Source organism: Furipterus horrens, unplaced genomic scaffold, assembly GCF_987537825.1.
Source record: "Furipterus horrens unplaced genomic scaffold, mFurHor1.1.pri manual_scaffold_10, whole genome shotgun sequence".
NCBI lineage: Eukaryota > Metazoa > Chordata > Mammalia > Chiroptera > Furipteridae > Furipterus > Furipterus horrens.
The window spans coordinates 7826190-7898278 of NW_028327180.1; positions in this window are offsets into that span (position 1 = coordinate 7826190).

Sequence of the window (72089 nt, forward strand, 5' to 3'; positions counted from 1 at the left end):
TAGCAAAACATCCTCGATAAATAATTAAATATAATATTTTTGAAAATTGCACGATACAGTGAGGCCTCGATAAGTGAACCATGATATAGAGAGGGACTGCCGTAAAGGGAACTTGTAAAAGGTAGTCAGATGTATCTTAATATTCCCAGAAATTTACTTTACTTTTAACTTTGCTCTAAAGTCCATTTTATCTGCAACTGCTTCGCTACAGTTCATACTCGTCCAGATTTGAGTACTGCTCTGTAACTTTAATATCCACTAATACTTGTTGAAAATTGATTATACCCGATCACTGTGCTAAACAACTTATATTACATTTAATCCTTACAACACATACTATTGGCCAAATTCCCATTAGAAAGAAAAATATTTTCTTCTAGCTATTTTAAGCAAGGAGGGATTTGTTAAAGATGTTTCCATGCCTCGTATATTAGTGCTGAGGGTTAAAGAAAGAGATCTTGGTAGGAACGCCTTCTGAAGCCCTGCTGCAGGACCAAGTTTCTAAGGGAAACGTCTATGATCAGCTGGTGTATCGACACTGCCTCCGTCACCGTCAGAAAACTCTCCATGATCAGGAAGGTACCACTTGGAACCAATTCTCTGGGTTACTGCCCTTTTGCGCATCAGATGCAGTTTATTCCCTCAACGAATTTGTCAGAGAATTTAGGGGGAAAAAAAAAAACTAAACACGACAGAACCAAACTATTTGAAGAGGAAATATCATATAAAGCGGATGTACACATTCGGCTGTTACTACGTAATTATAAGTTAGAAATATCTCTCATGGAATGAATAGCGGGGCAATTTCTCTCATATTGAGAGGATGATTTGTACCTCTGCTTCCGACTCAATAACACTCGTGAGGAGGTGTCATTTTAGATATTTGAAATAGCTGCAAATGGTAAGTTAAGAATGCGTGGGTTGTTCCCAATAAGTTCTATGCATTGACAAGTTGTGTTCTATTTCTTTTCCAATACATAGTCTTATTTAGTTGTGCTGTTGAGTTGAGTGTCATAGGTATAATAAGCTCCAGAACACGTGTGTCAGAAGCAGTACATTTTACCGTTTCCTAAATTAAATTGTATTTAGTGCTACCGTTACATTTACCAGAGTGGAGAGATGTCCAGCTAATGAGGACCCTTTCTCTTTTCCGGCTGGTCTTCTCTTGACAAAAGCAAAAAGTTGTGTATGTACACTCGTATCAGTAGAAAATTATACATAATGGAACTTTTCTATTGCTCTAAGAGGGTAGGTTATCTTAATGACTAAATTCAGCATGCATTAGGAATGTGTGTTCTGACTTGATATATTGGTGGCATTTAAAATAATTACTCATCCCATGGTTACCTGTTCTTTTAATGATATTCTGAAGAAATAGTCTTCTTTTCTGATTTACTTTGCTCTTTAAATATAACTTCCCCACCTCAATTTTTAAATTATTTTTAATTTAGTATCAGTTCCGCCAAAGTTCACCCTTGGATCTTTTGATCTCCATCTACATGCCCTGTCTGAAAAGTATCTATCCAGCTCCATGTTCTTACCAAATACCTATATGTTGGTATCTCCAGACCTGACAATTTATCTGAGTCCCAAAGCAGGATTAACTACTGCCTAGTGATTATCATTACATACGGCACCTTACTGTTCTATAGCCACTTTCCAAGCAAGATGAATAAAGCCATTTTTATTGCTACACCAAAAGCGTTCCTCCTTCTGAAATACCTGTGTGAAACTATAAACCCTTTCTTTATCATTTGTCACTAAAGCTTAGATTCCAGCCCCAAATCTCTTTAATATGTCTGTCCTCTTCCATCCCATTCCATTTAACCTGACTGAAACTCTCTTCACTTTTTTGCATAACTTACTGCTACATATTTATAGCAGTAAATCATGGTGTGTGTGTGTGTGTGTGTGTGTGTGTGTGTGTGTGTGTGTGTGTGTGTGTGTGTGTGTGTAGTTACCAAACCGTATCTCTTTTCCTTCTAATACACAAGGCGTCAAACTGATCTTTTAAAAGTGCGTAACTCTCACCTCATTTCCCTTACAACATTCGATCAGAGATTGCCCACATTATGGAGGGGAAGTGTAAATTCCCTCCAGCCTGGCCGCACCTGTCCGCCCCATCCTGCGCTGCTTCCCACCAGACACGATGCTCTGCTGAGTGAGAATGTCTTGCCATCTCTTCAAGCCTCCCTGTCCTCTTCCATATCAGTTGCTCCGGCCTAGAATCATTTCCCCCATATGCACATGGCATTCTTCCCCTCTGTCCTCCAGATGCAGGCTGGCATTACTTGCTTTGCGTTGTCTCTGATTGATTTAAGTTCTGAGAGTAAAAGCGTGGATGAAAGGACAAAACACCTGTCCTCGTGGGGACTGCATTCCACCCAGAGTGCAGACAGGCAACAAACAAGGAAGCAAATACATAAGAAAACCACATGTCATTTCACATGCTCGAGAATACGTACAAAGGTTGAGGCGGCTGAGCACAGCTGTTGGGGAAAGCATTTTAGAGAACGTGCTTCAAGTCTGTGGTGGGAAGGTAAGCTGGAGTTTTGTTCCGGTCAGTAATGACGTTTAGGGACAGTGGCATAGGAATGGGCAATTCTTTATTTTCATTTGAGAGTCCCAGAGGTCGGGTGTTGTTCCAGTGATCTAGCTCTTCCAGGATGACGGCAGTGACTTCTTTATCCTCAGCTTGTCGACTTTCTCGCTCCAGTTTATTGCTCATGGTCACCCCATGGCTGTGGCATTTCCACGCATCCCACCTCTGTGTAAGGAACAGTGACATCTGTCGTCTGTTTTTAGGGAAGCACCGAATATCCCAGTAAAGCAGCCAATAGATATTTGTTTACATTTGGTTGCCATCACTGGGAAATTTATATGCACTAAGAGCAAAGGAGTTTAAGAAACTAAGGACTATTTTTGTTCTATTTGCCCTGAAATACACATGACCTATTCTTTCATATAAAATTTTAAACAAAAAGACAGGAGGTAGGTGCATTGTGTAGGAAACTATTCGTTAGTGCTAAAGGCTTTAAGGTTGACAAACAGTTGGTCACAGCAAGCATCTGAGATAGAGGGAACCTTTTACATGAGCATCTGAGGTGGGAAAGCCTTTTGTGTATCAGAGCAATAAAGACAAGCTACTGGGGCCTGATCGGAGAAAAAGATGGGGTACCTTGATGGCGGATACAGAAATACAAAGGCTAGATTACAATGTCTATCTTTTGCATGGGATCCTCTTACTCAAATTGAGAAACGACTTTTTAATACATTTTTTAAAATTCTAGCACTTTGCACAGTTCTAGACTAAAATAACCTCTGTTTTTTTAATTAGTGAATTTAGGGTAACACTTTATATAAGTATATCAAAGATCTCTGTGATTTCCATTTTTACAAATAACTTAAACTGTATTCACAGGTGCATACATTAATAGGTCAAAATCATCTCATGACCAGTAGCCTTCATTTTCTGCACAGATTTTTCTAGAGTTAATCATACTATTTGAAACTAAAAAGGCCTACTTTTAATTGTCAAGTGCCTCAATGCCATAATCTCTTCTTGCCTTTTTGTTGTCAAAACAATCATGTACAAATATATTGGTATATTGATCTCAATTATCAAAATATTTTCACAGATATTCTGTTTATTTCTGTTTATTTGTAACTGTGGGGTTCTGATAATATTTGATATTTCACAGCCATAAAAAATTTACAAATAACTTTGTTCAATGGTATTTGATTAAGGAATTGTAAACTAATTATTTTTAATTGGGCACTAAAATTTGGGTAAATTGTCTATTTGACCAAATGTTACATTAAATATATAATGCATTCGCCTTAACTGAGGTGGTGTGCAAGTTTTATCATCTGATCTGAAAAGAAATGATCAACACTATTATTTTCAAAAACAAAATGTAAATTGCAACTAGTGTTACAGCTCACAACAAGTAGTAGGTGTTTTCTTTGTAATTATTTAAAAAAATTACTTTTAAGTACAAACATTCCAATGAAGAACATATTAACAGCAGTTTTTCTTACAGTCACAAGAGAAAACTTCTGTGGACAGCTATACTATGCTAGAGTTGATTAAATTCAGTACCACACTATGTGTTATAATATTCAAAAACTTCTGTTGTGACTTTTTTTTTGAACAAGATCTACGAAGTCATTGAATGGCTTTCATTTTCTGTTTCACTTCATTGAGATCGAAATATCTTCTGGCCTAAAAACATTTTTATTAGGGATTATATGGAAAAAATTAAATAAAACATATATATTTAAATTATTTTGTTATTAACAATAAATGTTTATAAAGCATGGGATTTTTTTTTCAGGTTCTAATATTCTTTATACTGAATTATTTTGAAAACCTACTTTTTGTTAATTATATTTTCCATCTGGTCTTCTTCCATTATCATTCTACGATCTGTTTTCAAAATAAAGATGGGAAATGGAGTGTTGATGTCTTCTTTACTAAAATATATTTTCATTATTTTTAAAGAAATGAAAACATTTCTATTTTTGTTGAGTTAGCTGACAACACCTTTTTCCATTATTTTATTTTTAGCGGGCTAAGTTTAAACTTGAATGTGTGCCTTTTAAAATTCAAAGTGAAATAATCAGACCACTTTACTTCCATCTGTCATCAGCTGGAGGATTAGTTACTGCAACCAGAGGACAATATAATCAATAATGGCACATTTATGCACAAGAGGACCATCTTTGAAGATATTCTTGTTCTCCTTGGAAGCATAGTGAAGTCCATCATAAATCTGGTCAGGAAAAAGACCCTCAATTCCTTCTAGGTAACTCACTCCCCTACAGTCCATGTTTATGAAAGGGAGGTAAAGTAATAAATCACAAACCTTTATCCATGAAAGTCCAATCACATTTTCCTAAAATATACTATTCCACCACTAAAGGCCTAGAAGTTTTTACATACAACTAAGAAAACAATTTTTTTTAAATTTTTATACTAATGGGATCACAAAAAATTGCATAATATATCTTTGAATTATCAGGATAATTTAGACTTACATTATTTTCTTAAATTACGAAAGTAATTCAGCAAACTTATACTTCCTTTTGGTAAAAAACTATAGATTCGATTTAATATGCTTCCAGAATGTAGAAGTTATAGTATCTAATAAATATTAAATAATAATTCTAATGCCTACAATACTTCCCAGGTTCAGAAACAACTGAAGATGAAGAGCAAGATTTTGCTGTGCTTATGATATTCATTCTTGAAACATGAGACTACATCAACAATTGATATTTAGGGGAATATAGATGATATAATATTACTCATATAATTGGATGCCAAACTTTTTTAGACTGGACAATTTGCTACATTTAGGTAGTCTGCAAACAAAAGCATGGGTAATTATTTCTCTGAAAACTTAAGTCTCCCATAATACTTCAGTAAGGCATTATTTTTACTCTTTGAAACACTGGAGTTTTTATAGGTACCATAACATGTATCTTCATAACTTCTCCACCTCCCGTCTCATTGCAAAAAATTCAAAAACAAATTAGTCTTCATTAGGCACAACACTGTTCTATTCTTTCAAATTAGAATACAGCATTTCCCAGTGAAATATCATTCTGGGCTTAACTTTTTAACTCCCAGAGGTGTGTTCCATAAGAGACTCTCTACATAAGAGTCCTTCATGTAAGCAAGATTACTTGAGGAACTGCATTAAGTCATTTTGTCTATAGAAAAAAGAACTCTACACTTTTAAGTCTTCTGTTGCTGTGTCAAATTCACAAGTATTTTAACTGTCTTTCAGACCTTCTCCAAAGAACTTTCTCTTGAATTGCATTCTTCAAAGCTCTACATACCCTCCTGGTAAAATCCTGACCATTGCTTATGATGGCAGAAGAATCGCTATGTTCTTTCTCTTTGTCTTGCACTGCTATGTCAAAATTTATTTAAGCGCCGTGCTCTAGATCTTGTAATTGTGTCATCTGGGACTATTAACCCCCCTCCCACCTCAGAAGACTCTCCTCTCCTGGTTTTCACGATACTGCATTTCATGACTTCCAAATGTGCATCTTTATCTATGTTTACTTAGTTTCCCATCTATATTACGTATTTGTATACTCTTTCTCCCTTGTCTGTACACTTTCTTTTGGGGGGCTCTGCCTTTGGAGTTAGTCTCTCTTTACTCCTGCCGGGTTATCATAGTCACACTCATGGCTTAAGCTATCATTGATGGACTAAATTTCAGCTTTTCTCCAGATCGGCCCGTCCTACTCGACATTCTCACCTGGATGCCCCAATCTCTCTCCCAGTTGTTTCTTCAGCACCTCCAGGTGAATGATGTTACCTGCCTTCCAGTTTCAAAGTCTGAACTTGGCAGCTGCTCTTACTCTCAGCGCCATGGCTGTAGTTCAGGGCATTCGCTCAGATTATTCAAAGAGCATTCTGATCCTTTGCTCTAGGCCCAGTTTCCTACCCTCTTCTCTTCCCCTCGCTACTCACCGTTCAGTTCACCTGTAAGCATATCGCCACAATAGTTCTACGATATGCCAATTGGGAGGTGTGCTGCCCTCTTGCCTGGACCTCCCTTTCTAACTCTCTGCTATCGGTTTCATGTCAGATATTACGAAACATCTTTTAACTTCCAGGAAGCTGCTAGGACATCCCACCTCATGGTTTTCCTGAGACTTTGTATGCTTGACATTTTCTGGAATACCACGTGGCTGCTGTGCTTTCTGGAGAATGACTAGACTTCAGCACGGACACTTGGTCCTTCCATGTGAGTATCTTTAATGCCGAATGGAGTACATGGAGCAGGGCAAAGACTTAATAAGTATTTTTTAAAATTTGCTTTTTAAATTAAATTTTATTTTCCTAATGTTTTATTTTATTATTATTTCTATGCAGATCTGATTATTAAATGCTTCTTGATTCTTTTACATTATTATTTTTATTTTATTTTTCCATTACCACTTATCCCGCCCCATCCCCTTCCACTTGTACCTACAACCCTCTCCCCTGCAAGTATGCTGTTGTCTGTGTGTATGAAAATTTTAATTTTTTACTTAAGTATAGCTGGTACACAATCTTATATTGGTTATAGTAGTTTCAGGTGCACAGTACAGTGATTCAACATTTTTACAACTTACAATGTAGTCACTGCACTTGATATAATTTTTTAAAAAATAAGTGAGTGAATAATCATATAAATAAATGCACATGTTCTTTATAAGCAGAGCCTATATTGATAAACAGCTTTGATAGGTAGATATAGTACTAGAAACTTAAATTTTCTTGGCTCTTCCAGAGATATTCAGATGGTAAGTGTTAATGTTGTCTAAATTTCTGTAGAACACTTCAATTCAAGAATATTTAAGGAGCTTGTCTTTCAGTAAGTGAAATGCTCAGATTTCCTGTTTAGGTCATCATTCTTCCTCATAGGAAGTGAGCCTGGAAGATAATTAATAATGAATTCATTAATTAGAAGACTCCATGAAGAGCCAAATTGAAGACTAAGAGAAGCAGATGATTCATTCGTTTATTTACTCAGTAAATACTAATTGAGCATCACAATCAGTCAGGCCCTGATAGGCTGCTCTGTCCCAGCAGAGATAACACAGCCCTCCCTGCGGCAGCACAACCACACATATGTCTATTAAACTGCCTACCGTACATTGACGATTTTGTTTGGCTGTCTAACACGCAACTCAAACATAACACGTCCCCAAACAGGGCCTTGACGTTTTCCCAATCCTTAGTGTTATCTATAAGTCTCTCCCCTATCACTTAGTAAAACCTATATCCACACAGTTTCTCAGGTTAAATACCTGGAGGTTATTCTTTGTTTTAATGTTTCTTCACATCTCAAATTCAGTCCAACAAGTTATCATCTGTACTTTCCAAATATATTTTTGGGGATGACTTCTTTACCAGCCCAATTCACTCCTAGACTCCTGAGGTAGTGCGGTAATTGTTCTCCTAAATCCCACTCTCAGTACAGAAACTGGGAACCTTCTAGAAATTTAATTTGAACCTTATCACTACCTCCCAAACCTCCTTGTCCTCAGCGCCACCTAACATTTCCATTGATTCCCCCTTGGACCCCAATTAAAATCGCTTTGTAAGCAGTATAAACACCCTACATGATCCGGCTTCTGCTCATCTACCTGACCTGCCTGCCTCTTCACAGAGCACCAGCCACTGTGGTGTGTTTCTAAAACATCAACCTCATCCCTTTGCGAGGCTTTGCCCTCGCTGCGAACTCTGCTTTTTTCAGGAGTCTTCACATGCCTGGCTTTTTTTTTTTTTTTTGTCATTCAAGTCTCAGTTCAAAACTTGCCTTAAGGAGACCTTCCTCTGCACGCTTAAATTCTAATGTACTCCTCACAAGCCCCTTTCTGCTTAATTACTTATTTCTTCACAACGTATCACAGTCTGAGCCCGTGATGTTTCTTTTGTTTACCTGCCTGGTTTCTGTATCCAACCCAAAGCAGATACGCTCTATGAGAACAGAAATCCTTAGTGTGCAGAAGAACGCCTTCTTGTAAAACTTAAAGTCTGGAGAAGATTTCCCGTAAATCCTAGAGAAGACACTTTGTTGTTCATGCTCTAAATTATATAGAGTTTGTTGTTTCTGCTATTCCTGACCGTCTGATCTGCAGTGCCTCTCCCACGGACCGCGCCCAGCTCCTGCCGACAGCCACACTGCCTCTCAGGAACATTATTAGTTCAGTTGCTTAGATAGAATTGCCTTTGGTTAAGTGAATCACATTTGTACATGGTACTGTGTATTTCTTTGTACACGGCACTGGTTTTCAAGCATTTTGGTCAGAAATTCTTGAACACTCCTAAAAATTATTGAGGGCACTACTGGGCTTTCATTTGTATGGGTTTTATCTAGTGGTATTTTCTGTATTAAAATTAAAACAGAAAAGTAAAAATTTCTCTATTAATTTATGATAAAAATTTAAAAAATATTAAATTTATCTTAACTAATATACTTTTATACGTAATAACTACATTTCCAAAGCCAAAAAATAAATAATTGACAAGAGTGATCTTGTTTTGCTACTTGGTAAATTTCTTTAATGTATTATTAGCAACCAGCTGGAGTCTTACAACTGCTTCCATTTTAACTTCTTGTCATATAGTTTTTTGACTATAGAATATGAAGTAAATATCTGTATGAAGTACACAGATATGTAGTTAGAAATGGGGAGAGTATTTTAATAGTCCTTTCAGATAATTGTGTGGATATATTTCTTTGATATTACACAAACTTGACAAAGAGTTGTTTATAAAGGTTAGTGCCAATGCAAAATCTGAAGCCGTGCTAGTAAACTTTTCTGAACTCTGTATTGTTATGAAAAGAATTTTGATACTGTGGACCCTGTAAGTGTCTCAGGACCCTGGGGCTTCCTGGATCGTGCTTTGGGAGCCACTAGGGCAGGGACATAAAATCACGTAATTGTAACATACGTCTGCTGTGTACAAGGCATGGTACTAGGTGCTCTGGAAGATAATAAAGACGACACTAGCCAGTTGACAAACCACACACTCATTTAAGAAAATGTTGATCAGGTGAGCAGCTAAAACAATGGAGGTTGTAGAGAAGATAATTTTGACAGGATGTATATTGGGTGGGATTTTTAAGGAAGAAAATATTTCAGAATTACTCTGAGCTCTCAAATTCTAACGTTAAAAACAGTGATCCGTTACCTGAGGTATAGTTGCCACTTTCAGCGAAAAAACTCTTTGTTTCCAAAATTTCTTCTTTTATGTTATATCACTTACCCAGACCTCCTATCAGTTTGATCACACTTTCTAGAGAAACTCTTAATTTGATGACATTGTTGTGAAAGTGTGCTAATAAAAAAAATAATCCAATGCAAGTTAATCAATGCAGAGTATTGGTATATCTTATGTTAATAACATGAAGAGATTTGAATTCATCATCGATTTGGAATAAATTATTCATTGTATCCTGGAATAAATTACTTAACCTGTTCCTGACTCAGTTTTCTCATCAGTAAGATAAGGTTGTATCTATGGGCAAATTTTCTGGTCTCTTCATATAATCCTATGACATTATGCTATAGTGACAGTCTTACATGTAATATAATATTAATGATATTTTAATAATTTGCTATGTATTACTGAAAAAAACCTTACTAATTTGTGTAACATTTTCTTTAAGTTACAATAAATATTTCTTGTCAGCAATAATACATTAATTAGGCAGATTATATTTTAAGCATTATTCACTTAAACTAAAATTGCACCTAAAGATATCTATGAATCAAATCAAAGGTTAATACATTTAATAATTAAAGTTCTTTCTAAAATATTCATCATATACCCCATTATTTACCAAGATGATCGTTTACTTTAATTTCAATGACATAAAATAAAAAATAGGAAAAGTGCACGTGTTTTAAAAATTATTAAGCATACATTTATTTTCCTATTTGACACCTCAAATTCCTCTGTCGTTATTAGAACAGTTATTTTGAATCTGTTTAAATACTTTGAGTGATATGTAGTTTATAAACCCTCATTCAGTTGTTTAAAAGTACGTGCTTTTAAAATCTTTTTTTGAAGTCAAGTTCTGCCTATTTATAATTTCAACTCATTACCCTCAATGTAGCCTTTGGAGCTATAATGGATTCTTCTAACAAAAAGTCCCACAACATTTGTAGATACTTTTTATTTTTTATACTTACAAATTCTAATGTTGAGACACCAGTTTCTTTGCTCTCCAAATTTTTACACAATCTGATTTTTAAACATTTTTTTAACCAGATCAGCTGCCCCTGAATAAAATTAATTTATTCACATTTTTCTTAAATATTGACCATCCAAATTGCACATAATACTCCAGACATGACTTTGTATGTACAAGATATTATTATTTATACAATAACAACATATTTGAATTACATTGCAAGAAAAATATTTTATGTCTTATTTCTTAAAAGTAACATTTTCCAAGGAACATCATAGTTTGGAAATCATAAATGGAAAAAATAATTTTTGAAGTACTGTCACCTTCTGAATTGTGATTTTTGGTACTTAATGGTTATGATTTCATATTATCGTTTTAGGCCAACACAATAAAATTATACACACTTATTGTATGATAAGTATATGAATTTTATATACCTCATAGAAGGCTATATGAACCATGTGCATAGGTCATTACCTGTTGAAAAGCTATTATAAACTGTTATTTCATTCAATATTTGATTAATAGTGCTCCCCAAATATATTCTACATAACTTTTTTGATATGTTAGTGATTTTTTAAAGATGTTATTTATTTAATTTTAGAGAGGTGAAAGGAGGGAGAAAGACAGGGAGAGAAACATCAATGTGTGGTTGCCTCTTGCACCCCCAGGTGGGGGCCTGGCCCACCACCCAGTCATGTGCCCTGACTGGGAACCAAACCGGCAACTCTTTGGTTCACAGCCCAGTGCTCAATCCACTGAACCACACCAGCCAGGGCTGTGGAACTTTTTAAAAGTCCAGAATAATTAACCATAGGAATAAAAAAAAAAAGTTCTATTTGAGAGTTTATGGATCACTTCTAAATTCCCATGGCTCCTGGAATGGCTTATCCAACAGACTGTGGGATTTTTGCAGAAAAGGTTCTAAACTTGAGGTCTCCTGGGTTTCAAAAGAAAAAAATAAAATAAAGCACCAATGATCTGACACCAAATCCCTGCATCAGGGGGAGGGCAGTGCCTGAGGCTTCTGGGGGGTGAGGGCGGGAGCAGGCAGTGATAATTCCAGACCTCGAACAGCAAAGCTCCCCTCATGACCTCTGCGATCATGGCTCCAGCTGCACTGAGGTTTAGTGCCTTCCTGGTGGCGCACAGGAGAGGCGCAAGCTAATACCTGCTTGCAGCGCAAGTACAGTGCAAGGCTGAGCGAGGCCGCAGTCTCAGATAAAGTTTGATCCCAGCCACATCCACAGGGGTGAGGCTCTGGAGTGTAAATCCGCTCTGTGCTTCCCCCATTGAGATAAGGGCGCCGCGCAGGCGTTTTTGCTTCATCTCAGCCAGCTTAGCTGTGGCTGCTCCTACCAGAGAGGAGATCATTCTGTCAGGCAGCGATTTTGCTGTCAGACAAGAATTCTTTGGAGAAGTGGAACATGATAGGAGGGGCTGTCGAATTGTTAGTGGCCCAAACTCACAACAACAAAGGAATAAATGTGCCGGCAAGGCAAAGAGTATCTGAGTAGGTAACTATGTCGCCTACTACACACGTTGGTGTGAAGCGAGTGACCCACGTCTAGAATTTCTACAGCGTGTTTCCATGTATATAAATCTAAAATAATCAGAATGGCTCCACATCTGGGTCAGAGATCTTCCATGACTCATATGCCTGTAAAGGAAGATGCTAATTAACCCAACATGCACAGAAGATATTACTTCTCGTTTGGTGCTGGTGAGAGAGGGCAATTCTGAAAATATTCACTTTCTTCACCTCTGTGTGGGACAGAGATGTTTATTTTATCATAATCCCTTGGACTGTATAAATACTTCACATACAAAAGCACATCCATCTCTTGGATTGTAATCCAGTGTGTGGCAAGTGTCAGGAAAAATGAATCACCTTGGACTTCTTGACAAATGTGACTAAGATATGAAGAGAGTAGACTCCACTGAACTTTCAACAAAGAGGTGGGGACACACTAAAAGTCCCTCCTTGGCAATAATGCAAGCTCAAAAATAAGGATTAAGTAAACATACAATTAAATATTTAAAAGACAACAACCACAACCCCAGCATCTAAAATTGTCATGTCAATTTCCCTCAGTGCATTGAAAGCCACAGTGCATATAATATTTTTTAAAGTATAGATATCATGTGAAAACTTTCACTTACAACAATTTTGTTAGATAACTAGCATAGATATCATTGTAAATGAGCTTCTGAGTAAACTATATTATTTAAGTGTATCTAAGGGCTTTGTTGTAATAAATAAACATTTATTTATGTTTTTCTCTTTTCTACAACTCTAACCACAGCTCTATATTCTCACATGACCTTTTATATATCCAATTCAATGAATGCTAAAGCTTCAGCTTCTCTTCAGTAATTAGCAAAGTGAAATTGATGTGTATTTGGGAAAATCAGACATTTTTTTTTTTTTAATTTTTTCTATTTTTGGTTTTTCAATTACAGTTGTCCCATTTTCCCCCATTTCTCTCCCCAACCCAGCGCACCCCTTCTCCCGCAATCATATCCCTCCCCGTTGGCCATGTCCATGAGTCATTTATACACGTTCTTTGACTAAAACCCTTCCCTTACTTATCCCCCTTCTCTCCCTCCCCCCTCCCCCCTATTGACTGCTATTCTGCTCTTTGTTCTATTTAGTTCTTTTGTTTGTGTTGTTCTTTAGTTTCCTGTATTAGGTGATATCATATGGTATTTTTCTTTCTTTGCCTGGCTTATTTCACTAAGCATAATTCTCTCTAGTTCCATCCATGTTGTTGCAAATGGCAGGAGTTCCTTCTTTCTTTCTGCTACATAGAACTCCATTGTGTAGATGTACCACAGTTTTTTGCATCCACTCATCTACAGATGGGCACTTAGGTTGTTTCCAGCACTTGGCTATTGTAAACAGGGCTGCAATGAACATAGGGGTGCATAAGTTCTTTTGAACTGGTGTTTCAAGATTCTTCGGGTATAATCCTAGTAGTGGAGTCGCTGGTTCAAAAGGCAGTTCCATTTTTAATCTTTTGAGGTAATTCCATACTGTTTTCCATAGTGGCTGCACCAGTCTGCATTCCCACCAACAGTGCAGTAGGGTTCCCGTTTCTCCACATCCTCGCCAGCACTTGTTGCTTGTTGATTTGTTGATGATGGCCATTCTGACAGGTGTAAAATGGTATCGCATTGTGGTTTTTATTTGCATCTCCCTGATGGCTAATGATGTTGAGCATTTTTTCATGTGTCTATGGACCTTCTGTATGTCCTCTTCGGAGAAGTGTTTGTTCAGGTCCTTTGCCCATTTTTTTAATTGGGTTGCAGACATTATTTCTTATTGATACTTTCAGACTGTTTCATTTAATGTTGTAATTCATTATCTTTCAAATTAAAAAATGCATTTATACTACAACCTAGAACATACGAATGCTTATGTTGAGAGACAGACTTAAACACAGTCGAAATACAAGTTTCATAAAGCACTCTTTGGCTTTACTACATGGGACACACTCTGGCATTTACTGGTGACTTTTCTGTTTTATAATCTTTTATTCTGGGGGAAAAACCTAATTAAGTATGTCAAATTTACAGTTTGAAAAGCATTAATTTAATAAATGCCAAAAATGAGAATACTTTTAAGTAAAATGGATTTATAAACTGTTTGCATTTTTATTACCAACTGCAATTGTTCATCTAATGGGCGAGCAAATTGGTATTTCTTTTGAAGAAAAGGGCCTTTCGTCTGTTCACAAAGCATATCATTGCCCTTCTGAGTAGAACAGTGTACTGTGCCTTATTAGTGAGTGAGTAATGGTTAACTGTAATACATAGCAGCGGGCTTTTCGTGAGATTCATTTTTAACAATTAAGAAAGATTATGCAAAAACACTCCTTTTCCCCTTCAGAATAACAACAAAAAGTATCTTTCGGATCAACTTGCAGAACATAGAAGTAAATTCTCTGTCATTATGCTAGAATCCGATTCTTGTCTTCAGATTGGAGTCCCTTTTGCTTACCATAGTCACCTTATTCAAGCCATTAAACTTTTAATGACCTTTGATCACATTAACATATCCAGTTGTACCTCCCAGATAAATGTTTGCATTAATTTATATGTAATGTTAAGGATATTAAGAAAGAAAGGCTGTAGACTCCCAGACAAATCAGAAAAAATACTTCTGAAAATATTGGAATCAATTACAGCAGTAGTAAAAGAAGTGCATTATCTTTCAAAGCATTTCTGAGCCACTTACTGGCTTAAATGTACCCTATGCTGACACACACCATACTCGCTACACGGAAACACGTGCTGCAACAAGCGTCCCTTCTGATCTATGACTTTTTGTCTTCTTTCCCTAGCAACTAGACCCGTGTCTGACATACACTATGGACCCAATAGATAGTTTAAATTGGCAGAGTGGCCTTAGGTAATCATATTTTCATAAATTATGACATACATTAATTGTTATATTGAATAAGACGAACTCGCTTTGCAAGAACACAAAAAGTCCCAGAAAAGGAACAGTGCTATTTTAATGAGTTATTGATGAATTGTTCCAGGATAGCAGAAGAGCATTTATGTATTGTAGCTAGTTTAAAGACAGGTGACCTTTAAAGAGATTAGTTAACCTTTCAACAATTTTGGAGAGTTACTGTTTTGAAAGATAAAGGTCAGGGTAAAACTCAGAATGCAGTTATTGTCTTTGTTTGTTGCTATGCCTTTAATTTCCAATAAATTAATTCAACCTGTAGAGTCTGTTCAGAGTAGATTTCTTTTTAAAATAAAACAATGATATTGGTTTCAAGTAATTTTCCAGTATTAGATATGAGTATTTAAAACATGAATACTCAAAATCATACCTTATTTGTAAATTTCACCTTTAATTTTATTTTAGGCTAAAGATCACCAAGACAAAAATGTGTTTGATTGAAGAAAAATGTATGATGTTTATGGCCCTTTTTTTTCTCGAGTAAAGTTCATTTCATTTTTCATGTTCCCTCCCACATTTTTTTTTTGACTTGGCCATTCTAATTACCTTCCTCTATGCCCCGGCAGCCATAAACTCAGTGTCTATGTATTTCCTCAGATGTGTTAAAACCAAAAAGGAAATTCAGGCTGCATGTTTAGAAAATAGTGGTGTAAAATAGCACTTTTGTTCCAAGCTTTCAAAAACTTGAAATTTGTACAGAGGAAATAACCTAAAAAATATGTTAACATTTATACATTTTGGTCAGGTTGTGATAAGCAAAGGATCATTAACCTGACCTACACGCTCTCTTTCTTCTTCGTAGTTTCCTATCTTCATATTTTAATATGCATACAAATTGCTTTTTGACCTATTCATTTCAAAAGAAACTACCTTCTAGTTTGGAAATAAAGAAAATGTGTATTTCTGCTAGATTTGATGATATTTACAAAGAGGTCAGGCTAATTTTATATTACTTGGACATATAACTTAGTTTCTAATGTTTTATTCATATTCAGCCATGAAACAAATATAGATAATACAGAGCCCAGACTTAAGAAAGCATAAATATATCAAAGGATAAAAATTATATTGTAACAACCATAGTCCTCTTTGAATGAACTAGCATTATTTTGGAGATGGCAATGAACATGCTCATAGAATTTTCACTTATTCAAAAATCTGTCAGTGTTTTTACAATAAATTTGATATCAAGTTATCATTATTATCCGCTACATCGAAGGCCAAGATGACTGGTCTAGTTTCTGAAATTACATCATATTCTAGGCAGCTCCATGGAGGGATAGACAAAGATAAAATGACAAGTGGGGTCCATCCCATACTAACAGTGTGGCTCAAACTTAATTTTGTTGTTTTGTTTCTATTTTTGAACATTTCTAACTATTTGTAATGTTTAGTATTTTATAATCTTCTGGGGGATCTCCCAAAGAAGAGAGAAAAACCTTTTTCTAATGTTTAATTCATTCTTCTTTTCCTTTCTATTGCATTTTTTTCCATTACCATCTATTACCCCACACTCTTTCCCACCCCCACGTACCCCCTCCCTCCAACAATCGTCACTCTGTTGTCCGTGTCTATGAGTTTTTTCTCTTTTTTTTATGTTCAGCCCCTCTACCACCCCCAACCAACCCCCCACCTCCCGCCTTCAGAGCTGTCAGCTTGGTCTCTACCTATGACCTGAATTCATTGTATCTTGTAATTACTTATACAGGATCACTGGATACTCTAACTTCAGATACATTTTGTATTCATAACTTATTCTTGCTACTTCTTGAAATATTTAGCTATCATCATCTTAGAAATTATTTTATCACTCATCAATGACTCCCAACCATGCTAAGAAAATACAATAGATATGTGAAAAAATGCTTAATATATAATACCACCAACCTTCGATGTTCTTATTCAATTGTCCCAGGTATTGCATCATTGTTTCAAGAAGGTACAAAGGTAGCTGATAATCCGCTTTTAGCTTTTGTTGAACACAATTGAGAATTCATATTTTTCAAAAATATTCCACCTTTAATGACAAAGAAAAGAAAACTGGTGAGATTAGATGCTTTGCAATTATCAGAAGATAAATACAAACAGACAGATAATTGTCTAGAGCTACACTGTCCAAAATGGCAGCCACTCGTAGCCATATGTGGCAATTGAGCGCCTGAAATGCACCCAACAATGATAGTGAAATTGATCCTACAAATAGAATCTCAGACGATGACTTGATAGACTACATTATCCTCAAACTCAAAAAACAATATGTAAAATATGTGTTTCTTAATAACTAAAACATATAAGATATCCTCACCCAGTTAGCCATTAAGCAGAAAGGACTTTATCATACGATATTTTTTAAAGGAATTTGAATCATTTTTCTTTCCTGCAAGGAAGAATGTGTGTCCTTTCAACCTTTACATACTTGTGATCCAAACTTAACCAATACAAAGGGGATCATTATACTTATTTTTAACTGAACTTTTTAAAAATAAATTCTTTACTATCTCTATATTCTTACTTTGGTACGTTACTCACAATATGACTTAAAAAATTCAAAGGGTCCATTGGAGGCAGATAATACCAGAGATCGACTATTTCCATTTATAACGCAGGGTAAGGGATTTTCTCTAGAAGATGTCACTCAACAATTTACATATTTATTGTTCAGAACTCAGTCATATCTCCAGGTGAGAGAATTGCCAGGAATTAAAATATTCATTTCGAATTACTATGAGCTTAGCCAAAATACTTAGAGGTTCTTATTTCCAAAGTGGAACAGGAGAGTAGTGATTAGGTTAGACATACACCAGTCTCTGCTAAAGGATCTATTTACAATTTTTTCATTGAATTTTAGATTAGAACCTTGACAAAAAAAGAAAAAAAAACCTTCAATACTTATTTCTTATAGATACGATCTAAACTGCATCAGAATTCAAAATTTAGTACTCTTTACTTATATAAAAAGGAAAAACACTGTTCATTTTATTATACATTCTCTAAATTCTCTGCTTTCAAGAATCCCTCTTCCTTTTGGATATTGGAGTGAGGGGATTCTTAAATTTTCCAGTTAATATATCTTGATCTGCTATGATTTGAAGCAATTTTTCTCTATTTTAACCAGTCTCTTTTCAACACTGTCCTGCTTCCTTTTCTTGCCGCAGAAGGCACATGAGTTGAGAGTTTCTGTAACCCATGGGGTGGAAGAGCAGACTCCGTAACATAACAGAGTCTGTCTGCTGTCCTTGAGTTGGTTGGCCTCAGCTGCTGGCTTTTGGGCTTCTGTGGCCACCAAATCACTTACCCTTGTATCTGTCAAGATGAACACTGATGAACTTTTCCATTCTCTTTTTGGGTGAGTGCCCAGTGCTTCTCCCTGCCAAACAAACCTAGTTTTAATCACATAGACTCAGCAGATTCTTCTTGAGTTCCAGCCACGTCCTCTACCTGGAGCCTGGCTTAGGATGTCCGCCTGCCATGACCCTACAGGGCAAAATCATCTCTCCCCTGGCATGACAAACCTGTGGCTCTCCCCTTAAATGTGAGGCAGGCTGGGCATTTCAGAATCATTTTCCCAGTGACGAGAATTTACAAGAACCTCTGAAATACTACCCTTGTCTTTGCTTAGCCTGCCATGTCATGCTGTCATTTTTAGTTTATTTCAGCCCCTTTGTCTTAACTTGGGAATGCCTGCTTAGCAGTCACCTCCCAAAATTCCCAACATGGTTCAAGACACAATCACTTGCCTTTCTATTGAAGTTATGTCACATCTCCCTTTCTAAGATTTTTGTCATGGAGGACAGGAGCCACAACACAGTTGTTCTAATTATATGATTTCCCTACAGCTATCCCCGCATCCTCTCCCTCTCCATCTGGGAATGGAATTGCTCTAATTTACTGTTTCTTTACACAGTGCAGACAGTCTCTATTCCATAATAGCTATCACTTTCCTCCAGCTGAATTCACCTTTCTCATTGCTTGTAATTTAAAAAAAAAGGTAAGTATTGAGCAGGTACATGGTAAAACCTTGACTAGATAATTCAAATGATTACTTAAGAATATTTGAATTCCTTCATGAAATTACTTATAGTTTTATCTATAAGATCTCAAACAACTAAGACAAAAAAGATTTTATTGGAGGATCTATATCTTAGGCAATTGCTAGATGCTCTTCGGTATACACAGGATATAAGACACAGGTACATGGCCTCAAATACATGGTCAGACAGTCACAGAAAGGATAAATGTGGCTATCTTGGATGGCATGTGACATGTCAAGTACATTTCATAGGAGCTGAGAGGAAGAGCTAATGATTTCTGACTGTCACAGAACAGGCAGCACAGAGGTGTTGAGACTCCAAAGGAGTCTTAAGTAAGTGCTCATTTAGTTAAATACAGAGTAGAATTGAGAGCTATTTGGATTTGATTGCAATTACAATTAACAACCAGTGTTTATTCTATTAAAGGTTACCCTGGATACTTCTCTCTCATCAGGAACGTATAAGAAAATGGTATGCAAATTATCCCATGATGTCCTCGGGGTTTTTGAGAATGGGTGCACTTGACAGTGATGTGGAAGAACATTGTCATGGCAGGGACCCAAAGGACAGATCGAAGTAAGGAAAGATCTGAGACACATGCTTACAGAAAGATCTAACTAAGCAGTACGTAACAAGAGCTTGAATTAGGACAGCGGTATAGGACAGCAGCAATGTATTTCAGTAGCATCTGAATGCTGTAGCCGATATAGTGCAAAGAAAAGGACAATAGCGTCAGTCACAGCTATAGCTGACACTCGTGCATGTTTTCTAGTTATGCGATGCTAGGGAATTTCTTTAGCCTTTCTTCCTTGTTTTCATCAGGAAATGAGAATCAAAATAACTAACTGACAGTTCCATTGTAATGATTAAGAAAACTTTAATGAGGTAAAGTAAGTACAATACCTAGAAAATTACAGAGTCCCCAAATGTTTAAGCATTGAGAATGCTAGGCGATTTGATGGAAACAGAAAAAGGGAATGAATTTGTGGATTTAAAATTAAGGCACTATGAGAATATTGATATTATCACAAGTTATGAGGCCTAAGCAAACTTTTGAGATGTAAGAGGGCACACTGACAGTCCAAACACCTTTCCTCTTCTTTGTGCAAAATCCCGGACCAGAAATGGGTTTGCAGGGCCTGATGCCCTGGTAAGCCTTCCCTTCGGCTCTGTCTCTCATCTGGAGCACAGACAGAGTTGGCCTTCTGCTCTTTGACTGTGTGGAACTCCCCTACACATACCAGAAGGTGAATTTGCCGAAGTGTAATAGTTTGCCGTCAGGCAAAGCGAGCATAGAGAGTAGATGAGAATAAGAAGAAAGTAGCTCTTATAAAAACCTGTAAGTGGCTATATTGACTGATTGTAGTTAAGTTCAGATCACTGCATAGTGAAATAGCCTCGATCCTTCCCTTGTTATATTGACATAGTTATGCGCCTTCACAAAATAACCCTCATAAATATGTCCTAACTTTCTCTATGCCTCCTCCAGTTCCTAGGTAATCCAGAACACCTTGTGAAAAGCCATGTGTAGTTCTTATTTGACAAAGACAGCAGCCCTCCATATCTGGAAAATTCTTTCCAAGATGTGGTTCAAATAGGGGTTTCTTGTCTTATAATCCTCTGTCTCGGAAGTAAGGACTTGATCTAAACTGAGGGAGTTTATTCACTTCCCCATCCCCGTCTGACTCAAACTGGGCAAACCAGCTCCCTTTCCCAGAAAAGTGGTCTGGACTTGCTTTCTTATAGTAGAGACAGGAGGTGTTAGGGCTTTCAGTTGTGGGGCCCCTGCCCTGTTGAAGAAGCTGGTCTGCAGTAAATAAATAAACAAACATCCAGAAATGACAGACAAAGGAGAGTAGTGAGAGAAAAATGAAAAATGAGATGGGAGGGAGTGAGAGAGGTGTGGAAGAGGTAGAGAGATGACCAGAGGGTTGGACGGAGCCAGGAAAGGAAAGAGAAATGTAAGAGATGGGAAAAGATTCTGAGAATTTACCTATTTGCTTAAGAACACACTGAGTTAGTTTTATCCTACTTGTAGTTGAGTAACAAAGTGTTTACAACTACATCTCAGAATTTATATTGCTATCCCACAGTGTCCATGATCACTGTGCAATGATAGTTTAGGTAACATGTTTATTTGTGAAAGATTTACATACCATTGTTCTTCACAAATTAAATTAACACTTTTATCACAAACAATTGCTAAACACAGATGTCACATATATTTTTTTACCTTTATATAAATTTAGAATTTATTCTGTGAATAAAGAATTATTCACTTCAAATCACCAATCTGGGACCTGTATTTGAAAACAAATTGGAATAGGATATTGCTGAAATTTTTCTTTCTCCTGTTACAAATCACAAACTGTGTTATTATTTTCTAACTGTAGCTTTTCCATGTTTTGTGTGTTATGTTCTAACTTCTAAATTTCATAGTAGCAAGCTAATTTAGTTTATGTGTTTATAGAAACAATCATCACTTTGTAAAGTTTTCAAATTAAATAGTGTTCTGCTATAATGAATTACGCAGTAAAATAAATTAGTAACCTGCATATCAACCTCATTGAATTAGTGAAAGTATTGAACAAATTAGCAAATATGTTTCATGTTTTAATATTTTGTCAGTTCTGTTCAATTAAATACTTGATTACAACACAAAATAACAAAGTTTTAAAATGTTGAAAAGTTGTGTTATTGGAGAAAATATATCAAATAGATTGTTTTCAATTTTTCTAATATAATTGTAATTTTATCATGTGGAATTTTTTTCTTCCAATGGCTTGTGTCTATTTTAACACATATTAATACTATGTGTTAATAATAGAAAAAAAGAACAAGTAAGAACTTGCCTATATCTTTCACATATTGAAAAATGTCATTGGAGGTCATTCCTAGCTTGAGGAAGATAAAAATATTTTTATTTTATTGAAGGTGATACTCTTGTTACTAAAGATGGACTAATCTTACAAATGAAGCCTAAGGTGATAACTCAGCTAAGTGCTTCTTATTTGATTAAAACACCACTTTCTTACTCATCTTCTTGCTTTAGCCATTTTTAAATGACCATTCCTCCTTTCCCCATTTCCTGCTTCTCTTTCTGCCCCTCTTTCTCCTTTTCTTCTTTCCTCTCCTGAATGGTATTCAGTGTGTTTACTTGGTGTGAAGGAATCTGCTAGGAGAAGGGAAAAAGTAAATAAGAAATTGAAAAACAAGACAAGCTCTCTTACAGGAATACAGACTGGGTCCTAAAATTGCATAAATTTACATATGAAGTGTTCCAAGTTGAGTTGACTGGAGGTCAAAAAGGTGATCCCAAGGAATGAAAACTTAAAATGATGGGTGGTTACTGTATATCAAGGTAAAGAAGGTGAGTGTGAGGAGAAAATATTTCCTGAAAAGAAAATAGCCTTCTCAAGGCAAAGAGGTAAGCTACAGCATAGTTAACATGGCATTTTAATTATACCAAAAATAATTCAGAAATATACATAAACTAGTTCTTGACCATGAAAAACTTGTTAACCCATGTTAAGAAATTTTGACTTAAATCAGAACAATTTAAGTGTTTAAACAAGAGATTGCTATGGTCAGACTTGGAGTTTATAATAAGTTTGGCAACTAAGCAAAGGATGGATTGAATTGTAGGTTTGAGATAACTACTAGATCAAGGGAGACCAGTATCAGGATGTTGCTATAATGTACGTGACAGAGTGACAACAGATACTGAGAAAATTAAATATTGGGAGAAATTTTGGAAGTAAAATTTATGGAAATTTAGAACCATGTTAGGAGTTAAGGGCATTGAGACAAGCCTCCCAAAGTGTATGCCTTCAAGAGTGGTGCCTTTTTCTGTCATAAGGAACAGAGGCTTTGAAGGTAAAATGATCCATCAATGAAGTGGATATGGGGACTGACAGCAAACATTTAAAAGTTGAGACAGAGATCACCGAACACCCAATGCATATCTAGATACGCCGTGGGCAGAATACCAAAAGGCCAATACCAAGGCAAGATAGGAGGGCAATGTCCTCACTAAAGATTTCATCACATTTTGCTTCTCTCTCTCTGACAAATTTACACTGGTTTGATTCTGAAGTTAAGTTCAAAGTTCACTGCCCATTATTAATTTCTGTCAAGTTAACAAGTGGAATGCAAAACCATATTAGAACATGAGTAGGAAAACAGAGGAATTGTAGAGCTAAGCACTGACAATGAAGTCATATTATTAAATAAGGGGTCCAATCACTGCTGGACTGTCCTAGAACACAATAAATCCAGAGGATAGCACTGAAAAGGGATGTGGTCAGGAAAAGCTCAAGTTGGAAAAGGCCACACTGGGGAAATAATTGACCTTTCTCTCTACTCCCAGAATGCCCATAGGATACTGACAAATGGCTGGCCAGCTCGTATCTTATTTCTAGAAAATAAGATCTACTTCACCAAAGACTTCCTCCTGATTATGAAGTAGAAACCCCACCTAAAAATAAAGTGAAAGCAAATTTGGTGAAACTTGTTTTTGAGACGCTCATGTTGACTACCGAATCAACTATGAAAGCACTAACATTGTACAAAACAGGGAAGAGAGAAAATACAAATTCCCAACACTTAATATGAGTTTCTCTTGAGAATGCAAACGTGGACCCAGGAATATTTTTTAAGATGAATGATGCAATATTAAATTTCATGACTACTTTTATTCTATGTGGAATATTGAACACTTACATTATGTTTAATATAAAATATTAAATATTTGATCTTTATAGAACTCAACACAATTAAGAAGTTCATAATATGCCTAAATTGGTGTTAATATATGCACACTTAAATGAATTCACAAATGGGAACTTTTAATAAACTATTTTGACAGTATACTAATTTAATATAAAATTATATCTTTGAACAATATTCAAGGGGATTTGCTTATTAAATTACAAGATCATTATAAAATATGCCTTCTTTAGATAGTATTATAATGAGTCTCCATAAACAAATACTTTTTAGTGTAAATATTTTAAGAGAAAATGCTTCTGATTTGTTATTTGATCCCTACTGCTATGTTTCATATACATCTGGCTTTTGGGGGCTGGGAACGTAGTTACACACCACATATTGGTGTTTTGGTCAACGCTGCACGGCATACCTTTGGTGGTCCCATAAGATTATAGTGGAGTTGAAAAACTCCTGTCACCTGAGTGACCTCCCAGAAGACAAGAAGCCATAGCCATCCTGAAGTCGGAGCTGCCGTGGGGTGGTTGTAGCCATCCCGAAGGCATAGCATAGTGATAGCGTAGCTCTCATGAAGTCAGAGTTGACGTGAAGGTGAAGCTGTCCTGGTGTCACAGGTGTTTTCACATCACAGTACCGTGGGTCACTCACGCGTGGTGGTGATGCTGGTGTAAAGAGACTTGCTGCGCTGCCAGCCATGTAAAAGTCTAGCTTGCCTCGTCGTCGGCAGCCGTCCGTCTCGAGAGACGATGGTGTAGCTTCTCAAGAGTCTATCTGCACCGCCGAGAATGGCTGTGCAGTCCGACTCGGGAGTGACATGGTATCTGTCTCCTCCCGTGTTGAATCGACATCTTGTGATGACGCTGAAGCTACAGAGCCTGGGCAGGGTAATATGGAGGGTCTGCTGTTGCCCATGCAGCAGACCCCCCCTCTCTTCGCAGCTGAAGGGTCCAAGGGAAAGACGGAGTCGATACAGCTTGGGTTCAGGTGCGCCGCAGGAGTTGCCGGTGTTGACTACAACGTCAAACCGCCTTAGGGACTCCGGCTCCGGATTTTCTGTCGGGGTTTACTCCCTTAGCCTTTCCCCTGAAGAGGTATGCCGCAAGGCAGCGGAGGTTTTTTGGAGTCAGAGTCTAGCTTGCACAATTATGATAACTGACTATATCACCGAGGTTAGGTAGGTGCACTCTAGGACATTTACACAGTGACAAAGTCGCCTAACCACACAGTTCCCAGAACGGGTCCCTGTTAAATGGTGCGTCGCTGTACAACTCAAGTGTTGAAATCTCTAACTGTGTGTATTTTTTAATGTCTTCACCATAAACATGAAGGTTTGAAAGTCTTGTGTATTTATATTAATGTGGTCAATTGTGTAAAAAAACAGAAGTAGTTTTTTTATAACAAACACATATACTTTAATTTTTCATAGTTTGCAGTTTAATTGGATATACACTAGAATTTACTGATCACTGTGAACAATAAACATGAAAAGAAACAAATGCTTAAACATTTTGACTTGTTTTACATTACCTGCTTAGTTCTCTGTCGTCAATATTTCAATTACGCTTCTCATATCTTGATAATACAGACAGTGGAATACACCTGAAGGGGTGAAAAACATGGAAATATGTGGGTTCAGTACATAATTTATGCGATTCCAGTAAATAACTAAGGTATTTTGCTCAGGCAATCCTGGAAATTGTTCAGAAATTTAAAAATGTAAATCAAAATAAGTTCTCATTTTGATAAAGAGCCACGTTTCATGGCCATTGTGGCAGTAACTGTGAGCATGTTTTAATTAGCACTTAAAAATTGTATTGGCAATATATATAATAAAAATTTATGATATATGGTGGGTGTTAGAATAAATTAATTATGTTTCTATATTATATATACTTCATATTCAATAGAAATTACAGCAATATCCTTAACAGTAGGCTGTTCTGCTTTTACCATCTATATCAATGGGATCTTGCTAATCCAACTTTTTAAAAAGCTTTTCAGTTTTAGTACACTCAGAGGTTATCCAGGTAGCTGGTAAAACACTGTCTCTGGGTGTGTCTGGAAAGTGGTTTTCACAGACATTATCATTTGAATCAGTAGACTGAGGAACCAATATCACCTTCCCCAATGCAGGTTGACATTATCAAAACCCCTGATGGCCTAAATATAACACAAAGGTGGAGAAAGGGCACATTTTCTCTCTATTTGACCTAGGACCTTCATCTTCTCCTGCCCTTGGAGACAGATGCTCCTGACTCTCAAGCTTTCTGACTCCTAGGGAAGTTACATTGGCTTTTCTGGTTCTCCAGTCTGCACATAGTAAATTATCGAAGTCCTCAGTCTACACAACTGTGAGTCAATTTCTATAATACATTTATCTATTTATCTACCCACCTATCATCTATTTCTCCTACTGATTACATTTCTCTGGAGAACTCCAGCTAATATACCAGCTCTTACAGTCATGTTTTTCTTTGGTGGTTTAAAACTTTTCCATTGTTAACAGAATTGTTTATTGGTGTTTAAGAACACTTTATTAGACTGTTAATCTTTCAATCTTTATATTTTGTTTTTAGCATTTCAATTCTATTTTACAATTAAAATCTTCCAATTAAATAAAATACTTAATAGGAGTTCTTTAATAAGGATGTCCAAAAAATTGTTAAAAATTTTTTGTATCTCATCATAATATATATTAAATAGGACTCAAGAAAGTTGATGTTCCCTTCCTTTCTTTAATTGTACGACATTTAAAAATTTTTTTAAAGTTTATAGACATTGCAGAACAAAAAAATGTCACAAACAAAAATTTTTAAATTAATTTTCTTTTTAACATGTTTTAAATATTTTGTATAGTTTCCATTATTAGAAATAGAAGCTTTTTTAATTAGTAAAATTTATATAGAAATCATATTAAAAGCTAAAATAGTTCAAAAATGTATATCACCTTGACATGTTTTGTTTGAATATTCCAAATTGATATTATAAAAATTATATAAAATGTCTAATTAATAGTTTGATTCATTATTTTTCAAAAATTCCATCATGTACTCATTAAAATTTATTCTAAATCACATCTCCAGATCAAACATATTCCCAGAAATATAGACAAGAAAAAAGATGAAGCAAGCACCAGAGAAAAGCCTAATTAGTGTATTTCACCTCATTAACAAACACAAGTAGAGAAGTGATCAAAACCTTATAATGGTCAGAAGTGAGCATGTTTGTGGGCATTATCACTCATCTAAAACCACTCTTTTCTGTATTATTTCTGAAGGTCAGTTTTTTGGCCTTGTTCGGAAGAGGTTCAAAAATTTTAGAGTTAAAGGACATTTGGGAATGATATTTTAAAGGTTTATTTCATGCATACATTTTCCATAATTGGAGGACTGTGAAAGAGCTTCAAAAGTGAGAGAAATTCCACAAACTTATTAAAAAGAAATAAACTAAACTTAATTGCAAAATTAATCATGGTTATGTCTATACACTTTTCATTATTTTTAGGTTAACATGTTTTTTTAGTTGCAGAGAACATTTGTTTATTATAAATACTAACATAGGATTTTTTGATGTGCCAGGCACCCCTCTGTGTTCACCAGATAATCAGCAACTCCTTTAATCTTCCCAACAATCTTATCAGTCATGTACATTTATGATCAGTTTACAGGTGAATAAGTTGAGGCCCTAAGGGACTTGCCTACAGTCTCCCAGCTGCAAGCGGTTGAGCTGGGACTGCCTTGCAGACAGCTGGGCTCCAATCGCATACTTTTACCACCATGCCAGGCAGTTTCTCCGGCACGCTGTGTTAGTCTCTTTTCTCAGTGAACGCATTGCCTTTTATAGTTTTTCGAAGCAAAATTATTTACATTATTATTGATTTCAAGAAAGAATTCCAACACTTGCCTTTATATAAATTAACACATAATTATCATAATGCTCATATTTTCTACAGTTATAAATGAGGTGAAGCATGGTTATGGCACTGGCTCAAGAATTTAAACATGCTAGTGTAAAAAGTTTCTGTTACTACCACATGTTGAACTTGATTGCAAAAGGAAAGAAAGAGGGAGACATCATCTTGAATAACCAACTGAACACCAGCTGGAGAGAAGTCTTATAACCACGGAGAGACAGAAAAGGCTGCTTCATCACAATGTGACTGGTAGGAAGTGTGGACATGCTAAAGGGCTGGCTGGGCTCCCACGGGTGGCAGCTGAAGGGCCTGAGAAACAGCTCAGCAGCCAGAGGTACCCCCTGAGAAGGGCAGGGTCTAAACCCCCAGCTGGGCTTCCCAGCCTACAGCAACAGAGTGCAAAGTAAAATAGTATCCAGCTGTAAAAAGCAAAAACCCACAGGGTTTTTTTGCTGGCCTGAAAGAAACAGCTGGAGACAAAGAGCTCTTAAAGGGATCACGTATGAAAATATTTTGGCCACCACTTACCCCAGGCTCAAGCAGAGGGAGGGCAGAAAGAACTAGAGATGCTTGGGGAGAATTTGGTGCGGTGGCTTTGAGGGGAGAACTGGGGGAGCAGCTGACTGGGTCCCAGTGCTGACTCATTCCCAGTACTGCAGGCAGACCATTCCTGTCTGAGTGTCGTCAGCCTGAGGGGAAGCAAAAGCCCTGCCTGCAGGAATTAAGCTGCCACACCCCCGGTCCTTAAGCCTCACGGCTAATCACAGATTGAATAGATTAACAACTAAAGGAGACAGACAAAGGCAGTAGATCCCTGGAAGTCTCCAACAGGCTGCCTAGGCCCAGATTGGTACATGATCTGATGCCACCAGGGGCAGATCCAGGAAGTGCAGATCAATCTAAGAAGGAACAACAAACAAGAAGAGTCACAAAAATGGGGAGACAGAGAAACAGCCCCACATTAAAAGGAAAGAAGAAATCCCCAGAAAGAGTGCTAAATGAAAAAAAGGGAAGCAAACTATCAGATAAGGAAAACAAAAGATAGATTATAGGGAAGCTCATTGAGAGCAGAGAGCTCAAAGAAAACTACAATGAACTCCAGGGAAACTACAAGGAACTCCAGGGAAACTATAAGGAACTTACTGAGAATTACACCAGCATGAAAAAGGACACAGAATCTATCAATAAGAGCCAGGAGGAAATGAAGAATACGATCTCTGAATTGAAGAACACAGTAGAAGGAATTAAAAGTAGGTTAGAGGAAGCAGAAGATCAGATCAGTGATCTGGAGGACAACATAGACAAAAACTCCCAGACAGTGCAACAAAATGAAAAAAGACTGAAAAAGAATGAAGATGATCTAAGACAGCTGCAGGACTACATGAAATGTAAAAATATCTATATCATAGGAATACCAGAAGGAGAAGAAGATAAGCAAGGGATAGAAATCCTGTTTGAAAAAATGACAGAAAACTTCCCTAATTTGATGAGAGAAAAAGTCACACAAGTCCAGGAAGCACAGAGGGTCCCAAGGAAGATGAACCCAAATAGGTCCACTTTAAGACACATAATAATTAAAATGGCAACATGGAAAAACAAACAGAGAATCCTAAAAGTAGCAAGAGAGAAACAACTAACAACATACAAGAGAGCTCTGATAAGGCTATCATCAGATTTCTCAACAGAAACACTACAAACCAGAAGGGAATGGCAAGACATATTCCAAGCAATGAAAAACAAAGACCTACAACCAAGACTACTCTACCCAGCAAGGCTCTCATTCAAAATGGAAGGTGAAATAAGGAGTTTCCCAGACAAAAGAAGGCTAAAAGAATATATCCCCACCAAACCAGCATTGCAAGAGATGCTAAAGGGTCTGCTTTAAGAAGATGAAGAAAAAAAAAGAGACAGAGAGGAAACACAGGTACACAGAGGAAAAATGACAATGAATATGTACCTACCACTAATAACAAAAGAACTTATGCACCCCTATGTTCATAGCAGCACTATGTACAATAGCCAAGTGTTGGAAACAACCTAACTGCTCATCTGTAGATGAGTGGATCAAAAAACTGTGGTACATCTACACAGGGGAGTACTATGTAGCAGAAAGAAAGAAGGAACTCCTACCATTTACAACAACATGGATGGAACTAGAGAGAATTATACTTAGCAAAATAAGCCAGGCGAAGAAAGAAAAATACCACATGCTATCACCTAACACAGGAAACTAATGAACAACACAAACAAATGAGCAAAGCTGAACCAGAGTTATGTAAACAAGGAGCGGACTAAAAGTGACAAGTGGGGAGGAAGTGGGGAGAGAAAGGGGATAAGAATGGGAAGGGACTAGTCAAAGAACATGTATAAATGACCCATGGACATGGACATCTGGGTTGAGACTGACCGTGGGAGAAGGGGTGAGCAGGGTGGGGGGAAGCAATGGGGAAAAAAGTGGGACAACTGTAACAGAAAAACAAACAAACAAAAAATTTTAGTGGAAAAAAAATGAAAGCAAGTAAATAAATAAATGAGCCAGCAAACCCGCCCCTTCTGCCCCCACCCAAAAAAATCCTTCACATGTAGAAAAGTGAACAAAAGAAAATGTAAAGTGTGAAAATGCAATTTTAGTGAATATTAGAAGGACAAGAATTTTCCTTCACCTGTATATTTTTATCCTTATCTGATCCCTCCAGAATTTGGTATTCTGAAGAAGTAAGTAATGACATAATGTTCTTTGCATAACACTAATAAGACCAGTTGTTAATAAAAGTTTTGTTAACCAAGACTTTGACTAGAATGTCATGCCTAAAGGAGGCATACTTGGGCTCTGGTTGTTACCAAAAAGCCCTGAGGAACTGGGATTGACTTTTGAAGGCAATAAAGGCCCATGAGAAAAAAGGTCTGGTACCTTGGTTGGTTGGGCAGTTCATGGCAATCTTTCCAGGGAAGGAACGAAGGTTGCTTTCCTGAAAGATGGCTATACGGAACCTTAAGGCTAAATGAAAAACCTGAAGGACTTGGAAAAGACAGGTGTTTACAGGCAAGGCTGAATGGCAGGTATGTGGCTCAGCTTCTGTGCCCTGAAGGGCAAACTGAAGGTCACCCTAAAGGTTCCTCATGTAAGTTCCAGCAAAGCAGACTTAAAGATCATATGTGATCATTTGCTGCTGTTGTTGTGTTTATGCAAACAAACAAGATAAGTTAAAACTGGACTTAATGCAGCCCCTTAAATGACAAGGAGGATAATCTTAAGGAGAAAAATCGTGATTTAAGGAAAATCACAATGCTTAGTGGTAGGCTATAAATCAGTGCAGCTAACTGTCTTTAAAGTTTATTTTCATTTAAAGTTTGTTTTCATTTGAAAGTTAAACTAGGTCTGTGACATTATCAAAGATGCTTAATTTACAAGCAAGAAGAATGTCAAATGCCTTGCAACTGGATGTCTTCCCAATAAGACAGTCCCGCAGATTTAGAGACTAGTTTCTGGGTTATGTTGCATAAATTAACATGTGTGTTCTGTTTTCATAGAGCATAAGCCTATGATCTCATTACCTGAGTGATTTTCCATATCTAGAGGCCTCACTTAATCCTGTCTGAATTGCTGCCTCCTGAGACTCAACGGTTTGGCTGAACTAAGTGGCTGGGTTGGTGAAGAACGGGGTGGTCTGTGGGCTTCACTTTAAAACTGGTTTCTCTTTTCTATCCTAATGGCTTGAACAGAAAGGGCCCAGAGGTCTGAGGGGCTTAAAATATTCCCCTCAGCCCAAACTAAGTATAGTGGACTTTGGACAGGTAAGATATGCCTGGCACATCTTCCTCCAAGGAAGCCTTTTTTTTTTTCCTAATGTGGGACATTGAAAAATTAATCCCTGCCTTTTGTCATCTAGTGGTTATGGTTTTAATGATGCCTTTTAACTCTGTTGCCAAATCTGTTGTCCCCAGAATACAACAAGGATGCCAGTTTGTTAAACCGAGCATGCCGTTGTCTGGGGACAGCCAACTGACCTGGGGTCTGCAAGAATCTTCCCCTTGTGGGAAGGCCACCCTCCCCTCCACACCCCACATTTATTAAGGATTTCTGGACCCAAGGGTAGGTAGGACGATGACCATGTCCAGCTTGAAGCAGCTAGAGGAGCACGAGACCTTCACCCATTGTACTTTATAAGACTTAAAACGTCTTAAGTCTGAGGGAGGGAATTGTTACAGAGCGGGGTCCCCCCCAAAATAAGTAAATTAATTAATTTTAAGAAAGAAAGAAAGATTATACCAGTTACAAAGAGTGAATTAATTAATAGGATTTTCCTAATTTGTTACTGGTCAGACAAGTCTATTGCTTTGTAGTGAACAAGTACACACAACCATTACTCTTGCATTGACTCACACACACACACACACACACACACAAACCACATGTACCTACATGTTGTTCATTTATTTATATAAGATTTATGTTTATATGTGTGTATATAAATGCATATATGTGCGTCCTATTTCTATGTATTTTTATGCTTATGTATGTATGTTTTATACCTAGGAGTTGGGTAGGCATATTCTGCCTGAGTCGATACCTTAAAAGCATCACCAAAAGCGCTGTACCAATTTACACTTTCACCAACAGTGCACATGGTGGGTTCCAGTTGCTTTATATGTGACCAACATGTGCATTTTTCACCTCTTTCATTTTAGCGATTTCGGCATGGAGAGCTGATAGGCGGTTTCCATTCGCATCCCCCAAAGTCTAATTTGGATGAGTAACTTATGCTTACGGACCACATGGTTATCCTCTGTTATTAAGAGGCTTTTGTCTGTTTTCTCCATTTATTTCTATTAGGTCTGTTTCTTTTTCATGAGTGTTTTCTTCATATTCCTCATACAAGTCCTTCAATACATATATGAATAGCAAATTATAGGCTAACCTTTAAGATCCCCTAATTTACCTTTTTATCCATTAGGGAAACTGTGATGTGTCTAGGTAAATGTTTCAAATAGCACTCTAAATGTAGTGGCATGAAACCATCATTTTATTGTGTGGGCAGGGATTATATGGGTCAGGAATCAAGATAGATTCTCCTTGCTCCAACGCTGGGGCCCCTGCAGGGAAGGCTTGAACAGCTGGGGCCTGGGACCATCAGGTTTATCTTTGCAAGTGAGTCATCTTCCGCCCGCTGACCCTAAGGGGTGGCTCAGCTTGCACAGCTGCATGGAGAACCTACATGCATCCTCCCCACGTGGCCTGGCCTTCTCACAGCAACAGACTGAGTTTGAAGAGGGAGACAGATTTCTGAAAGGGGATTTCCCAGAGCAAGCTTTTGACATGATGAGGAAGCCATGTTGCCTCTTCTGACCATGATGCCCAAGTCCAAGTATGCGAGCATCATCTCCTCCACATTCTGTGTTTGCAAACAAGTCCCAAGGCCAATGCAGATTCGAGGGGATGCCAGAGTGGTATTGTTACATTATGGAAAAGCATTTGAAACACAAGGCTTGTTTGTAGTCATCTGTGTACAGATAAAGTCTTTCGGAATACAATTTTTTTTTTAATGTGCTCTTTTCGGAATGTGTTTTGTGTTGTTTCCTAAATAAGAAGATTCATGTTTTCATTTGCCTGTTTTTATCAATCCTGGGTCCTTCTCAGTTATATTTTTAAACATAGCCTGCCCCTAATTTTCTCCTTTTTCTTATTTTTAAAATTTAATATGGCAAATTTAAAATCTGCTTATTTTATCATCTGTTATTTTGATCACCTCCTATTTCTGCTTCTTGTAAATGTATGTTGTAAAGTGAGTAATTTCTTAAGATCTACAATTAATATAATTAATTCTCCATATCTACTTGACTATTTAACTTAGTTCTAGATTCTTATCACTAATGATTATATTTGTCAAGAGCAGAAAATGCATTTGATTCATTATCAGATATACTTAGATTTGTTTGATAATATATTATTTTTAATCATGGGCATGATCCTACCTTTAATATCTTTGAAACACTTATAATTATTTGTATTTTCTATCAGATTACAAATTCATTGATTCTCTGAGCAGAATAATTAAGCCATGGTTGTTTCTGCTGATTCTCGCTCATAGCCACTCTTTGTGGGTTGGATGGTTTAGCATCACAAGCCTTATTGACAAGTAGTTACCTGTAAAGTCTTTCATGTTTTAATTTGTGTCTCTTCGGAGAAAAGTGGCATTTTTAGGGAAATTAAGATGCTACTCTCATAATTCCATTTTTGGTTCATTTCTTAGTTTGGGATTTCCCGTACTATAGTCACACTTTAAATGCAAACTCCATATAAAGTTAAGAGTTTTCAGGTTTCACAGGCATATTTTTCCCATCCAGTGCCAGTACGAACTGAGAATTTCTAGTCACACCCTCAAAGTGGGCATATTGTTCCTATCACCCTGTGGCTAACATCTTTGCTTTGTATGGGTCTCAGTTTTAACCTCATAATCTTCGTAGAACCAAGGCATTGTTTCCAGTTACTGCAAAAGTAGTTAAAATGCTTTTTAAAACAAGCCTCTTGGTTCTGATATCAGAAAATACCCCCAAGGCAGCTGTCGTTCAGTCATACTTTACTACTTTGTTTTCTATCAGTCTTTCCATTTGGAGGCCCAAATAAAGCTTTTGTTGTGTTTTGTTGCTTTGTCTTTGTATTTTGAATGAGGATAATTTTCAAGATGTCAAATCTGCTTAATATGAGACATGGGAATCCATCTGAGGCATGTTTTTCAGAACATTTTATAACCGTACAGTTTATCTGCACTATCTATGTGGGATCAAGGCTGCCTGACTTTATAAATGCTATTTAAACCTCAGTATAACTAGATTTATTTTTGAAATTTAGTTCTATATGTAAACTTTAATCATCTATTTAAGCATTTTGAGATCAAAACTCTCCAAAAATAGAAGCATGTTTTGAATTTCTCTGAGGACTCTTCAAATATTCTCCAATATGAGTCATTATGTAGTTAATTATAGGTTATTTATGAAGAGGGATGGAATTCCACTTTACTAAGCCACACGGCTTCTATGTGCCCAGGCAACCTTCAGCAGGACCTTTCCAGTGATAATAGCTTGCATTGCAGTACCCTAGCCTTGACCCTTCCTTAAGTGACTTGTAAATATTATCTTGTGCGCAGCCTGCAGGTTTGGGTCACTGAGAATCCGAGAGGGCATTTCTGATGGTGGAGACTAGCTTCAGGAGCTCTTCCACTCCCCTTCTTTAATAAACCCATTGACATTTGGACCCAGGACAGCATTAATCCTTTCTGTCTGATATTTCTTAGCAGGAATTCATGAGAATTTCTTCCTTCTGTAAAAGTTTAGTACACAGAATTTACAGAAATGCTGAACTTGGATTTTTGTATGTGTATGCAGAAGCCACAGAAGTATGAATACCTAAAAAGAAAAAAAAGTTAAGTTTGCTTCTCCTATGTATGAGAGGATATCCTATTAAAAGAGAATTACCTTTTCAGAACTAAAAGTTATGCAAAATAAGTGAAGGTTATGGACTCTTTTTTCCAACAGCAAGATAATATTTTTAAAAACTAAGAGTGTTAAAAATGGAGTAACAAATGTGAGAATAAGATCCCTGGCATTCAATGTATTAAACATATTCAATAATAATAGTTGGTCCTTGTAAACAAGTTTTTTGCATTTAACCAGAGGTAGACCTAAAAGTAATTCCATTCTGAGTCAGAGCCAAACCTCTTCTAATATGTGGTAAGTGAGTTATCTATTATTATGTAACCAAATTCCATAATCCCTAGCAATTTACAACAAAAAGCGCACATTGTCTCGCACAGAAATGGTTTGCCCTCTGTCAGTACTGCCACACTTCAAGAAGTAAACACACTCTGACTTTTAAGCTCACTTTTTAACATTATTGAAATGGATCATATAGGATATACACTTTTGTGTCCCTAACCACCTATTTGTTCCCAGATTCTGCCATGATTTTTATGTAACACTAGTTCATTCATTTTAATTCTAAGTAGAAATGAGTGTGACAATATACTGCAATTTATTGATCGATTCTGGTGCTGATGGACATTTGGGATATTTTCCATTTTACACTATTAGAGTTGTACTGCTTCAAATATGCTTGGACTTTGTTTTGATATCTATACAAGGTCTGTGTAATAAAAATTCCTCAGAAGTTATACACAAACTTCTGAAGACTCTCTCAATTTTTTTTTTTTTTTTTTTTTTTTTTTGGTTATGTTGGGCCTAAAGGAAGGACTCATGCAACCTAGTACCCTTCTTTCTAATTGCCAGCCTAATACTTGTCTTAGGAAGGCACAGCTATAAATTTCTTCTGCAAGTACAATGAAATATGCTACAACAACAGCAAAAATATCTAGTACAAACCCAAAATTATACTTGGCAGACACCACAGCCAAGTCCAAAAATAGAGTTCCCTGGAAGATCAAAGGTAACAATTAATGTGTATTCTATTGCCTGGGTCATAAACAGAGATTTTGCAGTTAATTTGAGGTTGTGCACATTGATTTCAAAAGAGGAGGATTAGAGCTTGCTTATTTTCTTTTGGAGAGTTTGGCTTTCTTATGTATTCTATTGCATGGGAGGGGGAATCTCTCTTTTAAGAGATGTTATAATTTATGTTCATTTCCATTGCAGATTCCAAAGTAATATTTTTCATGACTAAGGTCAAGAAAAAAATCTAAGCTCTGTGGTATATTTTAGTATAATAGTTTATCTGGTGAGTATTCTTAATGCTTACAAGGGGTAATTTACCTGTCAATCCAGCACTACATTGACATTCAAATTAGTGCCTGTAAAGAAAATATTTAAGTGTAGAAACAGCAGGGGAACTGTAGAAAAGTAGGCAGTTTCTAGAAATGGTGCCATTGCATTTTCTTATTAAATGGACACACTTTTTTTTCAGAGTCAAAAAATGTCATGGTATGTAATAGTCTGGCTTCTTCAAATATTTACTAAAATAGTTGTAGCCCATAGATATTGATTTCAGTGATAATGTATAGAATGGTATCCAGATGAATAAATTTAAAACAAAAAATATTTTACTTCATGAACAAAACTGAATTTTGTAAATGTTGATGACTCATCTTGCCTTCAACCTGGCCAGGTTACTAGCCTCAAATTATAAACATCAGTACAGTTATATCTATTCAGTTATTTTCCACCTCCCAATTCTTAAAGTAGGTGCTCCTTGTTTTTACACTGATATTAGAAATGCATCGTAACTTTATTCTGAAACCAAACGAAGTGGTTTAGCCATCATACAAATAGAGAATCAGGATAATTAGAAGATCATCATTTTCAGGCCCTATCTAATTACCAAAAATGTTTTCATTCAGCCGAAATTACATATAGTTCTAACATATATCTGGTAAAATTTAAGTAAGACTTGATTGAAAGAAAAATTCTAAGTAATAGTATTTTAAATGAAAATATACATATATTTTTAGGAAGAACTCATTTGTCACATATTATGCCACTGGAAGCTAGTGGTGGGCATATCTATACATATTATCTATATGAAGTCGTCGGCAGCCGTCCGTCTCGAGAGACGATGGTGTAGCTTCTTAAGAGTCTATCTGCACCGCCGAGAATGGCTGTGCAGTCCGACTCGGGAGTGACACGGTATCTGTCTCCTCCCGTGTTGAATCGACATCTTGCGATGACGCTGGAGTGTCCTCTCCAGTGAAGCTGAAGCTACAGAGCCTGGGCAGGGTGATATGGAGTGTCTGCTGTTGCCCATGCAGCAGACCCCCCCTCTCTTCGCAGCTGAAGGGTCCAAGGGAAAGACGCAGTCAATACAGCTTGGCTTCAGGTGCGCCGCAGGAGTTGCCGGTGTTGACTACAACGTCAAACCGCCTTAGGGACTCCGGCTCCGGATTTTCTGTCGGGGTTTACTCCCTTAGCCTTTCCCCTGAAGAGGTATGCCGCAAGGCAGCGGAGGTTTTTTGGAGTCAGAGTTTTCCTTCTCTGATGTGCCCTGACTGGAAGATCGAACCAGCGACACTTGGCTCGCAGGCCGACGCTCAATCCACTGAGCCAAACCAGCCAGGGACAATCTATATGAAGTAATGAAAGAAAAAGACTAACATCTCAATATCCAACAACCAAAATACCGGGTAGTGTTTATTTTTATCTACTGAGACCATAGGTGTTCATGGTATATATAATCAATCATTCCTTTGCAATTTATAGTCCAATTCCCTAAAGACAAGTTTTCTTTACTATATTGCATGAATTCCACGCTAGCTCCCATATGACCTGTTAGTTTTGTCAACAACACCTGTGTTTTCACAGGTCGACACACCAACAACGCATTGTAACCTTCATGGCTCTGAAAGGGCCTCCTTCCCCCACTGTATAACCCCAAGCAGTTTGGAAGGCTGAGCAGACGTTCCTGCAGTGTGCCGTACCAAGCATTTCAGGAATGCACTTGCAGCTGAAACAATTATCCGGTACCATGGGGAGAGGAGACAATAGAAATAATCAGCCTCTCAAGGCTGCAATGCGGTCTTTGTATGCATGGTTACAAGTCAGGGCACCAGAGAACACTGGGGCTAAGTCACAGGGCACCTGCCATTACAAACACATAAAAGGATGCGGAAATGTTGCAACACGGTCTTGTAACTGGATGGTACAGCTGTTTCATCAAGTTTAAATCTAATTGCTTGAGCCCTCGTCGCACGAATGGAGACACAGTTCCTGTGACTGCTGCTTCAGAAATGACGCAGTCCCTCGCTCTGGAATGAAACACTGTGCTTTCAGAAGACGGGTATGCAAAACCCAGCCAGTTAGGACACGCGTGGGAACCTGTCTCTCCATTTACAAGCATGTTCGAAGCACTAATAAGCCTTGAACCTCAATGAAACGCACATAACATACGGCGAAGCACGGAAGTAGCAAACATGTCAAAGGAAATGACAATCAACATGTAGCATTATTTTGGGAAATGTTTGACGTTTTATTTTTGTTTGTTAATGGATTCAGCAACTTCCATGTTCATTGATACATCAAATAAAAGGCTCTTGGCAAACGTATTGGCTTAAGGAGACTAGTAGTAAGTTTCTGATTTCACAATGGCAACTATCTATCAAAAGGAACATAGGATTGTAGCTCACCCTCTACTCTTTTAAATTACTTATTAATTGAACCAAGCATGTGCACATCTGCCATAGGCTCACTGAGTACTGATTCTGGGCCAGGCAACATGGTAGGTGCTGTGTACATAGTCAGGGGTGGTACTGTCACCTCTATGTCGGCCTTCACATGAGTTGTAGTTAATTGGAAATGACCATCAACTCCTTTTTTGCAAAACAGGGGGCACCGATTGCCACAGACACATGCTTTCTTTTGCAGGTGTGCTGAGAAATGCCAGGAACCACTTTTGCTGTAAATCTATGAGAGTAAGTTACTGTTGACTAGAATTACTTAACTCAGAAGATGAAGCTCTATCTATTGTTGTTGCTGGGAAAACTGTCACCTGGGAAGGAAATGGGGTGGAGAGATGTATTCCTAACATTTAAATAGGATCATCAACCCCCACCCCACCCCCAGCATGCCCATGCAGATAATTTTATACATTTGTTAAGGAATGATTGGATGTACACTCAGTGTCTATTGAGCATTAATAGGATTTTGTGAGTTGGTTCCAGTGTACAATCATTTCTGCAATCTTAAACTTCCTCAGGTCTAAATAATTGACTCTCATAACAGCTCTTGGGGCATAATTTGTCTGTAAGTTGAGTATTATCTGATTTATTACTGATGGTGAAGAACTTATCTTAAAAATAGCATAAAATTATATGGGAGTAATTCAACTCTTCTAAAGAAAGATTATTGGCACCCTATTCCATGTCTTATGAGTGATGTTTTATTAATAATAAAGCAGATAGCAACTTTTATAAAAAAAACTAATAATATGTCCATAAAAAACCACATTATAATGAATTAATCAAATATTAATGCCGGCATTGTGAAATAGAGGTACCAACATCTATTTACATATAAATATTTTTATACATAATATACTCACTAGTCATACCATATTTTCTATAATAAAACATTTTTGTTATATTTAAATTCTGAATAAGTCATTATAAGGAAAAGTATATGAATCTCCTCTTTGTTTCACTATCTGTGACATGGTTTCAGTACAACTGATAATTTTTTGAAAAGCGTTATTTCATAAAACATTGTTTTTCAATAATTAATTTAAATATATTTTAAACCTCTCATTTGTGAAGTGTGAAGCACTAACAACAATAGTATAAATCACCATGTTAAAGGATTTACAATGTACTAACTGAAAAAAAGACAAAAAGTGATAAGTACCTCTCACAAAATTCTAGGTATTAAATTGTCTTGTCATCTTAAGTCTCTGGATTTTCTCTCATTAACCATTTAACCTACCTTTGAAGTATTCTCATTAACAAAATTTATTTAGAAAGGAATTACTAATGTCATATTCCTCACGAGTGTGAAATGTTATTCAACTTAATAGTGAAAAAGTTATCGTTTTGATAAACTAACTCATCATAGCTTATTTTTCTGAATTTTCTCCCTAGTATATCTGGCTTATGGAAAGTCTGGTCCTAGATCCCAACTGGTGGTAATGGCTCATCTCTCTCCACTGGTCAACGCAATTGGATTAAGTTCATTTTAACACTATCCTAGTGCTTGCCTACGTTTTCCCAGACTGGGGCAGAATTGGTACGCACTCTGGCTGTCCACCATCTTCTCCAATCTGTCTCCTCTGTGTCCTCGATTCTGGAACCCAACACCTTTCACTCAGATAGTGATGTCTGATGAACCTTTGGTTAGTTCCCTCATCTTTCATTAATTGGACCTGTCAATAATGGCCTGAAGAAGAGTTCCATTTTTGCCTAAAACTTTGTCCAACTTCCTTATATTGCTTATTGGGTTCCATCTTGATAGAGAGCTAGGGTTTGAATCTGCATAATAGGAGAATGTTTCTTCATACATAAAAGTAAAAAATATATTGGCACAGAGCAAGAAGCCAATGGAGCACAGTGCTAACGGCTGCTGAACCTGCATGATGGGTACAAAGATATGTGGGAGTTTTTGTACTGTTCTCACGGCTCTTTTAAGTTCACAGTTATTTCATAATAAAAAATGCTTTTTAAGTCCTTAAAATATATATAGATAGATAAATACATATAGATATATCTCATTGCACACAAGATTAAATAATGCTTTAAATGGCAGCCCTGCAGAGCAATAGGAAAATATTTTTGATGATAAATGGATGAGAACCACACATATTTGCTCCACATGCTTGAGAATATAAATAGAGAATCCATTTTTACTTTTCAAGCAACAGATGAATGTCTTCCCCGTAGCCTCACTGGCAGAAGATACAGTACAGTGATCCCTCACTTATCGTGGGTATTACGTTCTAGACCCCCTGCGATAGGTGAAAATCTGCAAAGTAGGAACCTTACATTTATTTCAGTATTTACTGTACAGTACCACAAAATCCCGCGATATAGCAAAACATCCGCGATAAATAATTAAATATAATATTTTTTAAAATCCCACGATACAGTGAGGCCACGATAAGTGAATCGCGATATAGAGAGGGACCACTGTATGCTTCCTTTTGAGGCGCCTTTCTTCCTATGTGCCCAAACCCTTCAGGCTCAGGCAAACAGGGCGCAGGAAAACCTAACCCTGTGGGTCTCAAAGCATAACCATAGGTCTATGTGGGATTCTAATAAAAAATTCTCAGACCCTTCTCCAGAGCTCCGATTCATCTGCTGGTTGCGGTGCAGACGTTTCTGGATCCCACGTGACTGAATGCGCTGACCTCTCCAGCCCCCTGTGATTGTTGTTGGAGCTCAGTCCCTGGCTCTTTCACAGAATTTTCACCCTGCATTGATGTGCTTGCTTTCCCACGTCCAGCATTTTCACCAAGATGTGTGTTTCTCTTTTCTTGGAGTCTAAAGCATTGTTAACATGAGTGTATGTATGTACATGTTCGACATCTTCACAACGAGTCCTCAACACACCACACAGGTGGGCTGTGAGGGGCACTTGGCCACGTCCTCACATAGAAGTGGACCCTCCTGTGTATCCTGAGCAATTTCTCGGAGCTGCCGTTACCTCAAATTGAAAAACACTTACCTCCCTGTGAATGCCTTTTTCAGGGACCCTTTTTACTCATGGACTTTTTTTTCTCCTTTTATCCTGTGACCTCTTCTGTATCTGAAAGTACCAGGAGGGTTTGGATAAATCACTGAAAACAACAATTAAATACTAAACCTAATGTTAACAAGCAGAATCACAAGCACAGAGTTCTTCTTACAACCTTCCTTCAGGATAACAAATAGCTCCTGTGCTCTGATAGCCAAATGAATAAGGCCCCTCGAGCAGTTGCAGGACCAAGAACATCAGCTCGAGACATTTTTTAAAAACATGGACCACATACTATGTGTGTGCGCTTGCGTGGATACATATTAGTAATTCTTTTCCCATTAGGCTTATTTTATTCTGGGAAGAAAATAGTAGTAGAAAAATAATGGAGATCCTTCTTCCTCCTTCCTCACCTCAATATTAGTTTTCTCCTGACATAATTTTATGATAGGCATTTATGATGATTTAGGAAAACTATAAACTTGAGTATAATTTCTAGAAATAAGGTTTATTTTGTGTTTGATCATTACCAGCTCTTTTTATCATTAGAAATCATGATAGAGCAAGAATGATGGAACCAGGCCTCCCAATCCCTTGGAGTTCATCAGAAGGAAACTGGGAGCCACATGGCACAACAGAGGATCTTCCTAAAACGACTGTATAGAGCTGTGCCCCTGAAATAAAGTCTGTAGTACATGAAATGCAATTTTATAATCATCATGCTTATCTCATTCCAAAGGGGCAAAAAGAAACTGATTTTATTCCTCAAATACTGTGGTTGCTATAGATAGAGTAGCTTAAGTTAGTAGTATGTAGTTCAACTGAAAACTTTGATATGATATTTTCAAAAACATTTGGGAGTGTTATAGTCCTCAAGGAAAAAGCTAGAAGATTATGGATATTTTTTGGGGGGCTGTATTTGTGCTTCGCTTCTCAACTACAGTTCTTCGTATCACTGGTTCTGTAGTAAGTAAACAAGGGACTACATTTCTGAAAAAGCTTTTAAGGCAATTTCATGACAGTTTCATGATTTTCAATAAATAAAACACCAGGTTTGGCTTTTACATGTTATAAATGATGTGTTCATTTGTGCACATATCCCATGGCTACCCTTTAGTGAAGGGTAAGTTATTTAAGGATTCAGAGGCACCTTCTCAGGGAAAGACATTCTAAAGCTCCAGTGCATTGTTTCTTTTAAATAAAACACTTTTATTAGTGTCTAAAATAGCATCTTAGGGTTTATATAGAACTTGTAAAAAATATATGGCTTCTAACACCAGTTGTATCAGACTCTTTCCCTTTGTCCTTGAGGAGTTTTTCTACCTTAACATAGTAGAAGTTGCGATCTTAAAAACCGTGGTAAAAATAGAGTCCTTTTCTTACTGCAAGTCATATATTCCATTATTTTAACCAGAATTGAAATCTTCCTAGACCACAGATTTTTCTTTCTTCTGAGGAATTACTACAACTTAAAAGGAAGCAAGTCTACATGTAAAAAAATGTATTTTGAAAGATTACAAAATAAAACAGCAAACAAATTGCAAAATATGAACCTTCTCATTTTCCTAGGAAGTAGTTAAAGGTTAAACTAAGTAAATAATACATTTTCTGAAACATCTTTACCACTTTTATGCATGATTGGCATGATTAAATAATTTATTTCAAGGTAGGTTAAAAACATTTGTATTGCCAGAAATATTACTTATTCAAAATAAAATAGTAACCAAGGAAAGAAAGTTGCATGAGTCCATCCCCTGATCAAATAGTTATAGAACTCTGAAATATTTATGGCAGATCAACCAACACATGATAGGATGTCCCAGAGAGCTCATTCAGGTTCCCACTGAAATACTCATGAATAAAAACAAACAAAAATATAATTTTGCAAGTAGTTCTAACAATAAAACTAACGAGGAACCCCTTGCTAAAATAGGCACACAATGCAAAACGTACTGTGTTGTGCTGAGTGCCATTTTGTGGTCTAAGCGTTCTGTGCTGTAAGAAACAGAACATAAGCCTGCCAGCCTCAGAAGGTGGAAAGGTGGTTGTAGTTTGGCTCTCTGCCTCAGAGATGAGAACGTTTGTCAATCAAAACCCCTAGCTATTATTCCTTTACAACAAAGGTACTGCCTTCTGAAGTATGTGGAAAATTCTTGGACCATGTGAAGAAAACCTCATTGCAATTGAACAAAAGAAGCATTCAGTAAGTCTTCATCATTAAAGTTTTGATGGTGGAGAAAAAAAAGCATTTGGTAAATGTCACATTAGATACATTAAATTTTAGTTTATCAGTTTTTAATAAAAATAAACAGTGAGGAATGAGTACAAGTCCTATGCCGTTCAAGATAGGAGGAATTTCTCTAAGATCATGGGCACAAGAAATAGATTATAAAGTGTAGATCGGTTAGTACAGGGGGGATAAATGGTGATGGAAGGGGGCTTGACTTGGGGTGGTGAACAGATAAGGCAATATACAGACAATGTACTGTAGAGTTGTACACTTGAGACCTGTGTAATTCTATTAACCTCTGTCAGCCCAACGAATTCAATAAAAAAGCCAAATAAATAAATAAATAACTAAATACCCCTCAGCCTCACCCTCAGAAATCCTGTTTCAGTATGTATAGAAAATGGGGCCCCAGAAGCAGCATTTTTACAAGTTTCCAACTGTGGCTAATAACACTGTTTGTCTAGGGACACTCCCTTGCCCATAGCAACTGTTCTACAGCTCATTGAACCTCCCTCTAGTGAAGGGAAGACTAAAAGAAAGAAAGAAAGAAAGAGAGAGAGAGAGAGAGAGAGAGAGGAGAGAGAGAGGAGAGAGAGAGAGAGAGAGAGAGAGAGAGAGAGAGAGAGAAAGAAAGAAAGAAAGAAAGAAAGAAAGAAAGAAAGAAAGAAAGAGAGGAAGGAAGGAAGGAGGAAGGAAGGAAGGAAGGAAGGAAGGAAGGAAGGAAGGAAGGAAGGAAGGAAGGAAGAAGAAGGAAGGAAGGAAGGAAGGAAGGAAGAAGGAAGGAAGGAAGGGAGGGAGGGAGGAAGGAAGGAAGAAAAGAAGGAGAAGGAAGGAAGGAAGGAAGGAAAGAAGGAAGAGAGAAAGAGAGAAAGAAAGGAAGAAAGGAAGAAAGGAAGAAAGAAAGAAAGAAAGAAAGAAAGAAAGAAAGAAAGAAAGAAAGAAAGAGAAAGAAAGAAAGAAAGAAAGAGAAGAGAAAGAAAGAAAGAAAGAAAGAAAGAAAGAAAGAAAGAAGAAAGAAGAAAGAAAAGAAAGAAAAGAAGAGAGAGAGAGAGAGAAAGAAAGAGAGAAAGGAAGGAAGGAAGGAAGAAGGAAGGAAGGAAGGAAGGAGGGAGGAGGAAGGAAGGAAGAAAGGAAGGAAGAAAAGGAAGGAAGGAAGGAAGGAAGGAAGGAAGAAAGAAAGAAAGAAAGAAGGAAGGAAGGAAGGAAGGAAGGAAGGAAGGAAGGAAGGAAGGAAGGAAGGAAGGAAGGAAGGAAGAAAAAGTCAACCAGTCCTTTAACGCTCCAACATGAGAAGCCATTTGCCCTGGTTTATTTTGTATCAGCATTTTCTCAGAACTTTCAAAAACATGAGAGAGCCCAAGGAAAAAAAGAAATCTATGCCTGATTCTGTTAGCAAACATGGAGTCCTAAAATTTTTCTCCTGGGCAGAAGAAGACAGTCATCATGGGCATGAAACGTTTTCCTTCAGCACCATCAGAAAAGGTAAAGCAATATGAGGTGCTTAGAAAATAAAAGGAACAACAACCACACAAAAGCTGAAACTACACAGAAACCACATTATACAAACAACACACTGAGATGAAAAGCGAACCGTAGCGGGGAAAAAGGGAGAACTACACTTCCGTTAAAGTTGATACCCTTGATAGAGACAGAAAAAGAGTACAAATAATAGGGAAATTACATTGGCCATGAGGTGGGGAAAAAATAAAATTTTTCTAGAGCGCAGGTGAAAAAAAACCAAAGATATAGAAATTGTAACAGTGGGCACTGCATGTTGAAGTTGAGATCAAGTCAGATCTCAGAAAAGCAGGAAAGAATAGTTGGAAGAAGCCTGTGTCACGTGGCCAGCCCTGTTTTAATACCTTTACATGGATGGATTGAATTCTCGCAAAGATCTGTGAGGTCGTTACTGAGGTCATGATATTTACTTTATAAATCAAGGCATGAAAGGACTCCAAATAGGTTAAGTAATGCAAAACTAATTAGTAGAGTCAGGATTTGACCCAGGTTGAAACACCACCCTCCTTCCTGAACATTCTGTTGGTAAGGAAGTATTTGACAATCTGGTAGATGAATCAATATTAAAATAGTCATAGTAGAGACCTGAAGAGTGCACCATGAAATCACTGCAATGTGGAAAATATTAAAATTCTGTTTTTTATTTTTTAACTATTATTCTATTAAAATTCTGTTTTTTTATTTTTTAAGTATTATTCTTAGCCAGGTGCACATATATATGTGTGCACACCTATGAATACCTATGTGTATGTGTAGAAATATATGTACAAGGTGGGACCCCAAAAACGTAGAATTATCTTCTGGATGTCAGGCTCCTTATAGTATACTAGCTTTCCACCGGAGTGTTCTAGGAACCCATCTGTACCAGCTGGCATTGTCGTGAGAGGCTGAGTTCAGCTTCAGTGAAGTTTTTTAAAAGATTCTTTCAATGCGTTTGCCCATTTCATGATAAGTGATTTACAAGCACACCTGCCCATGCCATGCTGAGTGTTCAGCACTTTTTGACCAAAAATGGCATGACCCCATGTCCCACCTTCCCTGTTCATGCCATCTCACCCTGAGAGATTTCTTTGTTTGTTTGTTTCCCTGCATGACAAAATATCCTCAAAGGAAACGATTTGCCGATGTGGAGGAGGTGAAACAAACAAACAAACAAAAAAAGCACAGCAGAAGCACTAAAAGGCATCAAAACTGATGCTTTTGAAATCCATTTTAAGCAATGGAAAAAATTATCTCGATAGGTGTATTGCATCAAATGAAGAGTACTTTGAAGGTGACTGAAGTTTAAATGTAAGAATAAATACACACTTTTTTACAACTAAGTTCATTTTTTTGGGGGGTACGCCCTGTGTGTGTGTGTATACCCCATCCTATATATGGATGATATGGATAATACCACATTATTTGTTGGCTGCCTGCTTGTGGACATATAAATTCCTAACTGGGAAGATTGTTCCAATTTTTAACTATGTTCCTGATTTCTTGAGGCTCAGTGAAGGAATTTTTATTCACACTAGTATATTTTTTCTATTTAACATATTATAGAATTTTTTTAGTATTGCTTATTGGATTCAATGTATTATTTAGCTACTTAGATTTTTTTTGTCACTGAACAAGTTTGACATACATTCTCATATATCATCAGCCTAGTCACTGATTAAAATAAAGCAGGGTCAGTGACCACTTCAGATTAACATAAATACATTAATTATAAAACTGTAGGGTCAGGTTTTAAATCATTAATAAATCCATGTTATATTTTAACTGTCCTTTCATCTACTTGTCTCAAATATTGCAAGCAATTTTGCTAAATTTTACATCAAAATAAAATAGTTCACTAGTCAAATCAGTAATCTTATTTTTAACATAATTTGAAAATAGATTGGATTTGTTTTTATGTGTGTGTTTCTAGTTGTGAACTTGGTGGTAATAGAACTCTCGCAGGCTTTTAAAATGTTTTGTATATAAACTTCATTAAGATTTAGTTCATATCTTATATATTTCACCCATCTAAAGTATACAAGGGAACAGTTTTTAGTATATTCACAGGACTTTGCAACCAGCACCACAATAATGTTTAGCACATTTTTATTACCTCAAAAAAAAAATCTCATTTCCATTAGCAGTCGCTACCCATTCATCCCCTGTCACCTGGCCCTAGGCGACCACTAATTTCCTTTCTGTCTCTATTCATTTGCCTTTTTTAGCCATTTCATAGAAATGGAATCATGTAGCATATGGTCTTTTTGACTGACTTTTTCACTCAGCATGCTATTTTTAAGGTTCATCGACACTGTAGCATGGAAAAGAGATGGCTTCCATGTCACATAAAGAGTGAATTTGGGTCAGTTCCTAAACCCTTGTAACTTCACTTCCTCCTCAGTAAAAAGGAGGGTCATGTTTATCATGGGTTGCGCATGTTTGCAGATAAATGCACTAATTTATGTGTTATGTACATATAAGGAAATGCAGCTATTATCGCTGAAAAACCAAGGAATGAAAGATGGGGTATTTGTCTTCAATAAGATACTGAAATGCATTTGCCCTTTTGTAGGTGGTAAGAAAATGTCAAAACATTTAATCCTTTCTCTTCTCCTCTTACTGCTTACCTCCTTTAGAAGTGATTTTTAGAGTCAGAGCAATGTTAAAGTCACTGCGATGTCTGCGTAGAAGACAGAATTAAGATACAGAAGTGCAATGCAATTAAGTTCTAAGGGGAAAGGGGAACCTGATAACCATGCTTTTCAAGCTTTCTATTTCATTCTATGTTAACAACTTGCTATTTAATGTCAAATGTGGTATCGTGAAAAAAGCAGGACAGATACACCAGTGCTAATCAATAATGATTTGAGGGCAGAAAAAGTCAATACAGTATAATAGAGCAACTATATAGTAAAATAAGCCAACATATGAGCATTTCCTTGAATCAAGTGTGTCCTGGAGATACACTTTTGGAAAAATAGCGTAAATAAAACCTTGAAAGCAAGAGGAAGGCGCACTATTGTCTTGTAGTTAAATAATAAAATGGTCATGTAGGGGATATGGCCATGAAGCAATTTATATTATAACTGGCAGCAAATATCCCAAATGTGTTTAAATTCTCTATTTTACAAATTCTTCTTGAATGAAAAACCTTAATAAATTAAATATTTTATTTATTTTAATTAACTTTATTGAGGTGACATTGGTTAGTAAGACTATATAGGTTTCTAGTGTACATCTCTATGATGCCTGATCTGTATGTTGCATTGTGTGCCCACCACCCAAAGTCACAACCTCTCTCTTCACCAAATAGCTGACCCCATCCTCTACTCTTATCTATGTCTATGAGTTTTTGCTTGCAAATTCTTAATATTCATGCAAATAAAGAAACAAAGAGACATAGCTACATGTAATAATTTTGAAAAATAAGTGAGCTGTTTGGAATTTACCTGACTTCATAACTGTCACCAGTACTGTAAGGATGTGTAGGAAAGAATGTGGATCATGCTAAAAGTACAGGTCATGATGCCTCAGTCCAAAGGGAAGGGAAGCAACATGTCTGGGACAACCATAATGTTCTTTAGGGGAGGGCCAGCCAGCTTTGGCCCAGGTATCTCACAGAGCTTGGAGACAAAATACATTTGAATACATGCGGTTATATGCTTGGCGCTATCAGCCAAGATTTCTTATTCCTCTGCTATACCTAAGACAGTTGTAGATACATTTATTTATAATCTCGTATGTAAAATGTTTGGCATGATACCCGTATATAGTGAGTTTTCAATAAAGAACATGTTATTTCTACTATTCGTTTTACTTAACGTTTTTCAACATTTCTGTCGTGATTATTTCCTTTAAACTATATATGATTCATGTGTATTTTTAATAGGTGCTTAAAATATCTGTTGAATGAATGAGTGGATAGATGGGTAGATAGAACTTATTTTAAAACATATTGTAAGTGGAAAAGATGTGTAATATGATATATGTAAAATTGAAGTTCCCAGCTTTTTTAGAGGTTCTATATCTGGTTTAGAACTCCAGAAATAGAATATTTTGCTCATATCTTTGTATGCTACATAGAACTCCAAACATTTCAGGAATTAATAAGGTTGAAATTTCACAAATGAAAGGATGCCATCATGGGATGAAATTGACTCAATATTTGGCCCTTTATATATATATGTTATTGAATCTATATTCCTTTTTAAGTTCAGATTTCTATTATTTTAAACATATGTCATTGTTTTTATAATCTGGACGATTTTCCCCAAACACTAAAAAATGATTTATTTTGTGTTATGTTAACAGTATATTTGGAAGAAGAGATATCAACACATGTATATTCATTAGGTCCATATGTTGCTCCTTCCAAACTGGTTCTTAAATAAAAAAATATTAATAAAAAAAAGTGAAATAATATGTAACATTTACATATGTATTATTTTCAGCAGTGAAATTTGACATAATGCATCAACTTCCACATGCATTTTCTTTTTGCATCATATCAGCTAGACTGATATTCATTTAGATAAATTTAGAAAACTAATGCCTCATTTTATGCAAGAGAGGTGTAAGATTAAATAGAATAGAAACCTTGTTAATTAACACTTCTCTGATCTACACATCTGATACCTCTTGCAATAAGTTTTTAGAGAATATTAAAAAGAGGTCATACATCAAGAATTCTTTTTATATTATCACAATTAAGAGGACATTTGAAAATATGTATGTGTATATAGCATTCTAGTAAATTCATTTGGTATAAATATTATACCATGTCACTAATTAAATATAATGTCAAGAAATTAACAGCTGGAAAATATTTTACATGGTCTCATTCTGGTCTTCCTGTTTCTCTCCATCACACATACATTTCCTGATTTATTCCCGAAACTTCCATAGGGCTTTCTGCATGGCTCTCTCCTAGGAAGAGCTCCCGCCGTGACTTCCCAGAAACCTGGCATGAACATTGCTTCAAAGCAGTTCTGCCTTTGGTTTTATCTTTGGAAACAAAGTGCTTCAAAACCACAGTGAAGTCACAGATATTCATCTGACAGTGGAAAAAGCATACAGATCTTAAGAGCACAAAGTTCTACTTTATTTTCTATTACAAGCAGTTTTGTTTCTTTAATTTGCCTGGAAAATGAACTTAACAGTTTTTAAAATACGTGTTGTTTATTGCGAAGTAAAGCACACGTAGAGAAAAGTGGTTAAAACCTACCGTGCACCTCAGTGAGTTTTTACAAAGAGAATAAAGAAGCAAGGTCAAGTTCATGGGTGTGGCAACACCCTTAGAAGAGCCTTCTCCTTAATTTAATCAGTACTATCAGTCTTAAAATTCACAATACCTTATGAACAAGCTTTTCATTTTGCATCGGGCCCAGCGAATTACGGAGCAGTCTGACACACACGTAGGTAAGTACACTGCCAACGACGTGGACACCGCCTCTGCGGTCCCCTCGCCGGTGAGGTCATCTTTTCACTTGCTTTGTTATATCTCTTTGACCTACTGCTACTTTAGACGTTTATATTCAAATATGTGACCATTTTAATTGCATTTTATTGTTTTCCTGTTCATTGTACAAATGCATGATTTTAATTGTTTATACATTCATCAGACTTCTTTTTGTGCAAGCATATGGTGAACCTCAGTAATCTTTTAGAGCATACTTATAAAGAATATATAACCCACAATTGTGAAATGTCATTTTCTTCATGTGTTCATTTCATCAAACTTATTAAACATGATTTCAAATTTTTATATGCTTTCTTATTTCATCTTCTATGAATTCCTGAGAAAGCTGTGTAAAATCTACCATGATGATTGTGACTTTTTCTAATAGTTTTCATTTTTAGGTTGTACGATATTAATTTATATCTGTGAACATATTATTAGGTTACAGATGTAGAATCGTCATGTCTTCTAAATGATTTCAGCTTTTTGAATTAGACTTTAAAACTCTTGAGAAATATTTGTTTTAAAATCCACACTATTGGAGCTTCTGTTGTTTTTCTTGTTTGCTCATTTGTTGCTTTCAGTTTAATATCCCACAGACACAAAACAGCGTGGTGGTTACTGGGGGGAAGGCGGGTGAGGGGGTAGTAAAGGGTAAATATATGGTGGCAGAAGATTTGACTTTGGGTGACGGGCACACCATGCAATTCACAGATGATGTGTCAAGGAATTGTACACTTGAAACTCATATAAACTTATTGACCTATGTCACCGCAATAAATTTAACTTAAAAAATAAATAATAAAAGATAATAATAGATTGAAGCAGGCATTAAATGGCTTAGAACTCCCTGATCCTATGATTATGAAAATATTCCCTGTAGTTATTTTCAAATTTGATACAATATGATTTTAGTTTTACTTTTACGAGGGGGGGACCACCCCCAAAATGGAATTTATTTGTAAATAACTGTGTATTTATTCTTACAAGATTAAACTTCAGTCACCTTCAAAGTCCACTCCATTTGATGCAATACACCAATCGGGACATTTTTTCCACTGCTCAAGAACGGTTTTTGAACTTGTCAGTTTTGATGCCTTTCAGTCCTCCTGCCATTTTTTGTTTCACCCATCCATATGGGCAAAATGTTTCCCTATGAGGACTTTTCTCATCCATGGAAACAAAAAAAAGTTGTGAGACCCAGTGAATAGGGCGGATGGGGCATGGGGGTCATGCCATTCTTGGTCAAAAAGTGCCAAACACTCAGGCCAGTGTGGTAAGTGCGCTCCTAAATCACCCATCATGAAATGGGCAAATGCATAATGAAAAAAATCTTCAAAATTTTTTCACTGAAGCCAAACGCAGCCTCTCACAGCAGCCCAGCTGGTCCACTGATAACACATGGGTTCCTAGAACACTCACCTAGTGGAAGAAGCCTGTACTGCAAGAGACCTGTGCTCCACGAGATAATTTCAGGGTTTTTTGTCTTCCCCTTATAAAAAATAATAGTTCTAGAATTTACTTGTGTATGCTTTTAGTTTGTTTCCCCCAAATTAAACAGATCATTTATTTATTGAGTAGTACAGATTGATTTTCAGTGATGTGAAATATCCTCTAAAATTCAATAATATCTAAAGCTTATATATTGAATATAATAATTTTGTTTCATACTTGGTACAAGTCCTAATGGTGTATTTAAATTTCAAGAGGTGTCACTAGCAAACATTTTCACTATCTTATGATGTTTAAACTCATTTTACCTAGTTCTTCTAACATTTTTTGGGGTCTGCTGTGAACAGATAAAGAAATTAGTCTATAATTAAAATACCGAAAAGATTTAAAATTTGTAATCTGTAATTTAGTGCGTATCCAATATAGTCAGTTCTTGGTATGTATTCTTTATAAAGTTTCTCGTTTTATGTCATTGTGCAAGTTACTTAAGATTTATCTTAACACGATGCGTTCGGATGGCGAGAATTCTCGTCATTTGCATAATTTTAAACAATTAATGAAGGTTATTCAGACATTCAGTAGTAATTTTTCATTTGCTTTTTTTTATTAATTAAGGATAGTAGTAGCTTAATTGTTAATTTCGTGAAGTCATTTCATTAATATTAGCCATATAACCATATTTAAATCTTAAAAACCTGCCGGAACAAAGGATTAAAAGGCATTTAAATACCCCGGTATGCGACGTGTTAAATGTTTTACAGTCATTATTGCTCTGTAAATGTGTTCTTTTATTCTCATCATAACCGTTTATCCCCAGGATGCTGCTGACCTTAGGAGGGCAAAAGCTTTTTCGTATATTTACCTCTAACTTTCCTTAGTGAGTCCTGTTCTTAAGTTTAAGAGTTTCACACTTGTCTGTTTTATTGATCTTTCCGCAGAGAGAGCTTTGAATGTTAATGATCCAGTCAGTGGGTTCTTTGATCATCTTTTTCACTAATTTCTCTTTCTGTTTTTATTAACTCCCTTTTGTGCTTTTTAGTACCTTTTTTCTTTAGATGGACTTGAGTTGAATATTCCTTTATTTTTAGTTATCCTTTTCTTTCTTTCCTTTTTTTTTTTTTTCTAGATAGTCAAAAACTAGGGACATAGAAATGTTTTAAGGACTCACTGAAGTAGGATCCAAAACTTTGGTTCAATTTTAAATGTCTGGGAATGACAGCAGTGCCATGTACTTATAAGGAAAGAAATCTTTGTTTTGTTGTTCTGTTTGTTTATTTTGGTTGCTGTGCTGGGCAATGTTTATTGGAAAATGTTCATCCAGCAGTAATTTAATAAACACTCGTAACACTTGATAGAGTAACAATGGATGAAAAATCAATGGAGAAGAGTTCATGTCGCAACTGTTCTACCACATAAAATTCCTAATCAAAATAACCAAGCATGTTATAAGAATATTGGGTCACACACATATGCCTTCACATATATAGCTTGTATTGGTAAAATCTTGCATGTATGGTACAATGTAAAGGTAAAAAATTAATTAAAAATAAAATGTGCCCAGACCTAGCTTATATTTTCAGGTGGGTAAAATCTGCTTGTACGACAATTTTGATGTTAAACTGCCTTTTCGTTCTGTTTACATTTTGCAAGAACAAGAAGCCTCAGCTGGAAAATTGGCCCATAATCACAACCTATTAGGCTTTTACTGATATTGCAATAGAAGTAATGGGCTTTTAATGAGCTTATCCATTTTAACATTTATATAATTCACGTGCTTTTTTTCTTTTCATATTTTGTATATTAACAAAAACCTTGAGTTTAGTAGTTTTCTTGCTGAACCTTTGAATTCTCAGAGTTTGCTAATAGTATTTCAAGTTACCATGGATATTTGTGTTAAGTTTAGCAATAACTTGGGTGTTATTGTAGGGCGAGATGTTCTGTGAAGGATGACTCCTACTAAAGATTTATATCTCACACGTGGCATGTTACCTGCATAGTTTGAATAGGAGGGTTATCAACTTTCACACCAACAAAGGTACAGTAACTGTTTCAGGAAAGTACATTTTCAGAATTGCATTAATTTGCCCTTGAATCCTCTGTTTACATAGTTACTGGGTAAATTGTCAGGCTAAGAACCTCCCTTGGGGCATAGAAACATGATGCTTTTGTTAGCCAATGTAACCCCAATAAATCCAATAGTTTAAAAGGCTGAATAGGTATATTAACTGTACTGAAATAAAGGAAACAGCACAAAAGCTATGGAGTTGGGACGTCACACAATGGAACAACTGAGGTAGATGCAAAAATGGATGAGAAGAGGGCGGGGACCATGGCATAGGTAGGCCAGCATGCTCTTTTGCTGCAATTTATTTTATGCCAGTGGATGTAACCCGCCAAACTTAAAGAAACCAACAGGACACTTTTATTATTAGTTTACCTACTCATTTAAGAAATAAATTATAAACACCCAGAAATTATTTTAAAGTAGTAAATATATAACAATGAGCATACTTGTAAATTACTTTCCTTAATCACCTTTAAAATTTTCTGATATCCTTAAAAGAAATACCAATCACAAAACTAGTTTTATATATACATGTATAAATATATGTATTTTTATGTACATTTTTTTATGTACATGACAACCATACGTGTTGCCTTGGTAAAAAGATGTTAAGTATTGCAAATAGTAAGTGGAAACTATGTTGAATTTCGACTGGAACTAATAAATTAACCCACTTTCATAGCAGTGCTTTCTTGAAAACACTTTTTATTTTAAATTGTCGCCACACACACTGAACTAGGCATTCAAATCAGACCTGTGATAACACCAAGAATCAGAATTAGGGGACTTCAGAAAGATATGTGTCGTCAAATCTAACATTTTATATCCTTTACCTCGAGGGCACACACCTGTAACACAAGCATGTATTCAACACAATTTCTACTAAAATAAATGTAAAATAACAGATTATGTTTGGGGGTGATTCAGGATTTTTAAAACGCCAGTTGAGGAAATTTTCAGCTTTTTCCTAAACAGGAAAACGAAGCCTACTTCAACGAACTGAATGAAAATGCCTAATAGCGTGTGTTATGCAATACAAGATTCTGTGTCAGGTTCCAGAGTCCACGAGTGCGCCGGTTGTCAGACTTCTGATTTTACACGGACGATCCAGGCGCTAAAATGCTTGGGACCAGGCAGGTCGCCCCGCATCCCTGAGGCCTCTCACACCCTTTCCTGGTGCTGATGTGCAGCCGAGGCGTCGTAAACACGAGCCCAAAAGTGTATGTAAAGAGAGATCTATGTTTTAGCTCACAGAAAGTTTTCTCAGTGCAATCACACGGCTCCGCAGTGTAATCTCACAGCGAGTTCTTCAAGGCTAAGCAGATGAGGGACATAAACGACTAATAACGTGCAGGAATGATGTCCTCCAAGTGGCAGAGTCATTGAGCACGTTTCCCTAGCGAATGGTTCAAAACAAATGGCAGTTTCCCGAGCACTGGAGGCAAAAGCAATGCCAAGCAAATCCGTTCTATAAAATACTTTGTAGGGTGGAAATGCTCTTAATAAAGTGCCACAGGAAAAAAAAGAAAATAGCGAGAATAATACAAATGGCTTAGAATATCATATCAAATGTCAACCTCAGTAATAAGCAAATGATTGCAAATTGAAACAATAGGAAATACAGTTTGGCTTTGCCTAAAATATGACGAGTATGGAAGACTAAGATTTAGTATTGGTAAAAGTATAAGAAGTAGACAATCTCATGTACTTTGTGTACATTTCCTAATAAACATATTTTTATTTTAGAAAAATTATAGTGTGTTTTGGCTCATGGACTCCAGTTATCCAAAGGCAATAGGCAATAATAAAAAATACACATGTATTGTTTTTCAATGATGCCAAACTGTTTTAGAGCAATGGTAAATATGTTGTGACTTAAAATTCTTTAATATTCAAAAACAGAATTAATGTTTTTCTATATGGAGTTCTATAAATGTTAACACATTTTCTATATGAAGTTCTGTAAATGTTAACACATGCATAAACCTGTAACCACCACTGTAATCAGGATACAGAATAATTTCATCACCCAAATAACTCCCCTATGGTATTCTTTAATACCTACTGCCTCCCTGAACCCATAACCTCTGGCGACAACTAACGGTTCTCCATCATTATAAGTTTGTCTTCCAGAACGGCATATAACCGAAGGAGCACTGGGTAAGAAATCTTTTGAGACACTCTTTTTCACTCAGCATAACGACTATGGACTTTGTCCAAGTTATTGTGTGTATCCAAAGTGTTCCTTTTGACTGCTGAATATTAAATTGCTTGGCTATACTACAGTATGTTAATCTATTCACTTATTGAAGGGCATTTGGGTTCTTTCCAGTTTTTGGCAATTATAAATAGAGCTGCTAGAAAAATTTGTGTGTGTGTGTGTGTGTGTGAACATAAGTTTTTACACCCATAAGATAGATATTCAGGACTGAGATTCCTGGGTCATAAAGTAGGTGAAAGTTTAATTTTTAAGGTATGAGAGACCCAGTTCCCCGTATTGTTTATCATGATTTTAATTTCCATGTGCCCAGTGGCTAATCATGTGGAAAACAGTTTCAAGGTCACTTTTGACATCTTGGTCTCCTCTTAGTAATGTGTCTGTTCTTATCTTTTTCCCATTGTTGTGTTGGGTTGTTTGTTTTCTTATTGTAGCTTTGAAGAGTGTTCTGTATATTGTAGATACTCAGATATGTAATCAGCAAATATTTTCTCTTAATCCGTAGCTTGTCCCTTTTACTCTATCTGCCGTACCGTTCCAAGAATAAAAGGTTTTACTTTTGTTAAGTCCAATTGATCATTTTAATGGACCACGTTTTTGGTTCCATGTATACATTTTTATAAGAAATTTTATTTCACAATTTTCTGAAGGACTGAAACAAACTGAAACGTTTAACAGAAAAAGATTAAAGTATATTATTTACATGCAATAACATCATATGCAGTCATTATAAACCACAACTTAGAAGAATATTTAGAAACTCAGGAAATGCTCATTACATATTAAGTGAAAAAACAGTGTTGGCCAAAGTTTTATGTGATAAAACCACATATAGTTATATACACACATATGTGGTATATGGTTGTACCATACTATTAATGATCCTCTATATATTGAGAATAGCCATCTTAATCTTTTTGAATTTTCTTTTTTAAAGGAAATTTATTTGTTAAAATTAGAAACTGGATTTACTTTTTAGGAAAATGAAAAATTCATGAATTTATATTTGCACATCAAGAAATGTATACTTTAAAATGTATTTGAATGCACACATTCTTGTCATTACAATTATTTTAAACTGCATGATTTATTTGACACATCTTAAGTTTTACTCTAGGTGGTTCGTGCATGCTGCAATCATTTAAATATAGAACAGGAATGTGTAGGCCATTTTTCTATATGATTTATATTCCCAATATTCCTAGGGTTGATATGTACATGCTTTTTAATTTTACCATGAAAATGTCCTGATCTTGTATATGTAAATTTGCCTGAAAATATGATTTTCTATGTAGAGTAAAATAACACAATTCATGAAAATAAAATAACATAATTTTAAAACAAATGTCTAATTAGTAAGTTAAGGATCATATCACATTTTTACCTAGTATGAATATTAGCCTTATATTATTTTTTCTCCAGCCTCACTGGAGGTTCCAGAGTTTAGAAAAACAATTTTTTAAGTGCTGCCGGTTAAAATGGGTAATGAAGTTATGTGTAACAAATATATTCCTATTCACAAACCTCTAGTTTTATGGTGAAATGTATACCAGCGTTATTTTAAAATAATTCTTACTTTCCTCCTTAATGTTCTGCATGAATTTTAACAATTGTTTTGCTCCAATACACTATGCTCTGCTTCTAAAACAATACAGGTTCAAATCACTGTCTCAGCCCCAGGAAACCGAACACGTTACTAAACATCCTCTAGACTGTGCCGGCCCCGCCACCCATGTGATTGTCTTGGCAGCCACTAGGGGGCAGAGCGACGAAGTGCTGCCGCTGAGATTCCCTGAAACGCCTGCCTACTGGGGACGAGGCCCTGGCATCCATGAATTCCGACTCAGTGTCCTTTCGCCTTCCTGCTGTAAATCATCAACATCCTTAGAATGACCCTCTCCTACAGATTTGCCTTAAACGACAATACTTCAGTGAATCTACTTCGTTCTAGCTAAATAATATAGCAGGACTTCTTTACTGCATTTTGGAGCTAGATAATGTGTAAAAAATACCCTTCCGTATCTTCCCAAATTTCCATGTTCTGAAAATTATTATCTGTAAGTTTCAGATTCTTATGGCTGACTCTTCTCCTAAAACATGTTTGTTTATACACACACACACACACACACACACACACACACACACATATATGTTTCTTAAGCATTTGTGAAAAGGAAAAGGCTATATTCAGAGGCTTAAATTAATTGAGAGAAAGGCAGAGAATAAAAAAATTAATACAAATATGCATTGAATAGCAGTGGCATGCATGATGACTTACATGCATAGCTTAATTTAAAACCCTATAAAATAGTTATAATTTCTGTGATTTAAATTATACGTGCAAAACATGCATAAGCTTACAACGCAGGTTTTGAAATATTGAGCAATAATGTCTTTTGTTAAAAATGTGACATTTGGATTGGAATAAAGACCAGCTAGTTGCATATTACATAATAGATTCTCAAAGAAAACCTCTACTAAGTAGATGTATTTAGTCAGTTTGTCCAAAGTACATGAATTATCTCTGAAGGCAATATTGGGAACATCATTGAACTTTATAGGTTGGCGGAAGTTCTTTGTTAAAAGACTTGAGTTCCTTTATGCTCAGTTTTGGATTGATAACATATAAAACATAAATGCTGTTTAAAAAATATTTGATTTTTAGACAGTATACATTATCTGTATGTTGCATTGTGTGCCCAGCACCCAAAGTCACATCTTCTGTCCCCGTATATTCGACCCTTCCCTTTTACTCCTTACTACCCTCCCAGGCCCTGTCCCTCTGATAACCACCACACTGTTGTCTGTGTCTATGAGTTTTATTAATCTTTATAAATATATTTGTCCCCAGGTCTTCTAAAAGAGCTGTCCTGTATATAAGGTGAAGAATGGTGGTGGTGACGAGCTATGTTGGTTTTTTTTTTTTTTTTTCCTTCTTCTAATTCTATGCAAGGACCCAGTAGGCCATATGGATATAGTCAATAGAGATCATCTGTCTCTTCGCTGAACTCTTGACATATTTCCTGAATGATTACACTTGACATTTAGCTTTGGGACAGTCACGAGAAACAGAGATCTCCCTTTAGATCTATGTATCACTAGTTCATGCATTGGTCAGGGTCCCAGTAAGGAACAAATGAAGTCTTTCCAAGTCGTTGATTGGTCTGGATTCCTTCAGTGCTTTCTTATTTTATGCTGAGTGACACTAAACTTCCTAATAATGGCCCACAAGACCTGGAATGATCTGTAACAATTGAGGCACCTTATACTTTGGTCTTTATATCTAGAAAGACCAAGTTGTTTTGTTTTCTTCCCACCTTTCTAGATATTCACTAACACCATTCCCTTAGTTTTAAACATTGTCATCATAATGCTTTTTAAAAACTGTGTTAAAATACACAGAATAAAAAATTTAACATCTGAATCCTGTCATGTGTCCAGTTCAGTAAGTAGTATTAAGCACATTTACAATGTGGGTGCAACAGGTGTCCAGCACTTTTTCATCTTGTAAAACTGAAGCTTCATATACATTGAAGAACAAGTCCCCATCTCCCCTGCCCCCAGCCCCCGGCAAGAGCCATTCTACGTTCTGTTTCTATCTGTTCGACTATTCCAGATGGCTCACATAGGTGGAGTCATGTAGTCCTTGGCCTTCTGGGACGGGCTTACTATCCTCAGGATAAAGTCCATTTGTGTCACCCCATGTTTTAGCTTCATTCATATCATATTTTGTTTTTTATTCATTGTCTATGAGTTCTTGGGTTGATTCCACACATCAGCTTCTCCGAATAAGCTGTCATGAACATGAGTGGTACAAATATTTCTTCCAGATCCTACTTTCAATTCTTGTTAACTATTTGTTTGTATACCCAGAAGTGGAACAACTGGAGCATATGATAATTCTATTTTTAATTGTTTTGAGAAATCACCATACTATTTTCCCTAGTGGCTGCACCATTGTGCATTCCCTCCAACAGGGAACAAGGGTTCCAATTATTCCATATGCTTGCTAACATATAGTCATGCCATATGCACAGGTGGCTCTCTTATCTTTATGTCCATTTAAATGTTAATGCCTTGAGAAATCTTGATGATCTGATCTGAGGGTATTGCTTACTCTGCCCAATTTCTGTCCAGCATGGTGCCTTGTTCTTCAGATTCATACTGTGTACATTTCTGCACCATATTACAAAAATAATTCCCCATAAAAGTAAGTTTCCACATCCTCTACAGAGTCATTCTTTCTACAATAGCTTTACCATATAAATTAAAGTTTCCCCTAAGATGCATGTTCACTTCAGCATTGCTGTAAATAACCACAATAATGTTAAATGACTTGTGTATGCATACATAAATATCATACAAATGTAAAATTGTGTTTAGCTTCCCTATGAAACTGTTCACCTGTGTACTGTAATGCTTGTCAAACTTGTTAAAAATAATTTTAGGTAAACATATTATTTATAAATAATCATTGAATGATCTGATTTGGACTGATAAATATAGCAAAACTAAAAGCACTTAGTAAATATTTTACTCTTATTTCTATAACTTCATTTAAATATATATCAGAAAGCACTTACAGTTGCTATACTGTAAAAAGAGTTAATATATAAGATATCCATGGCATTTAATAATAATATAATACATATATTGTGAGTTAGGATATTTTTGTTTCTCTGATTAGTCTCATGAGCTGATTACATTACAATTATTTGAAAGAATGGTGAAAAACCACAAGAGGATATTAATCTCTTAAATTTTAAACAGTTTTAAAGAATGAAACCTTAAAATTTTAAAATATACATCATAATTTTTCTATATATAAATTATTATAAGTGGATATTGTTTGTGCATGTATAAATATTTACAAATAGTGGATTATTATTATCGTCGGCAGCCGTCTGTCTCGAGAGACGATGGTGTAGCTTCTTAAGAGTCTATCTGCACCGCCGAGAATGGCTGTGCAGTACGACTCGGGAGTGACACGGTATCTGTCTCCTCCTGTGTTGAATCGACATCTTGCGATGACGCTGGAGTGTCCTCTCCAGTGAAGCTGAAGCTACAGAGCCTGGGCAGGGTGATATGGAGGGTCTGCTGTTGCCCATGCAGCAGACCCCCCCTCTCTTCGCAGCTGAAGGGTCCAAGGGAAAGACGGAGTCAATACAGCTTGGCTTCAGGTGCGCCGCAGGAGTTGCCGGTGTTGACTACAACGTCAAACCGCCTTAGGGACTCCGGCTCCGGATTTTCTGTCGGGGTTTACTCCCTTAGCCTTTCCCCTGAAGAGGTATGCCGCAAGGCAGCGGAGGTTTTTTGGAGTCAGAGTTTTCCTTCTCTGATGTACCCTGACTGGAAGATCGAACCAGCGACACTTAGCTCGCAGGCCGACGCTCAATCCACTGAGCCAAACCAGCCAGGGCCAGATTATTATTATACACTATATATTATATATTATGTTTCATGTTTTATTGTTTGCTAATATAGGTTAAATATTATATATTTATATAAATATCTAAAATGCATATATAGAGAAACTACATTTACAAGGTGGTTCTCTCCAACACAGCTGGAAAAATATATGAATCTGTACAGTTCAAAATACACACATTCAACTTTTACATTAGAAAGTTTTTTCTTGAAGGCATGTGCTTAAATGACTCAGAGCCAGAGCTAAATATATTCATATTTCTACCACATGTTATAACTATATCCAGGCTATTTTTCCCATGAACATTTTTATATGACTCTTTACCATGAAAATGGGGAGCATATACTTCATAAAATGGAATGGCCCTCTGGGACTGCTAAATAGGTTTAGACCTGCAACAAAGACCTAAACTATACAACTCTCTGCTAATGCAATGTCATGCAAATTTCACTGCCACTGACATTTTTCACTTGAGAATTAACATGCATAAGAGTCAGTTTTTTTTGTGATGTGAAAGAAGGAATTTTCTCTATCTCCTAATATTATACCAGCTTTCCATCATGGCTTCCCCATTTCTGTTAATGTTGAGTTTATATTGCATTTTACTAAGGAAAGAAGTTTTTTGAACAAAACTTTTATTGAAATATAATGAGCAGGTGGAATAGCACACACATCTTAATTATGCTGAATCATTCAGATGTTTGATACATGTATGTGGATGTATTTAAAGTTGTCAAATATTTTAAGATATGAGGAAAATGATAGAAACACTCAGAAATGATATATAAGATAAATGTATTAACCAGGAAAGCCACACTTCCCATAAGAAGTCTACCACATATTCTTATTTCAGTTGCTGTGAATAAGTAAACAATATTTTTATAGATGAGAAAGTAGATTCTGCTTTGTCATGAACAGAACTGTAATTCCTATCAATTGTGAGAATAACTTAAACCTCTTAGAAATGTACAGTTTTACAAGGACTTTCTAATGCTTTTATTTAACAGTGATGTTGATGGAAATAATAATACCAGCTAACATTTATTAATGCTTATTGTGTGTCAGGTCCAGTTCAGTGCCCTCTGCATATATTAGCTCTTTTAAGCAATATAGCAACCCTATGATCTCGTTATTGCACCATCCTTCCTGATTGTACCAGCCAGTACACGGGCAAATATAATTCCAATATAACTCAAGCGATATTCTCTTTTACCCACAACATTCTACAGGAATATGAATGAATCATAAAGGAAAAAAATCTCTTATTCTTTCTTTCAGATGCTCTATTTAAATTTTTAAAAAGACAAATAACCTTTGAGAGAAGTTGAGGATCATTCTTCTAAAACAACTTTTTGAGCAGGTGGCAAAATGGAGCAATTAACATTGAGTGAGAAAAATAGGAAGCTGGCAGACGACTTATCTTTCTTGTGGCAACATGTTTTGGAATACTACCTCTCTCTGACTTACTTTCTGAGTAATTAGCTTCAAACACCTCATGGCTTACCCTAGCTTTACCTTGAAATGACCTATGCTATTTCATATTCATTATTCTTACAATCACTTGTTATTCTTACTCAAGAGTTGTGTCAAAGCTTTAATAAAAAACCTTTAAAATGGGCAAAATAATTTAAAATGTATCTGACATACATTTAGTGTGAATGAGTCTCAGTTCACTGTCTATAAGTCTGAAAGTGAATTAAATTTCATCTCTTCGGGGATTCTTTTTCTCTCATGAAGTATTCAAAAAATAAGTTGCAATAGAATTTTGTAAGACAAAATTTACCAGATATATTCATTGAGAGAGATTATCTTTGTAAGAGACATGGACGATGCTTATGTTAAACAGATCTATGGAAGAAGAATGACTTAACTGGAGAATGATTTTCGAATACAGTCATGTATAAAGCCATCCCTGCCTCCTTCCTCTGAGATTTTAACATTTCACTCTCCATAATCCAAGATTTCTCATTGGAGAGGAAAGAATACTGGATTTAGACACCAAAACACAGTTAAGATAGCTCTCAGCAATTATTTCTCAGAGGTATATTAGAAACTTATTACAGAAAATAAATTAAAATAAGTGGTAGGTTCACAGAGAAATGACTCTTGGGTATTCTTTTGAAATATTTTGTTGAGAAATACATCTAGAAAGTAACATACTAGTATATTTGTATATGTGGCAGGGAGGGGAATCATGTTAAGACTGTAATATTTAAGACCGTAAACTGTTCAGAGCCTTTTTAAATATAAATAATAAATAATGTAGTATTGAACATCAACAGTAATCAAATTTGTTGATTATACATTAAGTAAATAAGAGACCTGACAGTTTATCTACTACCTTGTACACACTCTTTGGGTGTAGAATATACAAACCTCGCTTCATTGCATTTACTTGTTAGTACGAAAATAGTCTGGATTTTGATTAACAATGTAGTGCCGCTTTGAGTTTAATTGACTTAATTTTCCATGGGGTCTCAACCTCTTTCTATTAGCCAGCGTGCTGACATGGTTTGGCACCTTCCATTAGCGCTGTTCAATCATCTGAACGTGTGATTAGAGGAGGCTAACTGTCAGCCAATGTTGTAATTAGATCTTCTAAAAATAAGAGATGAGGATACAGTTGCTTCTGACAGTGTCAACGCTGCCAGCGAGAACAATTTCTAAGTACAAATACATGAACCTAGGCATTTCAAACTTATCGAAAGGTGTATTTGAAAATAGCATTAGCAGATCATTTAACCATAATGTTTCTTTTTTCTAAACATTGAAGTTTATAGTGATGCAAAGATGCTTTTGCACAGTTTTGGTGAAGAACTTTGTACCTCTTACTATATAATAAAATTGTTCCTCAATTCAAAATACAGTGATGTAAATAATTTTTAATGCAATACGCCTACCTTCATGCTGTTTTTGCTTATATTAATACAATTTTAAAGTATTTTTCTATGACAAGTATATTATATTTAAAAGATTACTCTTTATTAATGCTATATTTATGAAGAAATAATTGACTGCAGTTGCACCAACAGGAAAGATTGAACTTACACAAAATTATTTTAATACTAACACCATTTATTCATTTTTAATTATTATACGTGTGTATATTATTGTGTGTGTGTATATATATACATATATATATACATGGTGTGACAAATGTAGGTTTACAGTTATGAGTACAGAAAACACAAAATTTATTATTGTATCATTATTTGTTCATTGTAACAGGAGTGATGGTCAAAATATTGCAATTACTACAGCATAGGGATTGTCCCTAAAAGAGGGAAGAACATGAACTAATATGTGATGTGAAAATTACGGTGTGTTGTATGTGGATTGAAGGAGCATGATAAAGGGTCCAAAAAGAGTTGGAGTTTATTATATCCGTGCAAGAGAATCATGGTGGCTAAAATAAGCATTTAAAAGTCAGAGGATTCCACAATCTGGAATCTTTTAAGCAGAATGAACAGAATATGATAATGAACTTAATAGAATTGTGAGCCCTGGCTGGTGTGGCTCAGTAGATTGAGCACTTCCCTGTGAACCAAAGGGTCGCTGGTTTGATCCCCAGTCAGGGCACATGCCTTGGGTTGTGGGCCAGGCTACCAGTTGGGAGTGTTTGAAGACAACCAACTGATGTTTCTTCATACATCATGTTTCCCTCCCTTTCTTTCTCCCTCCTTTCCTCTCTCTCTGAAAATAAGTAAATAAAGTATTTTAACAAATTAAAAAAGAATTGCAAGAATATAATGCCCAAGAAGGCCTTCAAGTTTCCTCCAGCTTGACTAAATTTTAGGCAGTTTTCTTCCTGACTACAGGCTTTAACTCCTTTTTCTTAGAGAATCTACTTTAGAAAACTTGCAATTGTAAGTTTTTTCTTTGAATTTTTAATTTTTTTGAGATATAAGTCTTCTACAACCCAGGTAGGTCTTTCTCAGGACCTGGGCGCTACACATCTGCCATGAACAACAAGCAAGATACTGCCCCTATTTGCCTATATCCAACGTTTGCGGGTGGGAGGAGCCTGTGGTAAGCCCTGAGTAATAAAACGCAGACGGCCTAATCATATCTGTCAACTTCCCACCAACTTCCTACAACACTTTTCTACTAGGTCATCCCAGTGGTTAAAATCTCTCCTGACAATTATTTCCATGGAGTCAAGTTCCATCTCCCTTCCCTATTACGATAGTCTTAAATAAGTCTTTCACGCCAATAAACTTGACCCAACTCAATTTTTCTTTTACAACCATCAAAACCAAAACTTAGATCTTTTTGTTTCAGTGAAAGCGTAGACAGCAGTCCTTTTAATTTTGATTTTAAAGGCTGCTCTGAATAACATGACATTTTAGAGAAAGGACTTCAGTGAGAGGTGCTAAGTTTGGGAGGCCAAAAGCTTTATAAAGATAGATGTGTGAGTGACTTTACGGTGAAGGCACCTGTTGAAGCTATATATACATGGCAGTTATCAGTGTATAGGACCTATGTAACCCATGTGACTGGGTGAGATTCAGGGAACAGGAAAGCACCCTGGGACGCCCAATATTTAGAGATAGAGCGTTGAGCGGGAACAAGCAGAGTATGAAAATAAAAGGCATAAACAAGAAAAACAAACGTAAGCTCAAAGACACAGAAAACATGATGGTGGTTAACAGAGGGACGGGGAATGGGGGAAGAGTGAAGGGTAAAGAGGGTCAAATACATGGTGACAGAAGAAGAGGTGACTTCGGGTGGTGGGCACACAATGCAACATACAGATGACCTAGCATAGAATAGTACACTTGGAACCTATATAATCTTCTTAACTAATGTCACCCAGTAAGCGCACTTTTTAAAAGCTCAATGTGATTTTTAGAAGAAACGTAGGAAAAGTAAAATCAGAGTAAACACAGGCTATAAATTATCTACATGTATTCTTTTCAGAGATAAAACATCAATATCAAAAAACAAAGTGGGAAACTATAAATAATATAAGCAAAGATGAACTATGAGTAAAATAAATTCAATTTGGAAAAATAATATTTTGATAATAATGCTATATGCTTTCCAAGATTGGATAACTGACTTTTCTAATAATCACCATTTTGGTAATAGCTCGGCACTAGTTGGTAAGGAAAGGGACTGCAAATTTTGTGTCATTAGCAGATGGAAATAAAGAATAAAAAATATAATGAAACTGCCCTAGATATTTTTTCATACCAGACAGCCCTGAGACTCTAGGGATTCATGTTCTCCAGAAACAAAAGAAATCACTATATACACATTAATGGTTATGCTACATGTATTCAAATAATTACATATATATATATTTCTTGTAGTAATATATAAAAATATATATTTCCCATAAGACCATATAAATTTAGGGTATCGTCGTCGGCAGCCGTCCGTCTCGAGAGACGATGGCGTAGCTTCCTGAGAGTCTATCTGCACCGCCGAGAATGGCTGTGCAGTCCGATTCGGGAGTGACAATCCCTGCCGCACTTGGTACAGGTGAAGGCAGATGGCCGTTGTTGCTGCTAAATTTAGGGTATATAAAACAGTAATTTGTTTTCTTGCTTTAATTATCAAAATTAATGCCTAATACCTTCTAAAGCAGTAAAATATTTTAAACAACCATGCCTTAAACTTCAAAAATATCCATTATATTAAAAATTAAACCAAACGAAAAATAGGTTGTGTATATACATATTTAATTTTTATATCATAGATATTTACATATTCATTTTGGCAACTTAACTTCATCTCATTTATTATATGTATGTTTCACTGGTAGTTTAGACCGTATGGTTACCTCTTTTGAAACTTGGGCTCAATAAACTGTAGAGACCATATTCCTCATGTTAGTAAGCAGGTATAATTATTACAATTTGATAAATGATTAATTAATCATGTGACATAGCTATATTTATATCTCTAACTATCATTCTATTTCTGTCATATATAAACAGATATAAACATGTAATAGATATAATTTTGTTTTAAGTATTTTATTTTCATACATATATATACTCATTTTTACTAAGTTATTATGTTATTTGAGATACAACAAGAGTGGCATTTTGTAAATGGTTTCTGTCCCACTCCTGTCCTTCACATACCCAAAGCTCCTGCCCATAGATAAGACATGTTAATGATTGTTCAAATTTCTCCATTGGTCTTTTAAGGATATATCAGGCAATACGTACTATAAATATATTAAATGTATTACTTATTTGTTGCTCTATTCATTCATATATCTTAACAGATACATACTATTATAGAAACGATAGGTAGGAGAAAGAATATATGCATCGTGAGGCAAAAGTAAGTTTATTGTTTGTATGGAAAATAGTACAGTAATAAATAGTAATACAAGAATAAACTGTGTTTCATGTACTCACAACTGTAGAACTGCTTTTTTCTACTACCCTGTATACATGGGGTTTTTTTCCTCTCCCTTTTACACAAATATTAAAAAGCTAACATATTATATTCACAATTCTGGGCCTTGCTTTCTGGACTTAATAGCATATGGTAAAAATAATTTTATATTAGTTATAAAATTTCTTATTTCATTTCATTTGAAACAATACTTCATGTTATAGGTATGGTATTATTACTTAGACATTTGTGAATAGCTATTTAATCTTATTTCAATTAATTTTCTCTTATGAACAACACAACTGAATAAACTAAGTATAGATGATTTCTCATAAGTGCATTACATATGCAGGATAAGTTTATAAAAATGGAAATGCTAGTGTAAAGGATAACTATATATTCAATTTTTTTCTATAATATTCAAAATAATTATATGAAGTTTAATTTGAAAATCTGAAATTAGAAAATTATCAGCTATGTCAAATGTGCTCCAGGTGAACTAGGTAGGTATTTGGATATGTTGCTCTTGAAATTTTATTTGGATTATGTCACTAGGTATTGCAAGAAATATTTGTTTTGTCCATATTGCAATTATATTGTGAATATCATTCAAAATACATATTAGATTAATATGTTTAAATACTACAAAGTGCTGTCTATATATAAAATTATGGTTACACAATGACTTAAAAAGCTAAGTAATATAATTCAGAATTTGAGGTGCATTCTACAAAGTGCTGAGATGAGTTTGAAGAACTCTTCAATATTTTATTTGGTACCTAACTTCGTATTCAGAAGAGAAAGGAAATAACATTTTATCAAGTGGTCTCTGAAATAGAACATTATAGAAAATTTTTGCTCCTTCTTTTAGTTTACATAGTTACTCTATGAAGACCTAGTGAAAATGAGGTTGTTTATGATTTTTATCAAAATAAAGCTGTGTTCTAGCTTTTTCTCTTTAAACCTGCAACATAATAAAGAACTTAAATGTCCCATCAAGGGCAAATAGATGGTGAATATGAAGCGATAGTTCACCCTTGCAAAATATATCTCTTTAGATGATGTTTTTGAAAGAATCAGAGAAAATTGCAAAGGAAAAACATTTAGACAAACATCCGAGAGAACCACTGATCGAAATAACTATGTAAAACATTTGCGCTAATAATATCAGAAATTTACTACTGAAAGCAGAGACTGCTTGATCAGGCCTATGTTTGAGAAAATTAGTTCGTTGAATTCACTATCCACTAAGAGAGAAATTCTGCTGTGACTGTAAAAGACGGATTCACTGTATGTCTCCTATTACATTGCCAAAGTGTTGTGTCTGTGATTTGCCTTTGCCACCACTTTAATTTGTAGTAGAAAAATAGTTATTATGATATAAAGTGCTTCCACTGGTACGCATGGATGTGGCAATACGAACTAAAGCTGAAATATTTAGTAATAAAAATAAAGCATCTCAATTATATCATGAAATAAACAATTCAATACAGTTAATAAGAAATCTATAGACTTCTTAATTTTTTGGATAACTAGTCATAGTTGAAGTTATGAAATCATTAGCTATGCATATTCCATAGATAAATATGAAAAAATTGGAAGAAACATTTTTTGTTATTAACTTCTTATTTGAAATGATTGATTTCAACTTCACAGAGGAATTTCAGACCCCAGGCAAAAACTCTATACTCATTAGTCACACACACCAATTGTTAATATTTTTCCCATATGTGTGTTTCCATGTGTGAGTCCTCTCCCTCGCCCACCCCATAAATATGTTTACAAGTGACTCTACATACTCCTATGGTTTCTGAGTCATCTGACAGTAAATTGCAGATGTGGGATAGTCTATTGTCTTATAAACACTTCAAAAAGGTGCAGTGCGATGGTTGGCCATAGTTTAAATATAAACAGCATAAATTTACAGACAATGGGAAGGTCTCTATTTCAGAACAATTGCTGTGTCTGCCAGGCATTCAGTCTCCGGGGGAATTTCTGCCACTGGCTGTGACTGGGATGCAGTTCTGATTCTTTTTGGTGGTGTTACGAACAAATATTAACAATGGCCCAAATACTTGAGAAAACATTTGATTAACAGTGACTCAAACAGAGACTGGTGCTTGATTCATTGTTGAAATTTTAGCAAATGAGAATTAATTTGTTTCAGGAATGAAAATAAAAACCGTGAAATTAAAAAAATTGAAGAAAAAAATGACATGTGCAAGTGTAACAAACATAAGAAATTTGGGATATTTAGAATGTCATTTATTTTCCTAAGTACATATTCTTAGTCATTTGGATGTGATTTCCTGTCAAGTGGATATTCATAACACCCACTTTTATTTGGGTTGCACACCATTTTCTTCTTAGCTTTTCCATGTTTATTGGAATTTTTTCCTGTATCTACCACTTGTCTAGTGATATCAATATAGCTTTTGAAGACATTTTTATAGTTGTGTTTACTTTAAAAAATTATTATTTATAAGTTTCCAATCTTAATTGAGGAAAACCCATTATATTATTTATGTAGGTTGTTTGATTTTTTCAAAATATTGTTTTTAGTCTTCAATTCATTTAATATATATATGAATATATAATATATATTTCTTTGAAATGTGTTGTATTTACTATAATTTTTAATAAATTTAAATTTATATTTAAACAAATTAATCTAAACCATTGTTCCCCCTCATCTTTTAGTATATTTAAATATGAAGTCATTTATATATATTGTATATATAATGTTCCAATAACATTAGAATTTTCAATCCAACTCCAAAACAAATTCACACCATGCCTTGTTTGAAGTATCTATAAAACAAAAGAATATTTCATGTGTGCAATTTACTGTCAAGTGATGCAGTAAATACAATGTCATTAATATATTATATATAATGTTCCATAATATTAGGATATTTTAATCCAACTCCACAATAAATTATGATCTTCTCATCAGTAGTCTTGGTAATAATGTCTCTGGATTAATACCAACAGTAAAGTCAAGAAAACCAAGCATAAACAAGTGGGTTTACATCAATCCAAAAAGCTTCTACACAGCAAAGGATGTCTCAACAAAATGACAAAGCAACTTACTGAATAAGAGAAAATATATTAAAATTATATATCTGGTAATAGAGTAATATCCAAAATATATTAAGAACTCATATAACTCAATAGCAAAAAAAGAATCTGATTAAAAGATGGTCCGAGGACTAGAAGTGACATCTTTCCATAGGAGAATACAGATAAACAACAGGTACATGAGAAGGTGCTCCACATCATTAATCAATAAAGAAATTCAAATAAAAACCACAAAAATATACCTCCTCACACCTGTTTGAATGACTACCATCAAAAAAG